We start from the raw sequence: 60948 nt of genomic DNA, 5'->3' as shown, positions 1-60948 counted from the left end.
TAAAAAAAGTCGATAATTATTTTTTAAATTTATATTTAGTAATTCATTCAATGAACTTTGAGAAGCTGGTTCGGCAAAACTCGTTTTCCCTTGAATCAAATACAATTTTCAAAAGTAAAATATACAATGAAATTTCAGCTACAGTACATGAAACATAGGTATGCCAACATTCTCCCCGCTATGCATGTTGCAAATGTAAATAACTACACCTATCTCTCAGTTCACAATAACGGTAGAGCGCCCCCTCATCATTCGGCCAGTTCTGTCAAGTTTTTTTCTCCATTTGACGTAAAAGGCAGAGGCTGCTCCTATTGGAACCATTGGTGAGGTCTGGTATAAACATTTCGACTACAGAGATCCGCATAAACATTGTCAGTACATTCAGAATCGGTGGTATGTTGTTTTTTTTTATAAAAAAAAGATTAGTTTAGTGTCTATTATGTAGATGATATCATTTGCAGAGATATCAGCCTTTTCAAATCAGTCCTAAATGGTTGCGTCATTTCAGCTTCAAGCTGTGCATGTTCGAATGGTGTTCAGCACGTTCGGAACTTTAATAAAGTTAAATAAAAATATTAAATTCAACATTCTATTTTAGGCCAGATTGAATATAACTTGTCATCTTGCGATCGTCCTACAACGTAAGACACCTCACATCTGGGGGTGGGGTGGGGGTGATGACACTAAAACAAAAACGTGCTGTCTTATTGTAGGATTAAAAATGCGAAAGAATTAATTTTCATAGGCGTAGTTGGACCCACTTAAGAATTATTCGTGGTATGCATCATTCCTATGTTTAGGAGATGACATTTATTTTAAAAAATCCAACGTGAGCAGCCGGTTTTGCTACAATTATAACTTTACCCATGGAATCATGACCTCATCATAGAATAGGGTATCTTGGGGAAAAAATATAAACGTTGACTGGAATATAGATTAATATTTGTCTACAAGGATCTCAAAAGACAAAGCAAGAACACCCTACCACACTTTAATATAACCAGTAGATATCAACATGAATATATTTGTGCGTGATACCATATGCACAAACTGAATATTGCAAATTCTGCACCAAAAACAACCAAAGAATGGAATTCATTACCACAAAGGTGAATCACAACTGTCTAATCCTCAGAAAACCAAATTGAAAACTTGTCAGAAATTGTATGGAGACATTTTTTTAAAAAATAAGTTCATGTTGTAAAGGTTGATGCTGCAGTCCAAAAAAGTCATGATGTATCATCGAACTAATCAAGGAGTTTTAAAGCTGTTGCCTTGCTTGTTTTTGCCATTATCTGTATATACTCGATAATGAGAGTAATCCAAGTACAAACCTCACAGTGCAAACCTGTGCACTTTGTTAGGAGCAATCAGTAGAACAAACAGCATCAACCCTGATCTGCAGGTGCATTATGCTATGGCAGATCAGGATCTTTGTTGTTTGCAGTCTGACTTGTAGGCAAGTTTATATAGTATCTAATGTGCTGACAAATCTGGGTCTATGCAGTTTGAGTGGATTAATAAATAGAACAAACAAGATTGAACTGATCTGTTTGCACATGATGTAATGTCAGCTAAGGGTCTATTTTTTATTTGTACTTGGACTCAACTTATGAGCAAATATGGGTGGTGTCTCAGAATTCTTCAGGACCACCTGGCACATTTATACATACCCACTGATTAGGGCCTTCTTCAGCATGAGCAGGTATTTTAAAAAAGCATGTTTAGGATCTCAAGCTTAGGCTATGTGTAATTGATGAATACAAACTTTGAGAAATAGGTATTAAGGTATTATCATCTTTTGAGACCATAATTTGGCAGCTATAAGAAACATGGTAGCTTTGTGACTATCCAAGGATTTCAACAATATTTTTGATTTTTTAAACTTTCCTTGTGGGTCACATTATACTTGATAAGACTCTCTTGAAAAAGACCTAAAGGTTTTTCCAGTCTGATATTTTTCCTTTTCAGTAGAAATGTAATGATCAATTTTGATGGTGTTTATAACACCATCTTATAGATGAGGCTGATGTAGATCTTGTATTTTTTTCAGCTGTGGAATTGTATCAGGATGAAGAAATTTCCCTCTAAGCACAGGTTTTATGATGTCCTTCACAGAGGCACAGTCTCCCTCATTATGGCTGGCACCCTGTATGTCATTGCTAACATTGGCTATAACATATTCTATCATTACAAGTGTAAGTATTTACTTGTTGTTAATTAGATGGTAATTGCAATGAGATAGGTGCTTGTTATCATGTGAGATCAATTACTTTTGTAATAATGTAAATAACAAATTACATAATGTTAATTAGAACCACAATTACACATTGCTGGGTTTAGTTATAGACTAAATTATGGTATGTTTTACAATGTAATTCTTATTGGAATACTTTTTCATACGTTGTTATACATTCAAATATTCTTCTTAATATTTAGCTTATTTTCAAGGTAAATCTGATCTCAGCTGTGAAGCATAGGTGGTATATATGGATCACTTTTATAATAACATCAGCATCGGTGTTATGTTTGCATTTAGTTTATTTTTTGCATTTAGTTTCTTTAACACCTTGTATGTAGTTATAAAACTCAATTGGTGTATCCAGCTTTGAGTGTAAAAGTTATGCACAAAGTAGTTCCTCTAATAAGCTGTGCTGATGGATGAAGTCACCACAGTGACACAACTAAACCTATTAATACATAATCATCCACTGTTTTGCATGTTGTGTTTTATGTGGACAGGTTTGGGTTTTTTTGTGGGGTTTAACACCATATTTCAGCACATGATAGGCTATACATGGCAGCCAGTATATTTGGTAGTGGACGAATACAGGAAGAACCTCTGACCCACAGGAAGATACTGGAAAATATCCTCACAGACCTGTTTTGCTCAAGCTGAAATTCAAACATACGAAGCTACTGGAAAACATTCTCACAGACCTGTTTTGCTCAAGCTGAAATTCAAACATACGTGGACAGAGGTGAGATGTGTGGGTGACAGAGGTCTTGGAAATGCTTAATTAAACGTATTTTGATGCAAGTTTTTTTTATCTGGGATGCAGAAAATCATCCATGCAGGAGTTCTCCATACACATGCAGGTAGCTGGGCGACAAATTCAAAGACTTGCCAGTCATACTTCAATCACCTAATGAGTTTGAGAATGTATTTATTAATTGATCATTTTAGCTGTGCTGATATTTACAATAAAATAATTCAATGGTTGAAAGACCCCAAGATGTGCCTGCTGTATTTATAAGAGTACATCAAAAGAATGTGATGCAAAAGCTGGGTGGCAAGTTCAAAGACTTTTCTAGCAGCTTTAGTGGAAAACGTGCTGATGTTTACAATGAATTCAGAGGCAGAAAGACCCAGAGATGTACCGTATACCTGTGGTTATTATAAGGGTACATCAGAACTCTAGCTTTCAATATTGTGTTCATATTTGATTGTAGCCAAATAAATAGTGCAGGCAGACTCGAAATCAAGACACATCAAGACTTGGACAAAATGTCATTTGCAAATTTGGATAAATATTTTGGATTTAAATCGCAAACTGACAAAGATTATCATAAGATTCAGAAGAATGCTAAAGTTGCTAGAACTGATAGTTTGGATAGCATAGTAGCGAAGTGTAAGAAAGTGTATGATGCCTGGATTAGTGTTTGGAATAAGACCATTCCTTGGATTGATAAAATTCAGTCTCACCCAGAAGGACAAACAAGAGTTACACTTCTGTCAGGTTATTCTGTGCATCTAAGGTCACCAGTATTGTTGTAAAATGCATACCGAATTTGTCCAATTGACAGAAATAAGAAATTCTGTGTTGCTTACCAATTGAAAAATGGCAATTGTTACCAGAATATTCTGTTCAAAATAATACTAATTTTAGACAAACAGGATATCACCCTTATGTTTTCATGACTCGTGATACAGCAGCCTATTCTGCACATGGCTTTTGAAAAGATGTAATATTTATGTGTATGGCTATGGAAATGAAATACAGTACTTTGGACTCATTCTGTCAGCATTTCAGACATTGATCTAAGTCATGTTTATAGCTGATTTTACAGAATTCATTGTAACAATGCCACTAAATGGCAAGAGCTATTAAGCAAACTAAACCAGTCTTGTTGTTATGTATATTTGATTTAATTTATATTTGATTTAATTTAATTGTTTGTTTGTTAGTTTTAATTTTTTTTAGTCCGTTGCATGATAATGTAATGTAACTTTATTTACTGGATTTGACATTCTCCCGAAATTCAGTTCAGTTCTATTTGATCTGACTGTTTTTTTGTAAACAAGTAATAATAGAAACTTTGTAGCTAATGCTGACCAAATTCCTGACCTTTTTTTTATATTCTTTCTCAGAGTAAGATTCATAAAGTGAAATCGAGACCATACTTACATGACAAATAACATGTTTCATTATGTTTTTCCAGTGGATTGATCCACATCTGAGCATCTGTTTTGCATCATGGCTAGATTTATTATTGATGTTTTGAGAAGGTGTAGTCATTACTTGCCTTAACCCTTTACCTCATAGAGCAAAGTTACTCAGTGCAGTGCACTATAAATAGAACACCTGTTACCTATTCGAATCCATACACATAGGCCTGTTTGTTAACTGTTAAGCAAGGTAGTGTATGTTATGTTTAACGGCAATTTGAACCATTTTACATTTTTGGTACACATCTATTATGTATGGACAAATTTAACAGTAAAGTCCGATCGTTATAGCTGTGTAATTATTTTTCACGGAAGAATTTTTTATGTGCTTTAAAATCTTGAGAACTCGTTCATTGTCAAGTCAGTGAAGCCACATGATCAACCGTAGTTGCCATTTCTCATACTCGAAATTTACAAGTTTTTTCCCACATCTACATCACTAAGTCATCTGAATTTGATAATTTATAAAAACTAATTGCTGCTTACATCAGTGTCAGAGCCTTTAGATGAGTTATTGAAGCTTTGATAGTTGTGATTCTAATCATGAAAACTTAGTAAGTACTGAATGAAATCCACGACCTCCATTTTGGAGAGTGGAGAATACGACCCAGTTACTTTAAAGCAGACTTTGACCAGAGCATAAACAGTGACCACGTGATCTGACGTAATGGTCATTCGTAGAAATGAATGTAGTATCTAATTGGGGGTTTTCCCCGATGGTGGCTGTGCGAAAATCGCTTAAAATGGCTGATGTTTACAGCAGGCATCAAAAGGTGCTTCCATGCAAATGGAGTTGAGGCGTCAAAAGGCGCTTGCATGAGGTGAAGGGTTAACACTTGAGAAGTTAAAGTGTTTTATCTTGTGACCAGTTTTGGGGGCTAATTATTTTGTTTTCTTCAGATTATTTGGATTCTAAGAGATTATTTTTCCCTGGAAATGCTTTTGCTCTAAATTAATTCTTGGACAAGGACAGTTATCAAATTTTACACAGAATTTAAACACTGAAATATTATTTTCTGTGATTCAACAAAGAACTGTTGACACATCAGTATGATGCTGACCACAGCACATGCCATTGCCTTCCATTTTGGATGTCATCGGGATTCAAACTCAGTTTCGTTAGGAGTTTTTATTACTAGGACTTCTATTTTTTAATTCTTGGGTTAATTTTTAATTTGATTCAAAAAACCTAAGTTGTTTTTCTCATTTTTACCTTGTTTTTCTAGGGAAATAAATTATTTGTTAAACGTTACAAAGCTTGTTGTCTTCACTCTTTTCTCATTGAGTTTTCTAAGGGCCTAAATGTAACACTTGTAAACAAATTTTGTAAAAGTTCATTATTTTATATATAAAAAACAAGTTATTATGTTGAAGATAAACAACAATGAATATGAGATAATGTGTTTACAATGTCTTGTTTATGGGGGAAAAAATACTAAAGAATTTAGAAACAGACTATGCCTGGGACTTTCGTGAGAGTCCATTTGAGATGCAAGTTGACAAATCGGATAGCGGACGATAAAGTAGGTTTGGGTCAGCATATTACAAAATTAGAAACTTGGGTTAAGATACAGCATTGTTCTAAGGTAAACAATTCTGTTATTTAAATAATGTATTTGTATGATTCTAAAAGATAAATATTAAATAGGTTTTTCTGGGATACAAGTTCAAAAAGGTTATAGATTGGGTCTTCATGTTGACATATTAGAAATCACATTTTTTATTCAATTAGAATAGAAATGTGGGTTTATTTTGTACACTTTATGAATATCACTTTCCCTAATTAAAGGATGATCGTTCTTCTTGATACAAGTTGGATTTTCAACCGAAACAACATGTGATCCAATGTTTACAGAAATCACTTATTGTTGTACAGAATTACCAGACCCACAGAAAAAGCTGACATGGTTGTACATGTCAGTGTTAAAAAGAATGGGGAAATTAAACTCAATGGTAACCAACAGTTCTTCTAATCTGCAAAGTTCAGCATTTTCTGGGAGGGGACTGCAACTTTTGCTGGTGGGACTCTTACTTTTACCAAAATGGGAATCCTGGACTCCTAGTTTTAAAATCCTAGTGAACCCTCTGGGTGATCTGTAAAGGTGACTACCTTAGACTCCTATGCCACCTGGGGCCCGTTTAATGTGGAAGAGCAACTTGGAACACAAAAGTAGTTTACTGCTGAATATGTTTGTTTTTTCTCAAAAGACAAAGTGTTGAGAAACCATGAAAACAGTCATGTATCATGTGATTCAGAAGATGACATCAAAGGTATTCATGACATTTAAAATATTGATCAGAACAGGTACTGGCAAACCATAGTGTTATGTATATTTAATCTGTATTGTGTGATTGACCTTTGTCTATAGTTGTAGATTGTAAGGGTCATTTTGTAAATAACATATTACGTAGCTAATTTTTGTCCATGATTGTAGATTATATATTAGGATAATTATCACTTGTAAGTATTGTGAAATGATACACCTGTGCTGCGCATCAATATGATTCACGAAACACAGCCTGCAAAATTGTACCTATTGATACACATGAACTTGATGGTCTTTCCATCTTTGGAAGGTAGGTGGTGCCCTTTTATGTATGTTAACATGCTTTTTCTATTTTCAGTATGCAGATTACAGATAGAGATATAGTTATCATAATATTTTTATTCAGATATTATTGATGACAAGATAACAAAAATATTTTCAATCTGTTGGTTGTCAGTGAGTTTTATTCAGCGTTTTAGGCCATTTAATGGTGGCTCCATTTAACTCACTTAGCCTCCAGGCCCTTTGTTTTGCACGTCAATGAATGCTTTGTAAACATCTTATTACCAATTTCATGTCTCACTTAAACTTTGAAGACATTATGATGTTGTCAAAACAGGGAAAAAAATGCAACTCATTTGTGCAAAGAAAATCTCATCTTGAACAAATCCGGGCATGGGAATGAAGATGAATACCAACAAAATCTATCACATTTTACTTCCTGCAGCTGCAGTCACAGGTACTTGTATATTTAGTGATGAAGGAAAACTATTGACAACACCCAGTCCTATAATATAATTTTCTTAAATTTACACACTGTGATAAACTTTCAAACAATCTGCCCCCCTTGTTGATTCTTTGCTAATTTTGTTTATTCCATTGGCACCTTCATTCACTGGCTAAATATTTCTGCATAACAAGAGAATTTTCAAATTTGATTCCCATGTACAATTCAAGAAAGGGGCCCAGAGTGGTCTAAAGCACTCACCGTTACGGATCACTGCCATCTCACCTATGTCTGCATGGGTTAAAGTCTCGGGCTCTGCTAATGTGGGTATGTGAGAAAGCTTGCTGGTAGCTTCTCGTCGGTCAGTGGTTCTTTCCAGGGTTTTCCTGGGTTCTTCCTCCACCATTAATGCTGGCCGCCATGTATAGCCTACCTTGTGCTGGAAAATGGCGTTAAACCCCATTACAACAACAGCAACAATTCAAGGATAGATGCTGCCAGGATTTTATCTTAATGGGGACCTCAGCCTTTGTCACTGAAATAATGGGGAAGTAGAAAGTGATGGAGGGGAAAGAGGCATACTTCAATATGTACCTAAAACTTCAACATCTGTCTCTCTTTTTTCCTGCTCCACTTTCTTAGAGCTCTAATGAAATCAAAATCTTTAAAAGATGTCACCTAGTTGTATAAGCATTAATCTGTTTATTATTTCTCAGCATACTCTGTTCTTTATCTGTGTATAGAGATTGTTCTGTGCTTCCTTTTGAATGGGGCATGCATATACATAGCTAGCTTTGCCAGCTTGAAGATGTTGGGAAACTTATCTTTATGGCTGTTACATACAATTTTCCAGAGCTCTCATATATTATCTTTTGGACCAAAATAGGATTTTTCACTAACATAAAGTTACTTTCTTGAATCAGTAGTTTACTGACTACTATGCTAGATTCCTTATCTATTCCATAATGCTGTATTAGGGCTTTTAGTCCTTCAGTGGGGCCCCGAGTGGTCTAAAGCGCTCTCCATTACGGATCACTGCCATCTCACCTCTGTCTGCATGGGTTTGAGTCTTGGATTCGGTTAATGTGGGTATGTGAGAAAGCATGCCAGTAGCTTCTCGAGGGTCGGTGGTTCTTTCAGGGGATTTCCCGGGTTCTTCCTCCACCATTAATACTGGCCGCCATGTATAGCCTATCGTGTGCTGAAAAATGGCGTTAAACCCTACAACAACAACAAGTCCTTCAGTGCCATAGTGCGCTTTTGCAGACAGAGCTATTCAGATAAATATCTTAACTAATTAATTTCATTTTTTTTTTTTCCCATCCATATTTATTCTATTTATTTTAACCCTGATGGCTGTATGGTTTTTAAGTATATGATCCACAGGGCTAAATTGATTATAAAAAAATAAAAATAGTTTTCTACTTTTAAATTGTATTTTAATTGGGCTCAGTATTCTGTCCTTTCTTATTTAATTTTGAAATACCACTGCAAGGGAGACTGAACATCATGCCATCTATTTTTGTCCATCCAACATATACATCTGACTTGTATTTAACACCATTTTCAGGCTCAAAATCACTCACTGGTATCTTCATTGACACTATCACAACTATTCACATCGTACTTGAAGAATCCAGATGTATAAACAGTTCCCTACCCAAAACATAGATGTTGTGACAAGAACAGTTAAATAAAAATTGTATACTTCACTGAATACATTTTCATAGGCAGGACATTCCAATGATTTGTGGGAGTTCTTGTGCATCACTGTTCTCCAAGTGTGTGAGGTTTTTTTTTAGCTTTTTTTTTACAAACTTTGCATGATTCATGCAATTGCACACCCTGACAGCATTTCTGTTTTAGTACCTTACATATCAGTTAACTCGGATTCGGTTAATGTGGGTATGTGAGAAAGCTTGCCAGTAGCTTCTCGTGGGTCGGTGGTTCTTTCCAGGGTTTTTCCCGGGTTCTTCCTCCACCATTAATACTGGCCGCCATGTATAGCCTATCGTGTGCTGAAAAATGGCGTTAAACTCCACAACAACAACAACAACATATCAGTTAATGATTTGGGTTAAATTTCTCTTGTGCTTTGCCAATACTTCCTGTTTGTCATGCATTAATTTTTAATTGGTGGTTAACTTGGATGGGATTGAGCAATAACCACCAATGAGAGTTTACTGTAACATATTTCACTGTATGACACACTGGTTGTGTTATTTTCAAATCAACCAAATTAGACAAGACATAATTCACCATTGAAACTCAATATAAAAGTGGTTATTAAACACTGAGTAAAGTACTTCACTATACATGTGGAAATGTTTAGAATGTGACCTAGATGCAGGGTTAAGATAATTAACATTGACGGGGGGTGGGGGGGCATTTATGATTCGTGTCATTTTGTCATAATTTTTTGACAACAAGTGTTTCTATACTTCCTTTCATTTTTACTAATAAAATTGAATGCATCTGACACCACGGCTGTTTCAGATGAATTCTAACTTTAAAGAATAACAAGGCAAACTCATAATTATTTGTGATTCTTGACTACTGAAATAACTTGCATTCTGTAAGTGTCATATTGATTCTCCATCGCTTGTATCAATATGTATATCATTACAGCTAAAGTATCGTTGTATTGATATATTGATAAATCATTTCACCCTTCTTGTAAGTAAACCTGTTTACTTGGATTTGAATTAGGACAATGGTTTCCACATTGGAAATTCCTGGTGATTGTCATGTTCTTTACTAAAATTTTATTAAGAGACCTGACCTGACCTTGTTAACAACTTAGAATGTTCTGGAAATGAACTAATATTGACCCTCAGACTAGTCCTTTAATTGTATCTGGGGTTTTGGCATTGATTTAGCTTACATTACAGTTATTTATTCCTATCTTTAACTTAGTTGTATTCAGGTTTAATTGAGAGAAATCATTTATTTATATTGTTCTTTGGAATTATAATGTTCTTATTGACTTTTAAGATTATTTTCTGAGTATTTTAAATTCATTTAAAGACATTCTGGATTATATCATTGTGATGCAGCAAGATTATTGGCACATCAGCACATTTAAGACTGCTGGCACATCAGCACATTTAAGATTGTTGATACAACAGCACATTTTATTCAGGACACCACTGGAATTCATTCGGAACACTTTATACTTTTGGAATTTTGATAGAACTTTTAGAACTGCTTGGGATTTAATTCACAATGCTGCAAGTTCTTTTTACATTTTCATTTTGTATTCTAGGGAAATAAATAATTTTTACAATCTTACAAAACTTGTTGCTTTTGCTTTTTTCTGTTGCTTAGTTTAAAACCATAGTCATAATGATAGTCATAAATCAGTAGGTGACAAAACCAGAAAAAGAAAGAGAAGATATCAATAAAGATCTAAAAAGATTAGTAGCAGTATATAGAAAAATTTCTTAATGGTTTTTATAAAGTTCATGTCTTCTTCAAAACATTTTCTTGACAAGAAAGGTACTGCTCTAATTATCTGAATATCTTTCAACAGTTTCATGAACAGATTGATTTTAAACTTGTAAATATTATTATGGTAATGACCTGAAAATTCACATATCAACCTATCACTCTGCTCCCACAGGATCATTTAGAGTTATTGCCCATTTTCTCATATGATTTAATACATTGTATGGCCTAGTCTGGTTAGCTGCAGTTTTTTGCTAAATTGCAGCCATGAAACTAGGTAAATGTCATTATCATTGTCTGAAGATGTGCATATTGACAAATCACATCACTTTTGCAATTTGTAGGTCTGTGGATCATAGAAGATTCTACTGATTGTTGCCTGTCCATCCATTTGCACAGTTTGTTATCACCACTACTCTTAATTTACTTGGAAGCTGGCCATGAAACGTTACACATCTCAATGTCTCGTTGTTTCTAAATAAAACAGTGATGCACAGATGTCCAATATGGCTGCCAAAGTATCCATCTTGAAAATATATTTTACCACTACTCCTTCAGGTTTTATCAATATGAAGTTTTCATTTAAAGATTTCTTATGATGGCTAGTTAGTGCTAAATGATAATAGTCCCAGTCTGATATTCAATATGGTTGTCACAGCAGCCATCTTGTAAATTCATATCGACATGGGGTTTTCCCAGGAAGACATTTTATGACTTCCAGTGGGTCCTAGTTGAAAATAATGCTGATCCAACATACATTATGGTACTTATGAAGATGGGGACAATCTGACCTCCAGTCTTGCTGCCAAGGTGGCCATCTGAAAAATCTTACTGGCACTACACTGCTTAGATGGGGTTTTGACAAAAGGACTAATTATGATGCATACTTGATCCAAAATGAAAATGGAGTAGACCTTACAGCCACTATGGCAGCTACCACAGCCACTCAAAAATCTTCTTATTGATATTCCTTCCTTCACACAGCCATATTGACTTTGTGTTTCAACTGAAAGACTTACAGTGACATCTGGGTCAAATTGAAAAAAGTGCATATCCGACATCACATATGTTTGCTATAGTGGCTATCTTGAAAATTATGTTAGCGTTATTCCTTGATATATGCTCATATCAACATGGACTTCTTATACCAAAAGACTTTTTATGATGTTGAGTAGGTTTTAAATGAACACTGTGCTTCTCTGACATCCTGTATGGCTGCTTTGGCAACCATTTTGAAGATATATCTTGTTACCACTTTTCTTCCTATGCAGAAAGCCAAATATTTGACATGTGGTTTTTCACCAAAAGACTTTGTATAATGTTTGGTTGGTCCTAAATGACAATGATGCCAATCTGAGATCCAATATCTCTGATATGATGACCATCTGAAAATCTTTTTATCACTGTTCCTTCTAAGTATATGGATACACCGACATGTGGTCCTCATCAAAAGACTTCTTATGGTATGTTGTCTGACCTAGATAAAATTGGTACCAGTATTACACACACAAAGATGATGCCAAGGCACACAAGTGCACAAATAATTCAAAAGTTACTTTTACAAACTTGTGCATTTTGAAAGCATTGATGGATTAAAGTCCTGCAAATTAAGATAAACTAAACAGAAAGGAATTTGTTTAAAATTTGAAAGAAAGAATACTTATTTGACTTCATTCTATGCCAAAGTATACAGATGTAAGCTAAAAAAAATAGAGGATGCTTGGAAATCATGCTAATTATTTATAATAGAAAAATGTTGTACTAGAAGTGTTCTGCAATTTATACCCATTCCTTACAGTTTGGTATGCACAAACACTGGCCTATTTCATATGGTGACAGTGTAGTCAACCATGTGTCATGTATATTTTATTTAATTTAATTGTTTAAAAAAATTTTAAAATTATTTTTACTTTCATCATAAGTCAAAATAATGTAATTTTATTTACTAGGAATTTGATATTTTCCAGAAAATTCAGTTTGACCTAACTTAATCAAAAACACAGAACTTTGTATCATCTTACACTGACCTAGTTCCCAACCTTAATTCAGAAATCACTGAGACAAGTAAACAACTTTTTATTTTTATCTTATTCTTATAGTAAAATGATCGGTTTTGATCAAGGTTATACTGGGACTACATGCTTTTAGACATAAATACTTCTTGAAAATTCTGGAGAGTTGACCCTCATCCAGGACTCTGTTTTGCATTTTAACTTACTATATAACCTTTGTTTATAGAGATATTTCTCAGTTGAGGCTTTTTCTTTACAGTGAAAAGTGTTTGTGACCAGTTTGGGAATTACATTTTAATTTTTATTCAGATTATTTGGATTCTAAAGATTCTTTTTTCTGGAAATATTTGAGTGCTCATACAAAATAATTGGACAAAGACATTTATTTAAATTTTATTCTGAAATTCAAACGCTGGAATATTTTTGACTGGAATAGAAAAGAACTGTAGATGGTACAACACCATACTGACTACAGTATATGTCATCTTCCATTTTGGATTCTTTGTCAGGACTTGATCTTGAATTCAGTAAAAAATTTCATTATTAGGACTTCTAAAATTTAATTTGTGGATTATTTTTGGATTTGATTTCTTAAAATGTAAATACGTTGTTGTTATAGGGTTTAATGCCATTTTCAGCACAAGATAGGCTATACATTTGCGGCCAGTATAAATGGTGGAGGAAGAACCTGGGAAAAACCCTGGAAAGAACCATCGACCCATGAGAAGCTACAGGCAAGCTTTCTCACATACCCACATTGGCCAAGCCCAAGACTCATGCCCACGCAGACAGAGGTGAGATGGCAGTGATCCGTAACGGTGAGCGCTTTAGACCACTCATCCACTCTGGGCCCCCCAGGAAATAAATTATTTGTTAAATTTTTCAAAGCTTGTTGTTTTCACTCTTTCATTTGTTGCTGTTTATTTGAACCTAAACATGTAACACAAGACATGTCTGGTTAGAAAATCACTGAATTTTATCAACTTAAGTTAGTCCTATAGCAATGTGCAGAATGAATGGCAGAATGAAGAAAATAAAGGATGAATTGGAGTTTCTTGCTAAACAGAGGACAATAATTCTGAAACAATCTTGACTATTAAAAACAGTTACAATGCAAAATCATGAGAGATGTCCATGAGATAATGCAAGCAAACTGTAGAAAATGCTATGAAATGGCCATGAAGAACAGCTTCCCATCTATCAAAACTGGCTGAGCCATCTTTGCATATGCTCATCAGACAGCAGACTGTAAGGGGGTTCTCAGCAGTGAACACTATTCCTGCACAGATAATGAACAGATTAAGCTCAGAAACCGTTAATCGAACAGTGCTGGTGTGATCTCAATTTTATACTTCATCGAGCTTACAAAGTGACACTTACAAATGATTGATATGTAGTACTCTTTTGTTAAACAAGCTGAAAGTGAGTACCCCAACGTAGCTCTTCAGATCAAAGATTTGTTTTCACACCCCATGGATGCCAATATTAATATTTTCTCATTTCCATTAACATGCATAAACCAAATTTTCTCAGAAGGTTGACCCAACATGACCTTTCATGCCAACTGAAGGAGTCGGTCAAATTTTCTCAGAAGGTTGACCCAGCATGACCTTTCATGCCAACTGAAGGAGTCAATCAAATTTTCTCATTCAGATGCATTGACTTATCGATAGATTAAAGGGCACTTTTGTTGATGTGTAAGAGTTTATTCCATTGTGCTGCTGATGATGTAGTTTTGTTTTTGCATATTCTTAAATAAACCAGGAAATCTTGTCACAGACGGTTGAAAAAAGGAGCGTATGAGATCTTTAACCTGTGGATTGCACTGATGGCTTGTGATGTCCTGTTAAGAAAACAAAGTGAAATGTGATAACAAATTGGTTTTGCTGTCATGAAGCTAAAAAGATGCTGTTATGGATAGTAGTAAACACTCTATTCACTTAATTGCTTGAAACTACTCATGATGGTATCGAAAAATGTGTACTACTGATGTATAGACTAGTTGCCATAAGATCAGCAACATTTCATTCTTTTTTGGCCAGCAGAGCAACAGTTCTTCAAAGGACTCTTGTTTTTTAAAGTTTCCCTATTGCATTGAATCAGATGTATATATTATATAGAATAAACAATCACATCGTGTTTTGAACATTGAAGACGTCCCTTATTGATAGATAATAATTGTTCCTTTAAAATTGAGCCAGCTTAGTCTTTTCAAGCATTCTGTGGCCTTCTCTGAATCTATCCACTGAATGACAAAATTTATTTCAGATACCAGACCACAGAGACAGGAGCATGTCCGAATGATCATGGAGGAGGAGATTGCACAGGAGCAGCTTGAGAGAGAGAGAGAATTGATCCGAAGGCAGGCCCAAGCAGAAAAATTGGTCTCCTAGCAATATGGATGAATGTTCAATTATGTATATACTTTCTTAATTGCTGTGGTTAACTCTGTTGACCTGTGCTTCTGTCTGTATTAAGAAGTTGATCATATTATCACCAGATGAAATCTGAAAACATTTTGCATGCGCACCTTTCTAAAATATGCTTGTTTGAGGCCACATTTTCATATTAGTATCATTGCAAAGTATCTACAGAAAAACCTTGTTCATTTGATATGTCGTGACTGGCAAGAAGGCATTTGAGAAACTGTAAATATAATCGACTAATTTTAGCGATTATGTTCCAATGAACAATTAGTGGTGATCATGTTTTTTATAGTGAATTTTGTTGTTTGAATTTTTTTGTTTTCTGCTTGAAATAATGTTGTGACCAAATTATGATAAATAAAACAGGTTTACAATTGACTTTGTTATTAGCTATCTTGGCTAGATGCCACGTGACTGTCATTTTGTGTCCTTAAATATTTATTGTACTTTTCTCGTCTTGTGAATTGGGGAGTCAGTTTTGATGGAGCTTTGCTGATATTTTCTTTATGTTCTTCCAAAGATGTGTTTTTGGTGATTTATTTAACAAACTGCTTGGCTTCTTTAGCAACCAGATGGAAGACATATTTTTTGAAGGCAATAAAACTACATAGACGAGGTCAATATGTCTCTAGCAATCGTGGTATTCTGCAACATATTGGAAAATATATTGCTGACAGTTCCTTCAAAACTCAAATGTCAGATTTTATCAGACTTTATTGGAAGTTTCAATGACATCATTTATGAACATTGTGGTTTTGGTGAATTGTTTTGTTTCCAAAGTAGCTGGCTGGAAAATCTACCAAATTAATTTTGTTAAAATTTTTCAGGATTGCCTGTTGTTTTTCATTGTCCATCTATCAGCTGACCACCCTATTTGTACAAGTTTGTTATACCTACTCTACTTAGCAGGATTACCATGAAACTTTACATGCACATTCATCCCAAGGTCCTATTCAGTTGCAACATGTACATGCACTTGTAGCCAAACACTTGTCTTCGCTGGTACAAGTATCATGCAATCATAGAAAATATCTTCCTGTGAAATGTTGAAGTCTTGATGTGTATTCCTGCAGTTTGGCACCATGTTCATTTAGAAAACCACCAATGATGTCTTTGCTTTCTTCTTCTAATGATCATTTTCACCCCTAAACTTATGTAGACAAGTGCATCCTTGTTTAATAACAGTCAAGATCTTTCCCTTCTTAGTTGATTCAATGTTTGATATAATCAATGGGAAATGTAAAAAGGGTGGAATTGGCAGTAAATTTTATTTACTCTTTTGTTATAGAAACATTCTTTGATTTCATACTAGATGGCAACTCTTTTTGATGTGTTTTGACTTCAAACTGGCCTTACATTGGTTGTGGCATATCAGGCAGATGGTTCCAATGATCAGTTTCTATCTTGTCTTCATTTAGATTATTTTAAGTATATACAAGGGCCTCCAGTCAACACTAGTCTGAAATGGATTTTCATTGACAAGTGGAACAAAAGTACTATGGATGTTGGCATCATCTGTTACCTCATCCATCTCCCCTTCAGAAAATTCTGCGAAATCATAACATTCAAAATCCATCGCACATGTGTCAAGGCAAATCTTAAATGCATACTCCAAAGATAGTTAAGTACCTTCTCAGAAAAATGCTAATCCTCCAAAATGAATTTCATTTCCAGCAACCAGCAACACTGATACTGAATATGATAAAAATTCTGGAATAATGCATTCTTTTTTGGCGGTGTTTATTGTTAGTCCAAGATGATGCTGATTAATGGAACTCAAATATTTTAATCACTGGAGACTTCCATATTTCACAAGAAGATATTTTCTATGATTTGCATTCATCAAAGAGGTATCATTGCACATGTAATAGTACAACATATATCATGTGGAATGTTTCATTTCATGTACAATCAATTGTAGTTTTTAGGTGATCATGGAAAATCAGCAAGTGCAGGTCGTGTTGGGGAACACAGTACTTCAGCAATAAGAAGTTCACATTTTGGGCCATCCATCCAAGTTTATAATGGCAGAATTGAATCAAACTGTTGTTGTCCATGACTAACACCATTGGAATGTTAAGTGGCAAAGCCACCATGTAAATAATCAACTTAAAGTGGCAGTACAATCTTGTATGAGTCAAATTACTAAAAGTTTTTACCACATATGTGACTCAATGAGTCCCTGGTCCTTTTGTCAACTCCAGGTTGCTGATGCCAGTTTTTTGGCATTGCACTGATCCAAGGTTGAAATTGTCATTGATGCTAACTAAAGCAGGTGTTTCAACATATCTTGCCACGTTTTTGACATTTCCTGTGGTATATGAGAAAGGATATAAATGATCATTCATATCTTTGAAAAAAATAAATTAGCCAGCGGAATCTTGCATTGTCATTGATGTATCTGGTGAGTCCAAGAATAGTCATGACACAGTCAACATTATCAAGAATTGCTTAGATTTCCTTTCTGTCAATGGAATAACTTGCACTGTCAAACAACGCCATGATGCCATTGTTGAAAAATCCATTATTTGTCTGCATAATTGATATTGTCGGCATGTACAAGTTTTCCCAATATTTTGATAAAGTCCTAACATGGAAGACAAAAACCTACTGTTTTAATTCTATTTTTAATGGAGTGAGGTCCCTAGATGAGTACAAATAATACTGAAATATCGGTTGTTGTGATCTACCAACACAGACGCGCCCATATACAACGTGGTATTGGATGCATCTAATTGGGCAATTGTTTCTACTTGCATGCTATTGTTTTTTTCTAATAGCTAAAAGCATTTGCCATCTGGACCTTGTCCACAACCATAATCCACTTATCTTTACTGGACAACTTTACATTGTTGAGTGGCTTCATTGATGATTTACCAACCGGAACTGGCACTGTTGCTGTTGATGGTAATATGACTACTTTTAGTGGTGTTTGAGTCACAAATCGTCGTAGTCGATCTCAAAATGTTTGAACCACCTCCAATCCCAGATATTTAACCAATCAGTGGTTATGCTTTTAATGCTATCAATGACTTGCGTTTCAGTTTGTTAAGTGACTGGTGCCATGTGTGAGATCGTGGCTGTGAGCATCTTAGGTGCATTGAAAACAAGCATGGATCTCGCACATCCATTTACAACTGTCATTATATTCAATCAGGTTGATCTTGGATGTACAGCTGTATTATCATGGACTCTCTACGCAGATCCAACATGAGCCCACCATGGTCCACAAAAGTAATACGAAGATACATTGACTGAGGACTGTGGCTTGGGAGATACATGTGTGCTGCCAGAGTAATAGAGATCAAATCACCTCGTTCTTTATTCGAGGAGAACTTGACCAATATGTAACCCAGAGAGGTTTGTCTTGCAGAAGTTCCACTTCAAGAACTGGTACTGTTGATGTCACAAGTCAAATTAATCTAAATTATTTAGGTAATCCTGACAATATCTTGCTAGATATGGTTTTCAGACCTTTTGGGTCCTGCGTGTAAAAATTTTGTTTTCAGGAATCTCATTAATATCTTCATGCCAACTGAGAATTGTTCTCAGCAATGACTGTGATGTCAGCTGTGTATAATGCAGATTTAATAGAGATGACAGAGCTGAGTGTGGTCTTATGTTCGTCTATAAAACTTTCGAGTGTTTGCCTGTCGTCAAAAATGTCCTCTCATCGATTGAGTCAATATCATACGTGTCCGTGGAAAGTTCAGTAACATTTTAGGTACCTTTTCGACCGTCCTCTGCTGAGAACACGTGCGATTTATTCGCGGGAAGCCACGAACTAGTGCGATCTTGATTGTGATGGATTCCCCTTATGGTGATTGATGTAGGAAAAGTCACATACATTCTTGTTTTGATGACAAGATCGTGATCATCGAGGTAATCCTCGTAGTTGTGTTTGCAACTACAAACTGCATCGCAGCTTTGATTTCGCGTAAGACACTTAAGTGTCTCAATAGAAATGGCTTCGTAATTCATCATCGGTGTTTAAATGATCGATGTCTTCAATGAGTTCGTGCATCAACGCACGAAATGCATCTGGGCCTATGAGATCATAGGTGAGCAAAAAGTGACAAAGTGATGTGGCCTCGTTAATTCTTGTGTGTTGTTGCCGGCGCTAACCGACCCTACGCATGTGTCCAATGGATCCACAAGGTCATGCGGATCACACAGTCCATCATGACCTTCTTTCTTTAAATGTTTTGCTAGCCACCTGTTCATTTATTTTGCTCTTCTAGTTATGTGGCAAAAATGTATGTGAAGATTCGCTTGGAAATGAGGTGTTTACTGCAGTGGCTGTTTTCAGGTTGAGCTGTAGATGCACGTCTTTGTTGCTGCTGCAGTTGGTCTTTTCTTTCATCTTTATCTCGGGAGAATTGCTTTAGTGGAAATCTCTACGAGGGTCCAGGTTGGTATGGCTCGGGTTTATATTCAGGTTCATGTGTACCTGCTTTCCGCATGTGATCTCGTATTGCGTTATGTTCATTAACGATTCCAGATTGAAATGCATCATGTATTCTCTAAGGCTTGCAAGAGGATTGTTTTCAACACAGTAATCTTCCTGAATGCCCATTTAGACCCTGCCTCGTTTACATTCGATGGTATTTTGAGCACGACGAATTGTTTCAATTCTGGGATATAACAAGACTCGCACGTGCGGGATAATCGAAGATCCACTAGTGACCTCGTTCATTAAAAAAATTGCTTCAGTGATTTCATAACTGACTCCTACTCGGGTGGTCGTGGTCCTTGATTATTATCAAGCGCCGCTCCGATGTCTTCGTAGTGTACACGTTCGCCTTTTGCGGTCTCTACAACAGTTTCTCCAATTTCTCTGATGTCGAACCCCATACTCTGCTAAGGTATTACTGACAGGTTTTGACATTATATTGAGTCTAATCGTTTAAATTATCGAACGAGATGTTGGTGTCAAGATCTGCACGGTACTTGGAGCCTGCGCATTCACTCAAGTCGATCATGAGGAAACTATATGGGTACTGGGGTGACCTCAGCAAATATATTCCAATATTCATCCCACGAGTTGCTGTCAGCACACCAAGTCCAACGAATGTTTTGCGAAATCGTGCGTCAACGTCAAGAAATATCGCCAATATATTACAATTTCCCCGGCTTACTTTAGGCATGCTTTCGCATCGTTGTATCACACAAATCACGTCTGTTGTTTTTTTTGTGTCGGCTTCGTGGAAAATATTCATGCGGGGTTGTCTTGGTTTTCAAGACTCATATAGTCGTACAGGAAAAGAATATTCAAGAAATAAATAGTGGACATCTTTGACAAGCACTCGCTTCCGCAAAATCCTTGAGTACATCATAACAAGGCTGATTGTTAACGGATGGTGCAGTGACATAAAACTGACCCCACCTTAACTATCTAATTATCAACTTGAACAACACTTGTTTTGTTTCTATGGTTCCGTCCGGATCAATAATTAGCACGTTAACCCAATTTGGAAACCTGTGACATTGCTTGAGTGGTCTTGGCTTTGTCTGCGCAGATACGTCAATTACGGCGAAATTGGCTATTCTTGTTCGTGATGTCATGTTAAATATCAATTGTTATATAACTCAAGCTTGCATTTATGTTGCGTTCGATGCCGCATGAAAACTCGTACCACAAATCAAACTCGAGGTGTAACTTTTGTCTGATGTGGAGCTACGAAGTTTACATGTGTGGAGACAAATGCGTCTCGCGCACATGGCAGAAAAAGTTCAGTGATGATATTGCTAATGCGTTAACGAAGCTACCTGGGAGGCACCTTGACGAGAATATCATCCCCGGATACAATTAAATGGGACAGTGGGACACATTTGGATATATGTCTTTATTGTAACAATTGACTGAAGCCCCAATAAGAACATATAAACCGCGCTGATGCTGCATGTTACCGACATGGTCTGGCATATAAACAAACTATCAAGTGATATCCGTACGCTTCAGCGAGCTGAGATGGATTAAATCAATTGCTTGAAAGCGATGGCAGATACAGGTGTCGGAGAAACGCTAGATGGGTCGTCAGAGGCAGTATGAAGACTAAAATTCTTATTGGAGGCAACAAGACCAAGTTCATTCACTGGAGATAAAACTATAATATGGCAAATGTGGTCGCGATATAATACAGCGTGCACGGGTATTGGATAGGCGAATCAGCCATGGCCACCATCGGGGTAGATTGAGCGCGACTACCAAACCAGGTTTCTGACAGATTTACCAACCTAAGCCAAGAAAGATTTTCCGTGAATGGCTTGACGTGAGAACAGTCAACGAAGTTTCATCAGGCGGATCTTTTGTTTACTCCATCATGGTCAGGTACTGCACTTATCAATAAATAGGCGTCAACCGTCCTAGATGTTGCCACTGGATATAAGGAAGCGGAGCCGCTGTTGTCGAAAGTATAACGAGTAACGCAGACGCTATGTAAATGTATCTAAACTCATTCGCTGATAACATGGTCGTGGCTGTTGAAAATGGACCCGAGCAAAGCATTTCTCAGAGCCCATGCTGTATTATTAACAGAAAATATAAGGTGCTTCATCGTTTTGGATATGTTAATATACACCGTGACAACACTATTATGGAACGATTCAACCACATGCTTGCCGAACGATAATTCGAACATACGCGCAGGAATTTCTGGAGAATCCTAAAGAGCGGTTTCACGAGTGGGTGACATAGGTTCGCTCAGTCATAGCAGTCCTGATCGGTGAAACGCACGATTGAGTTAAAACCCGCCAAGGCGGTTCAACAGAACACTGTCATTATTGCCTAAAAAACGGTTTTGCAACAACCCATGCTATGCTCACTCGGAAACAGGCTGGTTTTGTATATGCACGCACCGGGGTAGTTAGAAGGCTGGCAACTTCGTACTACTGACGCGATATGGTCCGTAAGAATACCGGACAGACAACAAGATCTTATTTTAGCACCTGCAGACCTCTTTGCAGTCTATCCGTAGGAGGCTTTCCACCAAGCAGAGCATTTGTGTGAGTGGAATTGGCAGTCGTTCCCGCAATTATGGAACTTTATTCTGCAAACGCAATCGCTTGGTGTCCGTATTCGTAAGTAGTGATCAGGAATATCCACCGTTTGGTATCCAGCAGGGATAAACTCACCCTGGTACAACGGTATCGACCATTCGATTTCGTTCGGACAGACCTCATGTGAAATCGTCCGGCTCGCGTAAGTCTTCCACGTACACGTGGTGTCGGAGACCCTTTTGCACCATCACGTGTGGGATTCCTTTGGCTTTCTTGATGGTTTTGTCTTCAGTTTTTACCGACTACATGTTAAGGATCATTCCCGCGTATTGTTTGATGTGCTTTCGCACGCATTCATCCTCAAATTTTTCCACTTCTTGTTAAAGTTGGTGCATAGCATTTTATCTTTTGGGCAATTCGCTGGTGTCAAACTCGCTCCAGTGGGATTTCTGGCCCATGTCTGCGTTGTCGTCGTTGGTGGTAAAATGTAATTTAGATAAGTCAATCACCGACTTGCCAACATGGAGTCAACAACAATCCTTTGAAATTTAACTTGCTCACTGTCCCTAACAAGATAAACACACGTTCCTTTCCGCAAATGTTCCATCGTTGCGCAAATGTTCCATCGTTGTGCATAATACATCGTTCTTCATATGTTTTATTTTTATAAAAGCCTTTTCAAACGACGTAGTTGAGACTATGCACAAGTCCATATTCATTTGTAAATCGGCACCATATGAGCTCGTTGACAAAACAGTAACACCCTGTGGACTCGCTAAACACAGTCCCAAACGCAAACACATATTCAAACTACGCCACCAAAGTTGATTTGATTAAGGTAACGGGTCGAATTGTTTTCCATTCTGTTGAAGATGGCTTTGATAGACCGAAGCATCACATCTTAAAGGTATGCGAGTCTGGATCATACTTGTTTATTTTAACCAGAAGTTAAGATGGGTGGGGTAGAATGTCAATGTTATTAAATCAACAGCGGCATCTTGCTTTGTTTTGTCACATATCGATAAACCCGGCAATGTTGTATAATTTTCACATATATATATCCGTGGTCGTTGGAGATAAAATTCAGACTCAACTTCTATCCGGAGTGGTAGAAGGGTGCTTAAGTATGTCTGGTGTTTGTGTTTGCCATTAACCAATCCATAAGCGTGATGGATTTTGAACGAGATGATGTTGCGGAATTTACCGACAGGGTGTTGGACCAGCTGCCAGTAGATGTTAACATTGATATCAGTTTTGTTCCACTTGTTGCTGCATGTCTGCTTCAAACTCGTCGGATTAAAAGACCCGTAAACATTCGAATATAAACTCGTTACGAGCCAAATAAAATTCGATTGTTGTGGCCACCCAAACTGTATATCAGTGCCAATTATGAGTCAGCTTAGAATCATAGTATTAGCACGCTTAAAGGCCAAGACAGATTAATAGTTAAACGCAAAAAAAAAAAAAGTTTCCACAACGATGAAGTAACATTTACAAACAAAGCCAACGATTAGACCAACCACAGAAAATTGTTCTAGACGTATATTCAACAAAGACACATTTGTTCGTTTAACAGATATTAAACAATGACGTTCATTGAATGCACAAATTAAAGTTGTATTCCGTGTATTTCTTGGTAAACATGGAAGTGTGCAACTTATTAGCGGAGACATAGGTATTCACAAGAAACATATTATCTATGATTCCACGGCAGTTTTGCGAGTAAGGAATCATTGGTTGGTAGTGCACGTGCGTATTGCTCCTGGTCGCGATGCGTCCGAACAAAGTATGTATGTAGAGCAATTACACTTCGCGATCACATTAACAAAAGAACTATGACAGGCCTTCAGATTTATTGATGCGAGAAAACAGTCGAAGCGGAACTACAACTGCTAGATGAATTCGCCATGAAAAACGTTTTACTCGCAAAATATAAATGCGTGTGTGTGGTCGTAAGCGTTATCAGCAGTCTCTCCATGGCTGCAACGGATGGCCTTGGTGTGGCGAGAATTCCGACTATAGCAACTATTATAGTTACCTTTGTGGATGGCGGCACTGGACAACTAATTTCTGTACGGTTACATTCGCGAATGCGTGTCTGTTCGGAAATTCTCGCAGCCACCAAAGTAGTCTCAACTCAATAAATCAGTAAGAACGCTCGGTATTTGTTGAAGATAAAACGATTAGATTGGCAGAGCTCAAGACCCTGTTGCTCGAAATGAAAACCAACCAATGACTCTGCTCACTGATACGGAGCCGGGGAACTAGCGACCCAAAATTGGTGACTGATTTATATTCAGTAATTTACATTCAGTAAAAGTCGAGTAAATGTTTTTCTGTGTAAACTGATCTGCCTGTCAGCTCCCAGCACTGCACCTCAAAACCCATCACTTTTCCCCACATCTTGATTTAAGCTATTTTGGATGGGAACAACCGGCTTTAATGCAGTTTGGTTGGGTAGAGCCTGCTTTAAGATGTTTTGCAAACAGGTTGTAATTAGTTTACTGGATTAGTGTTTTGGATAAGGACGATACATGGATATGGAAGAAATAACTAATTTAATTACTCCATTTTCTTTGAGACAGTTTAAAGTTTACTGTCTAATTACACCAGGAATGCCACTAGGAAAAATAATTACATGGTAGATAATCTTACTTTCAATCATGGAATTGAAATTGCGAACATTATAGAGATGCAAAATGATAATAAAACAGCATAACGGTTGGTATGGCAATTTTTTCAAGTGGAAATTGGTTGTGTGTCTGCTATTTTATGAGTTTCGCTTATGTTAAACGTATTGTACATCAAACTTTTACAGGGTTTTGGTATAACTTTACTAGGGTCTGTTGCAAAGCTTTAAGAGATTAGCTGGCATATAATACAGTTATAAAACAGGATAAAATTGGTAACGCCCATTATGTGAATATAATATTGTGGCAATGTTTAGTAAAACAATTAGCGATGATAACACAAGTCGCGATGAAATGAATATAACCATTGGTGAAATACAACAAATGCTTTGGACAGAAAAAGACGCCAGGACTGCTTCAGTTGGTCAATTTTTTTCCAGTTACTTAAATGGCAAGGCCAAGCTACCTAAGGGCAAACTTTAATTACATTACTGTGGCCCCAGGCCAGTCTCACCGTTGTTAGCAGTACTATTTTAAAGAGCAGTGGGAATTCTGTTACTATAGAAACTATTTTATAGGATAGTGGTCTGGGGTTTTCAATAACAATATTGATATTGATTAATAATATGGCATGTGGCAGAAGGTTAATGTCTAAATGAGGCGATTGATCCAGAAAGTTATAAATATGTGCTGAAATGTATTAAATCCTACTTTTTAATCAAGTTTTTTCTGTGTTTTTTTTAAAATAAAGAAACAAGTAGTTAAAATGTCGAAATATTCTTTAAAACAATGCTTTAGAAAATTTCTAAAAGGTTGACTAAAGCAGCAAAACGGGTACAAAATTTTTGGTGGCTGATTTGAGGATTTAGTATTTATGGTCAAATATGAGTGGGTTTAGCAAAGACCTATGCATTCTACACTCCTGTTACTGTTTAGCAAAGACCTATGCATTCTACACTATTGTTACGGTTTAGCAAAGACCTATGCATTCTACACTACTGTTACGGTTTTAGCCAACCTTTTTTTTTTACTTTCTAGCATCAAATGCTTTACAGTGCAAATTGGATAGAAACTTATTACCTTAGTCATGGGATTTGAGATTTCCAAATTATAAAAAGTTATGATTAGTAACCAAATCGATGGTAATCAGAAAATACTTCAGACAATTGCGTTTTAAAAATTCGCACTTTGAAAGCAAGGAATTCATAGGAAAACGGTTGTCAATTGCATAATTAATTTTTATTTTCTTGTAATCAATGCAGAAATACCCTACATCCATCCCCAAGTGTCAGATTGTCACGTGTTTGCACATTTGATGATTTTAGCTCTAAAGTCAGCACTTAGCAGTACTGTCAGGAAAGTCACTATCATATAAATCAAACGCCTCAATGTCAGAAATTTACCAGTACCCAGATTTGCCCATTCAGAAATTACTAGGATCGAAGGCTCATTTTCCGCCCGTTATATTGATGTGCAAATTCGTCTTTCGTACCTGTCTCCAATCATAATGAGCTTGTAAATTAAAATTGTAACATAATCATTTGAATTTTTTCTTTATATTTGTTTCTATTTTATGGTATATTGGATTAAATGCTTTATTGTATGACAAAAACACTGAGCATTTATGAGTTTTCTCATCTGAAAGTAGTTGTGATATGAAAATATTAATATTAGAAAACAATCAGTCAGATAAATGCGGCTGATCACATGTAACCCAAACCTAGCAACAAATCGTGTACGTCAGTGATCTAAGCCGAAGCCAAAGAATGGAGCCACATACGTGGGTTAGACAAAACCGGGAGCAAGTCAGACGGCTCACCACTGTAAATCATCATGATATTCACTAGTTTTCGTACTCCTCCTCCGCTTGCCCCACTCCCCACCCAAGTAATCACACCCACCCATCCCCACTACAGTCATCCAGGGTTTAATTATAAACAATATGGTGATGTATAATAGGCTTAACTGTTATGACTGCCTCAGGTTAGGTTACAACATTTTTAAAAGTGTTACAATTGTTGTTTTGCATATTTAAATCTTCTCCACCCCACTACATGACCCCAAAAAGATAGCAACGCTGGGTTAAGCCAAGAATTAGAGCCGCAGAGAGCAATCACGGGCCCTGGGGTAAGAAACACCCGGGCCTCTCCTAGTTCTTGTTCTAACAAAAATTTTCTTTATAAAATAAAAAAGTGATGTTTGGCCCGGGCCACTTTATGGGCCAGGGCCCTGGGGAAATATCCCTGGTTGCCCCCCCCCCCCCCACCGTCGGCCCTGCCAAGAATAATCAATGCTCTAAGCCTGGTAAACTTCCGCTCAACGGTTGTGTGGTTTGATTAATAGACTGCTTCACAATATATTATGTAAAGACAGGAAATTTGCAAAATAATTGAAGCCTTGTGCACAGAAATGTATATGTACTGAGGGAAATCTTGCCATGTGTCAGATATAAATCCATCAAAATTCACCAGTTTCTACACGAAATCAGCTAACATATTACTAGAAGGACAAAGGAAGGTTCATTTTCTATCCGTTATATTGGTGTATAGTTTAGAAAATACTTTATTGCGATGCAAAGAATTTGTTTGACTTGTCATATTCCATTTACAATCCATAGTGAACCATATCATTTGTCTTTCAATATGGCTGCCAATTACACCATCATAAATGGTCTAATTTGTTATATCCAATAATACATCTGAGACAAAAATAGTTTTGGTCGGATTGCAAAGCATTTTCATTTCAGTAAATTCTCATTCTCAATTAGTTTTAAACAAGTTTTTACAATATTTAAGAAAAATGCACACCATATAAAATAAAACACGCAAATCACATGCTGAAGTTTGCACAAAACATGTATTTTATTTTACCATATCATATAGTAATCGATGAATATCAAACATGAATGAACGTATGGCATACAGTAACAAATTCACAGCATATAATTAGAAATGCACATCATATAATAACAATAAAATATAAAAAGAACAGAAACAATAGCATATATAAGTACATGTACATATATTATAGAATATATGCATATTATAATACGATTATGCATCACATAATACAAATTGCACATCAGATATCAATGTACAACATATAATAAGGAATGCATATATAATGAACAATGAACATGATATGAAAATAAATGCATATATAATAAGGAATGCATATAATAAAGTATAATTTCAACCGCATATGCCAATCGACCAATGAATACAGCTTTGATATTCCATGGCTATGCTTTAATTAAACTGTTGCCCTCTTGGTTGATATGTTTATCTGTATTCTTTGTTATTAAAGACTACTATTGCATTATTTATTTCCATACCTCAGCATACCATTAATATTTGTTATTGCATGAATTCTAAAATTATCGGATACAACATCTCACAGGTAGTTCGGACATTACTTCAGACTTGTTCACTGTGCCATGTTACTGCATTATACAACAAGTTCCTTGTATTTTGTTGTATTTCTCTTGAAAATGGATAATTTTTGAACAACCAGTCATGTTTAATTCTTGCGATCGTGTCAGACTGCAGTTTACCATCACAGGAAGCAAGTATCCAATACAGAAGGTTTAGTTGAGGATAGTGTTGAGAGAAGCATATTACGGATTAGTCCCAAATCATTTACCTATGGGATAGCACTGGAAATACAAATTATGGAAACTCATCATTATTTATAGAATGCGTTCAGCAGCTATTTTCGAAAGACTTCCGAAAAACTTGAAAAATACGATATTTTCAAACGCAAAGATACCGGAAGTAAGAATGTGATTTTTTTTTTGTTAGCTCAAACATTTTGTTTCTATTTACAGTCGCGTTACTAGTAACGATAATGGATCGAACGATTCTTAATCTGTTCAAAATAACTATCCTCTAAGACTAAAGTTGTTCTATTGGTTATGGTTCTCATTCATGTTCTTTCACATTGTTTTTTTCCCCTATATTTTAGAATGTGATAAACATCTGAGAAAACCAAAAAGGAAAAGAAAACCAACCGAATCAAAGAATAGAAGATATTGATTGACATAATAAAACTAGATAAAGCAGCCATGTTTTGGAACTAGCCAAATAAAAAAAACACGAGCTTCTGTCATTTTAGGTTTTTATATTTAATGACTTTCATTAGGGTGTTTGTGCTTATTTCAAAATTAATCTGTAGGCCTATGCATGTAACAGTATACGAATAAAAGTTGAAAGTAATTTGCAATCACGAGTCTTCCGCCTACGTCTTTTAATCTTCGACAACAGAATCCTGTAATCTCCAGTTCTGTTATGAAGAATGGCACATGCCTTCTCTTTAGTCTAAATTAAGCGGACATAATGATAATCACATTCTATGTTATGAATATTGACTATGATGTATTATTACTCGTATGCCAGACTATATTTGATGATAAAAAACGGGTATCAGATTATACGTAACAAAATTACAAAAACAGATGACATTAAGATCATAAGAGAAGAAGATTTGTTGGAATAATTTTGTATTTTGTTGTATTTATCTTGAAAAGAAGAATGGATAATTTTTGAACGACCAATCATGTTCACTTGTTGCGATTGTTTGATACCCACTATTAACGCAGTAAAATCTAAAAAAAATCTATAAAAAATCTTGGGTCAAAAACAATCTGATTGATCGTCTCCCCTTTTCATTGTGAACATACTTTCTTCTTCATTGGTTTGGTTTTTAACTAGAAAAGGGCAGTTAACATTAAAATCAATACTGTATTTAAATTTTGTTTTTAAAATCAAATCTATATCAGATCTTGAGAATAGCTCCAAAATAAAAATTACTCGTAAATTTCATACATACTCAAACTGATTTTAAATAACAAACCTTAATTCTTTTTATCATAACTGGATTATTTTTATTTTTAAATTATACCTTTTTTTACAATTTTGCGTACTTGAGAATGGTAACATTTTATCTATCCCTATATTCATCAACATTGTAACTTGCATTTAAATTATGTAAGTTTGGAGTTTTGAATAATATACCAGCTCATTTGAAAAATATTTAACTAGCAAGTGAGAAATAGTAGAAAACATTTCAATACGTATTTAGAATGCATCATAATATATGTTGAAACTTCAACACTATAACTTGGCTACTCGATAATTTATGACAAAGCCCAATGTTCCAGAGGAAATTAAATAAACCAAGATTTAAGTAATGATATTACCGGAAATGAGTTAAAATCTGTCTATGTGATGCCTTTTCAAACGATGGCAGATACTGTATTCCTCACATTGCACTATAACAACTTCTACTGAATTTTCTACAACGACCTAAAACCTGACGATACGTAACGTTACCGATACTATTTGTGTAATAACAAAAGAAAAGAAACGTTGACACATCTGTTCTTGGACAACTGCAAGAACAAAACAAGGTGTATTCATTTGTTTACCTTAATTCAACATCTGATCAGGAGAACCACTAGTCCTCTGGTTCTGGCTGGGTACAAACTGGCTGGGCCGAGTCATACTTTACTAAACACTGCTCCCTAGGTCGAGTAGATGCAGATTCGCACCTTGAAAGTAAATCTGAATACATTTTCTACCCAATTTTTAACATCGCGTAACATTTGGCGTGAATAAATTATAAACAAACAAAACCATTTGCCTAATTTGCCTGCTTGTTTTCAGTCTAAAGCATGTAAATGATACAATTTCGCTTTCTTTCACACGGTTACAGGCCGATGTAAGTTTGATATTAAACTGGATAAATATTATGTTGCACTTTAAGTCCTACCCACTTCATTTTAATGGTATTTGCATTTAAAGTGACACGTATGGGTAATACAGGTGGCACGAAACTTGATGCAACATATATCTGAGAAGTTAAGAGACAAAACAGACCAAACTATCTGTGATTCTTTTTTATCTGGTCGAGAAATGCTACAGTTACCCCAGGTCGATACAGCAGCAGATTGGTCGAAATATATAAACCTAGAAATGTTTCACCTTTTTGCCAATTAGCGACCTTTCTTTTCAAGGCGCCAATGTGAAGCACTCTAGAATGAAGGAGTTTACCTAAAATGACCATTGGGTACGAATGTTGGTGTAAACTGAGACGGTTGGAATTCCTCTTTTAAATGCAATGTTTTTTCCTTGTAGATACTAATTACATACCTGTATATATGCTGGCATCTTTTTACTTATAAAGCTGTACAGTCTTGGAAATACTATTGATCAGAGACAAACGTAATAACGTTTGACCAGACGAAAATCGTAAGACGTTGATATTCTCTATTTACTTCGTATTCAACTCGTAAAATATGTTTGATTGCATGATGAAAAGGAAAATTGTGACTCTCAGATTATTCAAAATTGTCACCGTAGACGCGAATACCACTAAGAAATCAAGGCTATGTGTGCAACTGCAGTTTCTGTTATTACCGACATTGTCTCTTATTATATGTTTATGAAAGGATCCACGTATTGCAAAAATATAATTTTATTTTCATGAATGTGAGCCATATTCGTATCAAACTTGCAGATAGTTCTTTATTAAAAGCGTGCACAGTGTAGTCGAAAGAGTAACGAGGACATGGACGAGAAACTCTTCAAACTATATATCCATGTGTGTGTGTGTGTGTGTGTGTGTTCACAGTGATTGATAGTGCAAGAGAGAAGGAAATAATAACTTGTGACGACCGTAACCATAGAAATAAATATTTGTATAAATTTAGATAGGCAACAATGGTGGTACATCATAATGAAGAAAGACCACAATACCATGCTACTTTGAAACACTAATCACAAATATGAGAATATTGATCCTTTTCAACTGCCTTTGACTTCTCTACCCATTCATTTTCTGCCATTTGAATAAAGAAAGTCGCAATGATTTTCATTTTTAGCTTTTGTTTTCAGTTTTGGATATCTACGCTCTGCCACGATCGTTAATTTATTAATCTTTCTCTCTCTCTCTCTCTCTCTCTCTCTCTCTCTCTCTCTCTCCTATTTTTCCTGAGTCATGAACGTTTATATATCATTTTGTGAAATTATATTAATTTAGTGCCGCTACCCATCTCGCCTAACTTTCTTATTCTATATTGTGAGAAATTGTAGCCTGACCCAATTTATCAACATTTATGGCAGTACAATAAGTTTAAACATCAAACATAACATAATTGCAGGCTTTGATACAAGTTTTCAATTATCTTACAGTTTGTTTTAGCGTGAAGTAGAGACCTGTACTGGGCTGCATCCTCAAGATCACCATCGTTGTCGTTTTGTCGCTAATATTATTGTAATTATCATTATTATTGTCTAATATCATACCAACATCTTTGATGAATGCATATCTTCATACAGAGTCACCAAAATGAAATATAATGAATGTGTTTATCAATTGCTTTTCTGCAGCTTTCTAGCCTGGCAGCGACAAAAGGAAGTGATCTCAATAAAATCGTGCCGATCTAAAGGTTTAAGCATTTATCTTTATTGATTAAACCGGTCTTGTGAGCGTCCTTGATTTTGTTGTCGTTAAATGCTGAGTTGATTGCGCTTTACCAGGTGCCACGTGCATCAATCTAATATTGAAATTTTTTACTTGTGCCTGATGAACTCTTTACACGAAGATATTGAACTCGGAGACCTAGACTATTATGATTGCTGACAGTAGATGTGGCAGTTATCACGTGTTTTGTTACAATGGTTTTTTTTTTTTTTTTTTTTTTTTTTTTAAAACTAAAGACGTTCATAATAAATGTCAATTTGTAAAAGGCCACTTTTGAAGCAGATTAGTACTATATATATATATATATATATATATATATATATATATATATATATATATATATATATGTCTAATATTGCAAAGCGCTTACAGCTTCTAAAGATTAGGCGCTATACAAAGTCCTCATTATTATTATTATTATTATTACCGCTCTGGTAGCCTAGTGGTTACAGCGTCCGCCTCGGATGAGGGAGGCCGTGGGTTCCATCCCCGGCCGAGTCATACCAAAGACTTACAAAAATGGTACTAACAGCTGCCTCGCTGGGCGCTCAGCATTAAGAGGTTAATGTTAGGACTGGTCGGCCTGGTGTCAGGATAATGTGACTCGGTGGGACATCATGCAACATGTCTGCGGCATGATGCCCCAGTGCTAGACATCACTATAAACTGTCACACTGCAGACATCGTAGCGATATGACTGAAAAATTGTTAAAGCTACGTTAAAAATCCAAATCACACACAAACACACACATTATTATCATTATTATTATTATTATTATTATTATTATATTCCATCATCATTTAAAATCATATCATATAGAGCACACAATTTTTAAGTAAAATTAAAATTTAACAATTTAGATTTCAATCACGTTCCTTGCAATGACATTAAAAATTAAACATAATTTCAGAACTGGCAGAATGCTTTGTGCTCAAAATGTTTGTTGATTTATGCTGTTCATATCATAAATTTAAGAAAGCAGGGCTGTTGACTTGATAATCTTGGATGTAAGTTCAAATATTCGTCCTAATATAGGTCGCTGCCTTCCAAGACGTTAATAGATCTTGTGAGGACAAACGTAACTTTGGGCATCATTTTGAAAGACATTTTCAGACATACCTAGCCTAGACTTGGCAAGAAAATATACGATGTTATCCTGAACATGTTCATTTTCAGACAGATATTGTTTCAATCCAATGTGAGCATTTCTCCAAACATCTTTTAGTCAGCTATCCATATCGTCTTTGGAATTTCTATGGAACCTTTGCATCTCGCGCCCATTGCTGGGGTTTTGAGTATCTCGCACCTGTTGCTAGGGTAGTTTACTTCCATTCCCAAATCGGGACTCATCGTGATTCATACGGCTCAGTTATACTCCATACTGAAGACATGAAACTTCCGGAAGCCTTCTAGCAAAAAATGTGGTTTACCCTAGCCGATGTTTCTTAAGACTTATAAATAAGCGCATTCGAAAAAGGACGTTATCATGGAGTCTTCTCTATAATAATCATACGTCAACAACTGAATTGTTTCGTGTGCTGGCATTATAGCAGGTAGTATATGAATGCATGGAACCACCAGCTGTATTTTAAACACTTTGATAATTTTGGTGTGGCCAGTCTCCTTCGCAGAAGGAAATTAAACGATTCACTAATTAATTCAGATTAGTGCTATATCGTGATTTCGTATATTATCTACTACTACAAAGCAAACAACAAATCTCTGTCACAATACCTCTTCGAATTATTGGATTTTCGGTGATGTGCACTGCCATTCTCCGATGCCTTATTATTAAGACACTACTCTACTACATTTGTTACTACTCTATGGTCTTAAACTAAGTAACATAATAAAAAAAAAAAAAATGTTTTGTAACATTCAACATAAATATATTTCCCTAGAATACAAAGTGAAAATTTAAAAGGAACTTAGAGTATTGTGAATTAAATCCCAAATATTTCTTAATATTTTATCACAAGTCCAACGGTTTAGAGTTCATAATGAATTACAAGAACCTTGCTGATGTACCAATAGTCTTGATGTATCACAATGATATAATCCAGAATGTCTTTGAATGAGTCCCCAATAAGCCCAAATGCAGTGTCTGAGTCCTAAATGTAAATGAGCGCTTAGTAATTTAAATAAATAAATAGTTCCTCTCAAGTTATATCTGAATACAAGTAAATGTGAATCCATAAATTATATTAAAATATCAATAAATAATAATTACCCACCCAGTCCCTTATGTATAGACTGTCTATTGACTTATGACACAACTACTTGTCCAGAATGTGGGTTATACCCAATCAAATGAGTAAACAAGTTCCCTTACAGAAAATACTAATCTGGTAAGCAAGTGTTATGCATTTTTAATTTATAATGTTTGTTAGTTTCTTTTTTCAATTTGTATATTTCATTACATGCTATATCCAAATGTGTGTTAATTTCTACTTGACCTGAATTGACTTTTTTATTATATTCTGTACGCAACTAATACATAGCTGAAGTATTCTCTACGTTAATGGGTTTAAAATCAGAATTATTATTAAGATAAGTAAATATGTTTATCTGGGTCTAGGTCTAGGTTTTGGAACTTCCTTACTTGTATTTGACATAGTCCGGGTTATGGTTTCTAATAATAATTAACATTATAACTAACATAATCATTCTAGAAGGTTATTTTCCATTAGGTAATAGTTTTGGTTTCAGAAAATGCTAATTGTGACCTGTGGTCAAGTAGAAGACTATATAATTTTGTCACTGAGGGGAAAATTAATTTGTGTGTTACGTTATATCACAATTTAGTAGTATTATATGTTATGTCCAGTATTATTTCAAGCTGGAACCTAAGTAATCAATTATTGAATTCAAGAGATTATTTTCTCTGGAAATACAAAAGTGCTCTGATAAAATTCTTGGATATCAACATTCGCTGGAATTTATAGCGAATTCAAACATGGAATTGTATTACTGTGATCCAGCAACAACACTCTACGAGCTACCACATCCACATCATCATCACCATCAGTTTTGGATTTAATATGAACCTCTACTGACTTTTAATCAGGACTTTAAATTATTAGGACTTGTGTCTGTAATTCTTGGATTTGGGGGGGATTTAATTCGCAATACCGTAAGTTCGTCTTTCTGATTTTCACTTTGTATTGTGGGGAAATAAATTATTTTTTGAATTTTACAACGCTTTCTACTTTTCACTCTTTTCTGTTACTTATGTTAACATCATAGACTCGTAACGCAAGGACAGGCCTAAAATTTAAATTCTACATAATGCCAAAAATCATGTAGACAAATTCCAAGGGTAGAACCAAGGTCCAGGTCCGGAACTCAAATCCAAGTAAATGTGTTTGTAACAAAATTACATTTACCAGGTAGGCCTTAACTCCACCATCAATTTCTTACCAAGGTCAAAGACACAAACACACCCCCACACCTACATACACTATATATATATATATATATATATATATATATATATATATATATATATATATATATATATATATATATATATACATACATACAAACACACACACACACACACACACACACATATATATATATATATATATATATATATATATATATATATATATATATATATATATATATATATATATATATATATATATATATATATATATATATATCATTATTCATACCTTTAACTGTATTTGATCAAACAATACAACTGTGGTACTGAAAATTCACACTACAAAATAATTTGAAACTTATTCTTAAGGTAAATAATCCAGTAAAACTACACTGACTAATCAACTCATTGATTTTCAGAAAGGTGATAGTTTTATACGAGCCCGACAACTGGCATCATGAGACAATGCTTACTCGTTGCAGGTCAGTGGAATTAAAATGTGGTCAAAGGTAGTTGTGATTCAAAATAATATTCACGAGACGACAAATGAATATGTATAAAGGATTTGAAAAAAAAACATTTCATGTCATTCAAAATAAAAGTACCACCTGTAGACGAATGTTCTGTTGACTTGTTGATCACAACATTCTAAAAGTTAAATTGCTAACACAAACATCTATCGTGTTTAGAAGATTAAATTAGCCAATCAAAAAAATAAAAACGTTGAATTGAAAGAACTGTCAAGCGAAGAATCTATCAATATATTTCGCATCCAATGTATGAAGAAAAAGCCCGGCAAGTGTGTTATTGTTACTCAACGAAATGAACAGTGGTAAGCAGACATTATTGATATGCAAGTGTATCAAAAATACAACTATGGATACAAATACATATGGGCAGCGATATATTTCAGCAAAATGGAAATAATATATATGACTCTATCACATATATTTACAAGGATAAAAAACCTGTCAAAACAGTATTAAGGAGAGTGAAGAGTTTACAGCAAGAGAGACAAGGAAAACATTGAGTATTTTTCACCTTATCCGATCAAGCAAACGTCGGTTTTAAAAGTATATGAGAACATTCAAAATTAGAATAAATCAAGCCAGACAACAGGATCCAATAACACTCACCACACACCAATAGATACTACTCAAGAAAAAACGAATCTAAAGGATGGACCAAACATTTCAGTTAATGTACAACTGGCAAATACAAAACACCTAACTTCAGAATTAATAAAATTGTTAAAATGTTAAAATACAAGACAATATCTTCGCAAATCGAATATGGAAAATCGAGCAAGTAATACTATGTGATTTTTAGGTCCTAACTGGAGAGGATACGGAGATAATGTGTCATGAGCAAGAGTTAATTATGTATGACAAGCAAACTGAATATATTAAGTTCAAAAGATTTTGAGGGCAAAGAGATTAACAGGAAAAGTATGTACTCGTGAAATGGACAGAATCGTTACGAATTCACAGAAAATAGTATTCCTTTTACATTAAAGGTAGAAAGTAATAACATAGATAACAGCTTCAAGCAGCTCGAAAACGTTGATGAGTGAAAAGATAACAAGTTTCTAAAATATGCCAGATTTGTTAAAAACAGTTTATTAGAAAATTAGAGAGTTAAAACATGTAAGCCAACCTTATTTGGATTGATCGCGCGAAGATTCTTCCCAAAACATTGCAGATAACTGGCAATGACACATACAAATGTGATAACAGCAGACGGGAGAGTTTGTGTAAACCAAATTAGTGTTTTAAGGCACGTGGAGATGCTCATTATATTAATCCAATGGTAAAACAGATAAAAATACTATATGCTTCCGACAGTACATGTGATTCAAACCTGATAATTTGTAACTGACGTCATTGCTGGCATTCAACCAACCACACACCTCTATCTGACTCATTCAAGTAGCATATTGACTCTATTTTCATCCTTTCAGACCTTTGTCTTTGATAGCGAAGGGAATTTTTCTAGCCTACTACTATTTTTTTCTTTTCAAGCTAAATATTTATAACAATGACATGTTGAAATGTATTCCCAAAATTTTCCCAGAGAAAAAGTTTGAGAAATTCTATGATGATGAAAATAGACCCTTGTAAGGCAAGATGTAGAATAAAAAATGAGTAACCAGATATTTTCACCTACAGGATGCCGGCGTCAATCCTGTTGTAGCCCTATGCAAAACTTATAAAATGTCGGTGCCCATAACTTTTTGTCACCGGTTGTCATGTTAATGAAAATGGATTTTTAGTTCGATACAGCAACAATTTACAAAATCAAGTGTCTTGTTTAAACGGTGGTTGAACCTTACCAAAATGAATTATGGAAATGAAGAATCATCTTGCATAATTCACTCCGTGTCCATTTTTCATAGATCATGTTGTATAAGAAAATGTCATGTATTCAGTGTGGCACATTTCATAAGTTTGATATTTAAGCCAAGATGAACTATTAAAGAACCAAACTGAAAGAGTTGTCAAATTAGGATCCTAGTTCGAACTCCGGCCTAGTCATACCAAAGATTTATGAAAATGGTACTAGCAGCTGCCTCTCTTGGCGATCAGCATTAGTGTTAGTACTGGTCGGCCTGGTGTCAGGATAATGTGACTGGGTGGGACATGATATTACATGTCCGCGGCAGGATTCCACAGTGCTAGGCATCAATATAAACTGCCACTCTGCATACGTCGTAGCGATATGACTGAACAAATGTCTAAAACTATGCCAAACTATCATATATTCTCCATAATCCGTAATGTTAAAGATAAGGAATATTGCTTTTCTGACTTTACACCAAGCTCCGACTTTACAGGGCCGGAGTTTAATTGGTTAGTTGGAAATGATTTGTCATAACAGCTACTAAAATTTTATTTGCTATTACTCCATCTTCTCTTACATTATATAGCTCGTATTATATACCATATATAAATATCATCTTTGTCAACATTACAATAGTTAAAAACTGGAGATATAAAAGGTCAAGTTGACCTTTAAAACAGGTTTATTCCAATATCCGCTAATCTGTTAAAAACGTACAAAAGAAAAGGAGAAAACAAAACAAATAACATAAATCTATTTCTAAAATTGTGCCATAAACGTTATGAAAATGTTAGCACCCGATTGTCAGTTGACAAATAAACATAAAATTGCTCCAAAAATGTGTTTTGATCACAAATTTGAATATGAGATAGTAATGAAAGTCTTTTCAAGCTGTATCTGGTAGACTGGATGTGCCAACATGGAAAATGATATCATATGTAATAGGCCCAACAATGCAGATTGGTTATCCTGCTATATGCGCCAATAGTTTGTAATGTACATGAATAGAAACCGTTAAAAACCAGAACACGGAAATAATGCGGCTTAGGAAATGGAGTTTATTGTGCTCTATATAAAATATGTCTTCTTGTTGCAAAATCTGTTGCAAGAAACACGCTCCCATTCTCGTATAAAAATCCGGTGATTTATCTATTTTATATTAACAATGCAGAAAATAAGCCCCGCCCCTGCCCACAATTAAATTAAAATGAAATAAGATAAATGAAAATAAAAACAAGACCAGTTAACCATCTGTAATCAAGATGTGTGAATCTCCATACATTGAAGTCTGACATATCAGCCATTAACCTATCTGCATTGTGTAAACAAGAGCCTGAAAACTTAGACTTAATTTTTTTTCTTTACTAGGAAATATTTAAAAATCCATAGTGAACGATTAAGTTCATTGCTTATGATATAGTATGTGTGAGAACCAAACAAAATTGGTAGTTTTAAAGAAATTCGGTGCAGGCTGTACAGGAACTTAGTTAAATAAGGCCTTTGCAATGCAAACTGTTCATACTTATAAATTTAGTACCAGATGACTCTAGTGAATACAAATGTTCATATGTATGAGAGATATTTTTTATTTTGTTTTCTTGCTATGAGCCTAATTCATCCTTTCAATTTATTTCTCTTTTAATCTTTCTCAATTTAAATTTTATTTCAGAAGTATATTCATACAACTGGAATATTATAATTTTATACCACTGGAATATTATAATTTTTTACTACTGGAATATTATAATTTTTTACTACTGGAATATTATAATTTTTTACTACTGGAATATTATAATTTTTTACTGCTGGAATATTATAATTTTATACCACTGGAATATTTTAATGTTATACTACTGGAATATTATAATTTTATACCACTGGAATATTGTAATTTTATACTACTGGGATAATATAATTTTATACTACTGGAATGTTATAATTTTATACCACTGAAATATTATAATTTTGTACTAATGGAATATTGTAATTTTATACTACTGGAATGTTATAATTTTATACAACTGAAATATTATAATTTTCTACTACTGGAATATAATTTTATATTACTGGAATATGATAATTTTATACTACTTGAATATTAAGTCGATCAGAATTGTACAAGTTACAGATTTTATACATGTTGAAAACGCAATAATTTCAAGGTTCAATATTGGCCTTTTTGTTGTATATTCTAAGAAAATTAAAGTAACAACAGATGTTTGAACAACATGTTCAGTATACTTTCTCACTCAGATTAAAATAAGATAGTTTCACAACTAGTATAATGTTTCCATCTTAGAGGTAATTTAAAAAATACCTTAAACATGCATGAACTCGTTATCAGCACCGGCCGTAGCAAACTCGGGGCTCGTTTTGGATCATTTTGGCGGGGCATTGGATTTAAGCGGGGGCCCATGTGAGCATGGCATTTGGAAATAAACTTTAAAACAAGTTTTATATGATACTGTGTTTACAATTTTCTTATATCGCTTTAAAATTATTTTCTATCTATAGATATAATTTTAAAAATTACTGACGCGAGGGGCCCCTGTGATTCCGATTGGGCCAAATCAGTCGAATCAGCCCAAGGCCGGCCCTGTTCACTATTATCATTTTTAAAGCAGGTATTGACATACCAGCATATGCAGTCTGATGAAGACGATTCTACGCATTAACATATGAGCCTCTAGTTACGGTGACATTAGGTAATCTGACACTTAGCTGAGCTAATATAATAGTAAAATGTAAAGATACTCATCGCGTGATAATCGCATGAAAAATTATGTTACGTATATTGGATTTAATTTATATTTGATTTAATCTGTGCTTGGTCTGATTTGATTGTTTTGGGGTTTTGAGATCTTTTTATTTTCTTTACATGTCAATATAATCAAATTTTGTTTACTAGTAATGTTATATTTTCCAGAAAATTTAGTTTGACCTGAATCTTTCTATAAATGCCTAATAATATAAACACTGTTTCTATTTCTGACTTAGTTTCTGGCCTTGATTGAGGGTCAAGTAAACAACTTTTATTCTCGGAGTAAAATGATTGGTTCTTATCATTTTAGCCATTTTTATATATAAACATGATCACGCGATCCTCTATATCGCAAATAGGCATTTCCAAAAATGCGAAATACTTAGTATTATAGTGATGTTTAGAGAGAGAGAGATCTCAGAGTTTTGGGGCTTTTAAACACTTGATGTCAAGTTGTTTTCTTCTGTTGTGACTTGTTTTGAATTTTTTAGTTTTATTTTAATTTTTCGGATTCTAAAAGATTAATTCGTTTCACTGGGAATAATTTCTGCTCATACAGAATTCTTGAACAAAGACATTTCTTAAAACTTTTATTTGGATTTCAAAAACCGGAGGATTAATTATTGTGTTTCTACAAGGAATTGTAGACTTCAACAAAGTGCAGGTTACAGCTTACTTTATCGCCTTCCATCTTGGATTCTTAGTCGTGACTCGAACTTGAATTCATTAGAACATTTTATTATTATGACTTTTCACATTTTAGTCGTGGATTATTCTTGGATTATTTTTGGATTTGATTCTGGAAACCGTAAGTTATTTTTTTTTTCTTAAATTTTTTTTACATTATTTTTCCAGGGAAATAAATTATTCGTTAAATTTTTCAAAGCTTGTTGTTTTCACTCTTTCTTATTCGAGCCTAAACACGTACCATAAGAATCCAAGGGCGCTTGAATTACATGGCTAAAGGAACCAAAACTATTTCGAATGAGCAAAGGCAGCATCTAACTGATCACTTGATATTGGTGGAACAGGCGAGCTTCCCCTGATATGACCCGGCATTTTGAAATGATGTTAGGTTCTGTTTCGTTATTTCAAGCAGACTCAACTGTTGTCTGTCACTGAATTTAATGGGGAAATATGATTTTCGGATCCCTGAAAGTCCTATTCAACCGACCGTTACTCAAAAACCGCAGGTAATTATTGTGTGTACTGATAGGTTGCGAAAAATCTGTTTTATTTGGAACGTTTTGTCCGGGGTGTGTGTGTGTGTGTACGAATCAGCAACCACCAGCATGCCATTAGGTCACGGGCAATACATTATTTTATGAGTTCTTGAACAACCTATGCATCGGAATATTAAATGCATTTTATAAAGAATTAATGTCGCCAACTGGCTGAAAATAATTATTGGAAAAATTAACGTAATTTTTCAGAAGAAGCCCACGTATATGCAAACAGTATCCCAATAGTATATTTGACATTAAAACATTTTATCACTGTCACTGTTTATGTACTATTGGGTTTAAATAGGGAGATCTCACCTGGCTTTTTTTTTTCAAAATGGGCATTTTCGATGGCATTGTTCTCAAAAAGAAGCCGCGAGGCTTATCATTTTCATTGTTTTATAGGTTTCTTGTTGGATAGATCGTTGATGGTATGCAAACGTGATTTGCTGGTCTTATCACAAATACATGTTATTTAGCAGGACATTAACATTACGATCAATGGAAATTCAATCAGGTGTATGTACCCATTATTAGGTCTGGGGACTGGTGTATCGGACTGCCTTACTTTTGGATGTGCTACGACTCATTATATTACTGGAAAAGTTTTCTCCCAAACCGTTATCTTGTTGTGTGCAGAGATGTATAAATTAGTGTCACAGTAAGTCGTAGCATGAGCTGCAAGAATGCTTTCCAAAACAATTTCTCCATATGGCATCTGCTCCACAAAATATATGAATTGTCTGGCTTTCCCAGATGTGAGTCAGAGATGGCATCCTGTTGTAATGAATCTAGAGCTAAACCAGAACATCGGTATATTGGGAATGGAGCGGTGTAGCCCCTGCTTGACAATGGACATAGTGGGGAATAATCTGAGACTGTCTTGTTATGCTAAACCATCATACGAAAAGGTTTTATCTGTCTTCTTTTCACTTGCCACGAGATGACTCTGCCTAATATGTGTGTGCCTTGATTGCTTCAGCACACGGCTTCCCAGCTAGTACACCTTCCTATGCTTCTGTGTAAAGTGTCTCACTTTCAACCATGCATCTAAAATTTAATATCATTTAACATGCTTGGCAAATACATTCAGAACGTTTAAAGATAGATGAAGTTCACCAGGCCGTACAAATAAAGTAGTCATGCAATCTTCGTTATCCATTTATTATCTATTAAAGAGTGCCTCGTAAACCGTTAGTACCTTCTATTCGTATGGAAGGTTAGATGGTATAAGTCTACACCCTTCCACAACTATATTCAATGGGTTCGTTACTTGCACAGCACATATCCAACCAAAGTCATCTCTGCGTTGACCTGGTTGAAAGGTTTCCATCAGTTCTTGTCTGCTCTTCATCTTGTTGCGTAAAACAAAATACAATATCTGCCGCAATGACTCATTAGCTTGGGTTGCTGTCAGAATTTCATCTGTTTGCTTCTTGTTTTAGATTCTGTTAAACCTTTTACAACTGTAGTTGGCGCACGTTCTCCCTCATTTCACGAAAGCAGGATGTGATTATATTTCCTGTGCATATATTATTCACCCCATATCTTATATAAGGCCTCGCTGCCAACCTAGCACTTGTGTAATATGAATACTATTTTCCTCGTCAAAGCTGATGCCATTTATGTCTATATTGTGAAACGTGAAGTGCACAAGCCTTCCAGGAACAAATCTAAAGCCCTGTAACTGCGTCTTACTGTGAACATGGCTTTGAGGTTGCTCTATGCATGTGAAGCGTCATTTTGGAACACGTTTTATGCAGCATAATGGAGCAGATGAACCAAGTCTCTCGATCTGATAGCTAGATGTAGAATACGAACTATGCCAACTTTTTTTAAAGTCAGTTCTTTCCACCAGTGACATTGTAGACAGGATCCTGGGCAATGCTGACAACAACATTCTGCATTCATATTGAATCCATTCATTTATTCGGTATATACTTGAGTCTTTTCCGGATAGTCCAAAAATTGCACTGTCCCCTGATTAGCAGGCTTAAAAACATTAAAAGGCTATCAGAAGTGCAAGATACTGCCTGTCGTTGCTGATCTGAGAATCCTTGATAGGATTTCAAGGCCACTATATCAAATCTTAAGCTTGGTGAATCACGCACAATTTCTAGAAAACCGTTATCGTAGATATGGTAAACAGGAACTGTGAGTGATTCATTCTTTCTCACTTTCATTTATTACAACCGAAATTATTACTTTAATGAACCAGACATATAATTTTTTTCTAAAGGTAGTACCCTTCTCCGTTCAACTGCTTCTATTCGTTTTATACAATTCATAGATACTCGTCTTTTATATGTGACTCAAGATTTTCTTTCTTGATGTACCTCCGGCTGATGAATGACGGAGGCATAACAATGCCTTTCTTTTGCATTTCAATAAGTGCTTTACAAGTGTTTTCTTCAGTAGTCGGTTAGGTTCACTTTGCAGCCACTGTGTTGTGTTCGTTTTGTTATAGATTGAATAAGCCAACTAGCCTGTTCCCTATAGCCACGCCCATAATCTCTGGCAGAGAATGTGTTTCAAACCAATATCACTGTTATCCTACAATCACAGTGTTCGTGTTTGTCATCCTAGATTTGGCACAAAAACCTATGGCAACGTGATCATGGTAACAAATAGCCTTTGACAAACTCAAACATGGTCAGGATTCATTGTAAGCCAATATTTTTGTTTTAGGCTGGTATAACATATTTTGCTCTGAGACTGATCACGTGGTAAAATGAGAGCGACGCATTCTTGATATACTGCCAGACAAGGCCAGGTGTGGGCGTAAGCTAGTTTTACGTACTCTTTAAAAGAGTGTCTTTTCTATGTTTTTTATTGTTTGAAAAAAATCAAACAACATACCATTGTTCTTCTACTCAATTGAATGATCGAGACAGAGCAAAACATTTTAGTTCTCACCTTGTTGCAAATGTACTAGAGTGTTTATAATTGACAAAATCTGAATTCGCGAACACAAAAAATTGTATCTTTAAAACTAATCAAGTAGTATGAGAGAGAAAGAGAGAGAGAAAGCGAGACAGACAGACAGACAGAGACAAAGACAGACAGACATACACGGAAAGAGAAAATTTGAAAGTCATTATTGAAAGACGCACTATAGCAACTTTCTTACCCTTTTTCAAGGCTTAATGGATGTGTGTGTGTATGTATATGTGTGTTTATGTATATGTGTGTATATGTTCTAGCCCTCCTACTCTTTATATTGGTAAGTAATTGTAGTTGTTTCCAAACGACGGGTTTGTTGTTAGGTGGGGTACTTGTTTACACTGTTTATTGTTTAATAAGTGTTCGTGACGGTCAGTAAATAAGTGAGTGGTATTCAATCAACACGGCGGATTGATTAGTAATTGCAAAACTCGGTCAGTCCAAAAAGGCATGATGGTTAGAAAGTGCGAGTGTTGGTCAGTAGAGGACGCGATGTTTGTGAGCCAAAACTGCATGTTCTTTTGTAAGTGTAGGCTTTGGTCAACCATTTTACCTTTAACATTACATCTTGCTTTGTTTAGATCAATTTTTCTGTTAAAACCATCATTTGTTGTAGTGACAAAGCGTAATGTCATGTTATATTTTAACATTACGCTCTCCATTTCCTTAGCCGTCAAAGTGTCATACTAATGTTACACCTATTGTCCTTTAAACATTGAATTCACGTTAAAGACCATAGAGCCGCATGTAAACATAACGGCCTGTGGAAAATTTTAACATTTCCTTTACCACGATGCTTATCTGATATATGGTTTGTTTTAATGTTACGTTGTCCATTTTGTCTATCTTGTCAAACTATTGTCATTGTTAAACTTTGCGACTAATGGTAAACCAACATTTGTCTTGTTTTTCAAACAGAGGCGTAACGTTAATTTCCATTTTCAAGAGAGTCAGTGTCATTTTTGTTCTCATATTGTTAGACTAATTTTTGTTGACAACCGTGTGATTTTTGTCACCAGAATGCCATACGATTCTACTTTCTTACACAGCCAAAATTACATTCAAGGGCACACACACACACACACACACACACACACACACACCCTTCACGAATGAGGAGTGAAACATCCAGAGGGATAGGTAAAACGTTATTTAGAACATTGACACAGAGGTGTTACAACAGATCGATGAAGCATATGATCTATATATTTTCAGTTGTGTCATACTACATTTGTGTACTTATTGTAACTCTTCCAGCAAGAATTATACCAGGTGGAGCACGTGGCAATAAAATATACGGGAAGCCATTATCGCCTGTCCGACACTTATCCATTAAACTGCCCGCCATCAAGTACATCTCTAAGAAAAATAAATAAATAAACTTTATTAGTGAACATTTATTGTAATAAAGATTTACATCTGCATGTCGAGGAATCATAGAAAGTCATATTTATAACAATATGTTGCGTCTTCCTGATATTTCTAACAATATTTGACGTCAGTAATGTCTTTTTGTTTTGTCTGTCAATGGAGAGAGACAGAGAGAGAGAGAGAGAGAGAGAGAGACTCACAATTTTTCACACAGGGGAAAATCTTGGGCTTCGCAGTTCATGTCATCCCACAAGAAGTGTTGATCACGGAACATCCCTATACAATGCTGGCCATTCAAGTTGTCCGGTTCAGTTGGGGCCCATTTAAAGTATGTCAAAGGGACCATGGAGTCAGGACGTATAAATTTACCCTCCTCAAGTAGATCTGTCCCTCCGAGCCACACGTGTTGCGACGGTATGGAATCTGCAGATTGAATAACATATTCATAAAGAATCGACAGTAAGCACCTTAATCGGGTGCGGGTTGCTCTATGACGATGTCAAAGTATATACTAACATATCAAGCTAACTGTAAGAATGTTTCTCAGAAATTGCGCCGATAAGATTTGCTGCAAGCTGTACGCCGATAAACAGAATTTGCGATTTTTAGATTGGAATTAGACGATAACAGAGAAAAACGGCATGCTACCGATGTCTACACACTCAATGTCAAATTTAATCAGCTGAGCCTGTAACAGAACAATGACGTCCGAACAGATGGCGTCACGTTCTATGCCGCATTTGAGAGACTGACGCTGGAACAGAAAAGGTTATTAGACCCTTGAAAGGAAGCTCCTTGCAGAATTTGACCGATTTAGAGTTCGATTTAGTCAGCCACTCAGTCAAATGGAATTTAGTGAGTACCTTCACTGAATGCGATTTAGCGAGGACCGTGATCCATCGAATGCCCTTTTTTAAGTAATGGCTCAGTCGAACGAGAAAATCAAATATTATACTTTTTTCTTTTTAGAGGGAGATAATAAAGATTTATTTGGTCATCCAAGGCTAATAATTTTCCACGACGGAGAAGGTGTGGACAACTTTTCAGATCTCCCGCAAACAAGGACAATATATTGTTTATTATATCCAGTCAAACATCAAATGTAAACACGATCGCGTGAGGAAGACAATATGTTTTGTTCACATACAGTGCCATTTTGTGATCCAATCATTGATACTGTTACTTTTAGGGGGTATAATAACGGTATTTAACATTTGCTCCACCCACTGAAACAAATAGCCATGTCACAAAACCACTTTTATTACCATTCCTTTCTTCATATACAGAGTTTGGGAGAAATTAATAAGTTATCATCCCTAAAGTAAAAAAACTAAGTATAAGTAAATCGTTCCTCAACCAATCAACCCCTCTCCAATCGTAATGGAGTTATAAAAATGAACGTTTACGTTTAGAAGTTTACAGCCATATATACTAAGATAAATATAGATCAATGACATTGACCTTGAAAGTTGGGGTCAAATATGAGGTATTAACATGATCTAATCTCTTTCTCTCTCTCTCTCTCTCTCTCTCTCTCTCACACACACACACACACGTACACACACACACACACACACACACACACACACATCTACTGTTTTCATATTAGACAGATAAGGCAGCTGCCTGCCTAGAGTGGAATGAAATCCTAGCAGCAGCAAAATTTAGAGTTTGAAAAACTGGATTTGTTAAAAGGTGTATTATTGTGCGTATAAAACACAAGTTACAATTTTTATATTATTTCAGAGAGTAACAGTGTTTAAATGGCCTGGGTTTAAGGCATTGTTTTGGACGGGGGGGGGGGGATGCAGCAAAATCGCAAATCCGTTGCTTCGCACACGAACACATTCTTCTTTAATCAGAAATTTGTGCACGATATTTTCTTTGGGTCATTGTATTACAATAGTTGTTCTCGACGTCGTCATTTTCGTAGCAGTCATTTGTAAGGGTCTTGCGTGTGCCTTTTTATATTCTACCGATTTATTTTGTACCTCCCATGCGAAAGAGTAGTTTACTCTCAAATGTTTTTCTTGGACGTAAGAAATGTTCCTACGGATATCTTTGTGAAACACCCTTACAAAGTAGCTTAAGATTTTGTTACGCTTAAAACTAACGAAAATTATGTGCATAAACTTACACTGTGTCGTGAAACGGGCTCCAGGGACTGTGACTATCTTTCCCTGTCCCCAATCAGGGGCGTTGGAACACAGCGCAACAAATATAACTATTTTATCGCCACTGATCCGGCAAAATTTATGATTTTATTAATCTATTAAAATAGTGTAGTAAATTTAGAGTATGTGCACGTGGTTGTAGTGCCCCGTTTTAAGCAATTCTTAGATTTGTGTGATTACTTGTTTGATTATTGGAATTTGGCGCCATGGAAATATTCCTGGCCCGAACTAATGAGCTAATTGATAGGAGCAAACGTCACGGAGTGAAGTGTTAGTGTGTTTCCATGATGTCCTGGTTCACTAGTAGTGAATTCCGACCAAAACCGAATGACTGTCCCTGTCGTAAAATAGTACATATTAAAATCTAGTGGTATACATTGGTAGCGTGCCTGCAAGGACAGCACTTACGGTATTAAACCGGTAAATTACACAAGGGCATAAATAAAAAGGGACTTGGCAGAGACCGTTTATGTCGCCATGCGGGCGAATATGGTGCAGTTATATGGGCGAAATGTGCCTGGAAAGCATACATTGACTGGCCTAAGGTGGCGGAGTTAAAATAGTTCCCATTGTTAGGGAGTACTCGTATATGTTCTAAGGCGTGAACGGTTGGTGGTACGGAAACATAATGAAGCCAAAACACGCAGATGTACGGTTGATGGATAGTTGACAGTTTGGTTTATCTGTGGTCTTGCATTAATTAGAGGAAAATTTAGGTATAGAATGGACACGTCGGGCTTTCTGATTTACAACTGAGGTTGTATGGAAGTCTTTGGAAAGTCGGGGAAACTTATGACTTCTAGCGAGAATCGCGCCAGGGTTTGACAACCGCTCGGTCAAGTAAATACCCGTGTGCGTGTAACAATAGGTTCCTATTCCGAGACCAAAAAATAATTAAAAGAAAAGGAAGCTTGTTATGCAGTTTAAACCCATGAGACAAGCTCTAAAATGTGTACATTCGCCGTCCTTACCGTCATCTTCAATAAAACAATACTATTTCATACACGAGATGTTCATCTAGTCTTTATTGTTTATTGTTGTTAACTTGACATTTTATATACTTTCAGTCAAAAGACTAGGCATTTTGCTGCATATGCATATAGGCAATGGCAGAAGTGAAGATCTCCAATTCCAAGGCGGAAAAAAATGTCATAAAAAAGGCTTTTGCAATAAGAAAGACTCATCGACAAGAAACATCAACACTCAGAATGCTACATGGAAGCCGAAGAGAAATACATCACGCTGTTACATCAAACGCAGAAAAGAAGAACAACAGGAAGCAGTTTTTCACGTTTCTGAGAAATGTTAGATTTATTGCGTGTCAATGACTGGCTCTTCGAGGTCCAGTGCCGGATTACCAGATAGGCAGAGTAGGCAACGGCCTAGGGACCCCGCAACAACGGATCAAAATAATATTGATAAAACGTATTATGAGATAATTTGCGAGGGGGCCTCCAATATTTCGACTGCCAAAGGGCCTATTGGCCTTAACAGGGTTTAATATGGCACTGTCGAGGTGCCATAACCAAAGTGGCAGTAATTTCATTCAGATATTGGAACTGCACTGGCAATTCAATATTAAAGTGGATGGAATAGAACACTAAGTTGACATCTTCGGATACTCCAAATGATATGTTGCAAGTGATGGTCTGAGAAACTCACAGTGTAAGAAACGATCGCTTATTCACCGTCATGGCAAATGAGAAATGTTAGATGTATTGCGCGGCACTGCGAAGTCATGAACAAAGTGACAGTAATTTCATTGAGATACTAAAATTGCACGGCGATACAGATGATTCAATATTGAAGTGGATGGAAAAGAAAGCATACAAGTTGACATCTTCAGACATACATGCTACATGTGATGGCCTTATAATTTATTCGTGAAGTTCCCACCAAGATCAGAAACGATCGCTTCTTCACCATCACGGCAGATGAAACAACATATCAGTCTAATCTTAAACAGGTCGTCACTGCATTTGGACACGGGGACAACGAACTAAATGTGCATGATGAATTCCTTGGACTGTACATGGTTCCCTCCATTGATGCTGAAACTTTAACCAGTATCACCGAAGCCGAAGACACGTTACTGAGAATGAACACATCACTGAATAACTGCCGCAAATCGAACATGACTTTGTGAAATCTAAGGAAACACGCCAGGCAATTTTAGGGAAGTTTGGATCAGATGTGAAGTGCTAAGGTGCCAGTGTAAATGTATTATTATAATTAAATGTTTAAATCATTGTTCTATGGCTTTATGTATTAAATGAAATAAAGAAAAAGAACAGTTTATGTTTTTATTTGAATATGCTCAGAGTGCTCTAACATGTTCCATTCCCCGCGTTATTTTTTTTTAAATCCCAGGGGAAGGGCTCCTGAAGACCCTTGAAACCCACCACCACCACCACCACCAGGAGTGGGACCCCCCGTCCGTTACCTTCCAATTTCAAAAGTGCTTCCGCCCCTTTCCCTTGTCTCTTGTGACGGATTGTCTATATTTGTGATCGATCTTCTTGCTGATGTCTATTTCCGAAGTCTTTTAAAGTCGAATTTCTTTTGTTTTTCATTCACAGCAGTATTAATTATACACAGTGAACCTGATACGATACATTGCCCTCGCTGTTGATGTAAACAACATTATATGGAGCTCGCAATTATTACACGTAATTCTATGCGACTGTCAAAAAATATAATGTCAGTTGGCATGGTTAAATAATTTTTTGTGTGGTTCATACATTATAAACAAAAAGAAATTCAAAACCGCAGATTGATGGACATTGTAATAATGACTGTAAAATTTATTTACCAAACAAGGGCAACAGAAACGTCATGGTGATATGAAATAACCCATTAACAGTGATACAAAAGTACACAAAGACTGACATCAAGCATGTCAGGTCATTAAAATAATTTGGACAATTTTAATGAAGTGGGGTTGGGGGTGGGGTGATTTATATGGTACACCGCCCCACCCTTCCCCTTCTTTAGATAAATCCCTTAATTATGAGATCTGGAAGTATAGTACAAGTGACAAGTAAACCTACATTCATTTTAACTGCAGTTCTCATTACAATGGGACACACACACACACACACACACACACACACACACACATATATATATATATATATATATATATATATATATATATATATATATATATATATATATATATATATATATATATATATATATATATATATGTGACAACTTTCCAGGAAAACGATTTCAAAAATCAAAATAGTGAAATTATGTTTGTTTGTTTACTTGTTTAATGCAGAAAAGGAAAATAGTTCAAGGATAACTCTATAATAAAAAAAGTCATCAGTTACCATGGAGACGTGACAGCATTCCAGCTATAAAATTCTGTTCAGACTCGTTTTCAATGACAGCCAGAGTTGCTCCAAATATTTCGCAATAATGCTGTGAAAGACAATGACAGAATGAATAAGCAACAACACTAATAATAATTATAACCACCATGCTCAAATCACCACCACCACCATCATCATTATCATCATCATCTATTAATGCAATATCTTATTACATTAACACAAGGTGAAACACTTGTAATAACGATATAAATATATTGAATACTACTATGACGTGAATCAGTTATAATGTGAACGTGACATGAAGTTTTTTTTACATAACATAAAATATAAATTATATCTATTTTTGTCAAATTTACAGGAGAGATGAAGTGTAGACAGATCACATAAATGACATCTAGCTAAACGTATACAAAATAAACTGAGCAAGAAATATGAATGTACTGGATGCATTCAGCTAAATTGTTTTCCATTTTTTCCATTGGATCTGGAGAAAGTTGTTTAAAGATTTGTATAGAAACAGTCATCTGAAAATACGTTTGCTACTAATTTATTTTTTGTCTTTTAAAGGTGTTTTGATTATTATTATAATAGCAGCCTTTCTGGATTGCATATCCAAACACTAATGCTGCTTATAAAATTGGATCAAATTATCTTGAGTGGTCGATGCGATGTCCTTACAATGTGTTTCTTTATTTAGTAATATCGGCCATATAGGAGAGCAAATTATCATGATTTGTACACACTCAAAACAAGTCATGCTACAACTGTTTCTATAAATTTTAGTTCTGCTGAACTATTTTCAAACAGTCGTTAAGTGTTGTTATATTTTTACTTACTGTAGCTATTTGCTTACGGATAATAATAATAATAATAATAATAATAATCAGCATCATCATCATCATTATCATCATCATCATCATCAAACATAGTTACATACAGACAATGTTAAGGCATCAGCATCATTGGTACACGTCTAAATGACCTTACATGCCAGGATGTTCTCTGTCAAATTTAATTATAACTGGTTCGACTATAGTTTAGAACAGTCTAAAAGTAGCAAATGTTGACGAACGACACGCTAAGGTCACAAGGTCATAGCATAATCTCATTTGACCATATGACCACGTGAGCCAACAAAACAACATACTATCTTTATATGTCATGAACGATGCGTATTTACCAGTGCTTCGGTCCACGAAGCTTGAACCGGAAGCAGATCGTAACACTTTCCATTGTGTGGTATAAATCCATCGGGACATACCGCAGCAGCTTCTAAATTAACAAATTAAAACAATTATACGCAACCACACTGCTTATTCCTGAGAGGGCAAAACGTGTAATTTGATGATGAATGTAACATTTGTATCACATTCTATCTTGATTAACTCCAACTATACTGTGTGTCGTGACCACTACGGTGAAACTTATTATCATTTACTCTTGTACATCTACCAGATTAACCGTGTCATCTATTCATTAGCAGAGCAATTTCAATGTCGGCTGATTTGAAGGTTACAACTCTTTCATTGTGTTCGGGCAAACGCTTGCAAATAGCGAACCGCATAGGATCGCTACAGTAGATATATTTAGTATTCACACCACCTTCCCCCCCCCCCCTTGTGACATTGTTCTCACCCTAAATAAGCTATGGTATTGTTTGTGTACAGCCTCCAAATCTGTCACATGTCTTTCCTGTTTTCATCGGATCTACTAATTTATTTAAAAAGTTGCTTTTATAGATATACCTGCAAAATAAAACAACGTATGCCATTGGCTTTACCTATATCTCAGTCTCTAAGGATTGGAGACAACACTATTAAATATGTTATTCCTCGTACAAAATCCAAGAGTAACATTACCTATGACAAACATGCACGCATTTGTTATCTTTAGTATCGTCTAGGCTACTCTTTATCGGAAACAGTGTCATGTAAAATGTTGCCATTGCCACGTGATAACTCTCCAGTGTCACAATTGCTCCAAAACTGTACTTTTAAATGACAGATCGAGTAAATATTAATAAATGTTTATATTAGAATAATCCGGAATGAACCATGTACCGTATGTATGTATGTATGTATGTATGTATGCATGTATGTATACACGCTTCCGACTTTATAGTAGATAAATCTTCAAATCGTGTATGTAATAACTGACGAGCAAGATGGATATTAGCCAAACCTTTTACAGTAAAAACTAGATAACAAAATCTTTATATGTATATATGTGTATGATTCTAGATGACACACTTACTTTCTAACCATAGACCGATCGCAAGGAGACCAAAATAAACCATAACGTTGGTAGCCATTTTGATCCTCAGATTTGAAACCTTATCTCAGTTTTCGTTAACAGGTGCGTGCTTATTAAGTCACATGTTCAAAGTCTCAAGATAGTTGTAAATGTTATTATCAGTCCACATATAATTTCGTGATCAAAGAGAAAAGACACGTGAATGCTCTTTTGGTAACCGAGCGAAAATTCGTTGATTCTTTGTAACAAAAACTTTCCCTTATGGTAAACAAACACCTTTTATAATTAAAAACGTCTGGAAAGAAAATGAGCTGCGGTCTTAGGGCGGTGTGGGCCCAGTGAGAAATGAGGACAATGGGTCCCCCAAACCTACTTTTTAAATCACTGAAGAAATTGTGTGAACCATTCCTAGAAAATTACAGTTTGTTTTATTTGCGAAAGAATCATCTCCATTCGAACATAAAACCGAGAACATTTTATTTTTAATGACAGATTTAATAAGTATAAATGGAAACAATTTTCGCCACCCACCCACCCCAAACAACGATCACATTTTTCGCACCTTGCTAAGGTCACTACTGAAAATAGCATACACCTTATTTATAATTACTGTTTTGACTGGTGATAAATATAAAAGAAAGGAAAATGATGTTGTTTTTTTTCCCGGACACTAGTGAGTTTTAAAATAGCTAAATTTAGTAAAATCCAATTGGTCCAGACTTTGTTTTATACAACGGAATTAGATTAAACATGTTGTTCTTGTTGTTGTTGGGTTTAACGCCACTTTTCACCACAATATAGTCTATACATGGCGGCCAGTATAACTGGTGAAGGAAGAACCATTGAAAAACCCACCGACTCATGAGAAGCTACTGGCGAGTTTTATCGCTTACCCGCGTTAGCCGATGCTGAGACTCGAACCCACGAAGAGGTGAGATGGCAGTGATCCGGAACGGTGAGCACTCGGCCACTCGGGGCCCCCATATTAATTATGTACTCATTCGATAACAATCGGATTGACCTAGCTAGATTTTACAGGATATATATATATATATAAAGAATACAAGTCATGTGGCGAATAAATTTCCTTTCAAGTGCATGGATCTAGCAAGGGATCGCGTGATCGCGTGTGTCACGGACTGGTTAAGATGAATGCAATAAACTGACAATGAACAGTGCAAAACTAGTACCTAGCTAGCCTGAGCGATTTCGACTCTTTCGTGAGTCTTTTTCAAAGGCAAATACAAAACACAGACAGGACAAAGAAATGAACAGAAAAACAGTTATGTTTGCGAAACTTTACATAGTTGTTTTTACAGGAATTCAACCCGTTAACTTTATTACGTTTCAACTAGTTTATTTCAGCTTGTTGTTGATACTGGAAAATATTTGTACTGACCTAGAAATTCCGTTTACCTTGATGATTATAAGAAGAAAAAAGAATTCGATGAAAAGAGAACGGAGATAATTGACTACCCGAATTAAAAGCTCAAGAGAGCAAGATCTGGCGACTCAGAACGTAAACAACCAGACATTGTGGTTACTTTATCTGACTCACATGGCTGAAGAAAGTCATGATTTAAAAGATCCTGCCAATATAGTTAAGGTTGGAAAACAAAAGCCAACAGTAACTGAGTAATTTTTGCAAACCTTCCGACAGTCATGTAAAAAACAAATACCTTTAAACTGTACTTGTGATGGGTGTTAGTATGAACTCATCTTACAATTGTCGTTTAAAAACACAACCATTATCGTGTTATTTTAGCACAATAAATTCTAAATATGTGTTTAAAATGACTAACATATTTTCATTATATATAGAGATGTATGGCCATGACGAATAAGATTAAACAAGGAATAAATAGCGTAAAGCCAGTACGCAACATACTGAAACAAAAGGTATAGAGAATATGATGAACAGGACAGGTCTGGAACACCACTTGACTTCCAAATATTAACAGACCAGTGTCCATTGTTGATAGTTTTTTTCTTTATTTCGGAATTGCAAAGGTAACATTACATACTGATATACTGTGTGCTTAATCTTTATCAATGATTGTAGATTGTAAATATCATTTGTAATAACATATCGCATGGCTAATTTTTGTCCATGATTATAGATTATATTTTACCATAGTGACCTCTAAATTGGTTGTTTACTTTGGTTTGAGTTCTACATCCATCCTTAATAATGATCTTTGAAGGTTTGATGTATTATTCCGGTTGAATGGCTGAAGTATTGCGGTATATGTCAGGTGGAGATGTAATGGGACATACGTAAGGTAGAGTTGTATTCTGAAATGGAGTCGTGGGATAAAGATGGACACAGTGATTCCTATTCCTATTCTTATTTCTATTTTAATATCAGTCATTTAGCTGAGTTCTGTTATAATCTGAGAGTTTTTATTTATTAAAAGTATTTGTTGAACTATCAAGTGCTCAGAGACTAAAATACTGCTTTGAGATTATTGGGAATTCATTCAAAAATATTCTGATTGATAATAATATGACAGGTCTAGAAGGTCGGAACATTGATGTCCATTAGCTGTGTTCAGTTATAATTTGGGATTCTATAGTAGCGCTCTTAAGTAGCCGACTTGCGACATAGTAATCATTTTCCAATCAAGAGAAAACAAAACATTGTTACCCATAAAATGTATACGTATTCTGGGTCAAATGCTTAGGTTAAAACTAAAAGAATCAGTCCAAATATATTTTAGTCCTGTATAAATGATGTTTACCTTACGGAAAACAGTGTACAGGTTATGGTAGCGCTGTCGTGCACCCGCATTTGCTCAAAATCAGTGTAATAACCATTGCTGTTCTAAAACTCAATACTAATATAGTTTAAAGAAAGTGTTTTAAATTCGGATTTTTGAATGTTCTCCACCTTCTATGTTACCAAAAAGTTCCTGATGACGATTTCTGATCTTTGTGGACTTTTACAACGGTGGCAAGAAAAACTGGGTCACAAAAGGTGATGTATATAATTACCTTCCAAAGGAATATGGCTGAATGAAGATCTAAATAAAATAAACACTCTCCAGTACAAGGATGTGTAATCAAATTCTAAAATATTAGTCATTATTCAAATAGTCGATGCTGAACTTCTGCATGAAATGTATGACTTGCACTATAGATGTGTTTGAAAGACATCGATAACATAACTGGTAAAGTTATCGGTCTGCACTAAATCTGACAAGCAATAAATACAAAAATATTCATCTCAGTTTTCTCTGGGAAGTTCTTTCCCAGAGAAAACTGAGACTTATATTTTTGTATTTAAGAATATAAAGTGGTTATTTAAGGATGAAAACGTGATCGCCATAGATAAAAGCCACTCTATTTAATTTAGTTGCTTTTGATTTTCATGTCATCGTTTCTCTCGCAATCATCAATTAGAAGCAAAAGTGTTAAATACTTGGTACCAATTAACCACTGGTTCTTACCATTTAACTAATTTACAGAAGATAAATTAGTTAATGGTAAGAGCCATTGGTTAATTGGTACCAATTATTTAACACTTTGCTTCTAATTGATGATTGCGAGAAAAATGAAGACATGAAAATCGAAAGCAACAAGATTAATTAGAGTGGCTTTTAGAACTAGCTATTTTGAAAATATCAAATATTTCAGAGAAAATAAACATTTTTTGTGTGATCTTCTGTAGCTGGGACAAAAAGGCAATGGAAATATCATTACTGAGAATGATCTCATCACAGATGACACACTTAGAGAGATTGTATATACTTTTAAATAGAACAAAAGACTCAAACTTGTCCATTGTATTTCATTTTATCATCTAATTCTTCATATCATTCCTTTTCTTGCTTGTGCTTATCTGTGTGGCATAACACAAATACAACCTCTTATTCCGCTCCCGAGCATTAAAAGCATTCATAGACTGGAAAATGTTCTAGTTCTGCAAATCTGCATACTCATATCAAGAGTAAACGGGATGCATTGCATTCATGTATTATATAATGTGTCCTTTTGTCATGTGATGGTCATCTAGATCACATAATGTTTGAATGTTGAAATGTGACATCACACCCTATTGTTCTTACTTCGTCCGACGGGCGGTATTTATTAGCATCTTGATGTCCAGATGACTGTCTTAGCCAGAAAGTTTTTTAATGAATAGTGGGACATATCTTAACTCAAATTAAAGTTGTTACCTAAGTACATTCCCGTCAATACATCATGGTCTCAAACTTCGTTCATAGAAGGTATAGTTGTTGTGATAACTTAGAAGAATATGACCAATATGGCATTGTGTCTTACTTTCGCTGTCTCAGTTATTCTAACCAGTTTAATGCAATTTCTACAAGCGATGGTGTCGTTGTCCTTTTTCGACCTAAGTGGTAAGGTCCCGACGAGACAAGCTTTCATGCAAAGCAGCAACAGCAACATCTCTTCTATCCAATATCTTATACACAGTTGCACATATATCAAATACATTTTCAATTTTCCCGATCATCTCTATTTTCACCTGGTGATAGAAAAACAAATTTCTGTATTTATCTAGATTGTATTTTGATGGCCTCCTAGCATGATAACTTTGTATATTATAGACAGATTATAATGCATAGGAAACAAACGCCTATTGTCTTTTTAATGTTTTCCTTTGATGCAAATGTGTTGTTCTTAACATGCTCAGGCCAATCGATGTACGAGCTTGTTATGTGTAGTTGATTGCAAATTTAAATATCCATTCTTGTCGAAAATTCATTTCGTGCCATCGCTTTTGTCCTGTCCAAGTTTAATATACAAAATTTCAAATAAACTTTTAATGAAATCGTTCATTTCACCTCTGTGCAATATGTTCCTACAGCTTTTTACTGTGTTAATATCTTGTTCATTACATTTTTAGAATGATGAGCTTCTCTAAGTATGATTGAATGCAGCTGAACAAAATTAATCTGTGCAATTTTCTTCTATCGTTTCATCTTTTTAAATTTTTTTTTTCTTCTTCATAGTTGTGAGTATAGTTCATCCATGCCAGCACAAACGTTATAGAGTATATTTTATGTTTGTGTGTGCAAAATTGATCAGAAATCAATTTTGTTTTACTGAATTCAGCTATTTACCACGGTCCAGAAACATCCCAAAATATGGTGCTTTTTTTATAGATTTATGATAGTTTGAGAATTGCTCGTTTTATAGAAATAATCGTCATCAAACAAAATTCATTAATTACACCCCATGTGTACGCAAATTTGTTTGCACACAATCGTTCTCCGCGTCGATCTTTCCTTATCTTACAATACTTAGAAGAAAAGACTGCGTGGAGTCTGGTAAAAGTAATAAAACGTTAAGTTAAAACTTTTTGCAGAGCTTAGCTCTTAAAATAACAATAAAGAGATTAGATTTGTCATGTTCAGAAACTAATTCCAGCCATTATCCTTTCACTTGTATCATCACAACATCAAAATGTAATAAGGCTGCTTATTGTTTGCACAATTATTTATACGTATTTCTTCTTTACCTCGCCTTTCGCCCATCCTAATCAGACTCCACCAAAGCCAACCTTAATCAGACTCCACCAAAGCCCATCCTAATTAGACTCGACCAAAGCCAACCTTAATCAGACTCGACCAAAGCCAACCTTAATCAGACTCGACCAAGGCCATTCATAATCAGACTCGACCAAAGCCAACCTTAATCAGTCTCGACCAAAGCTAACCTTAATCAAACTCCACCAAGGCCCATCCTAATCAGACTCCACCAAAGCCAACCTTAATCAGACTCCATCAACGCCAACCTTAATCAGACTTCACCAAAGCCAACCTTAATCAGACTCCACCAAAGCCAACCTTAATCAGACTCCACCAAAGCCAACCTTAATAAGACTCCACCAAAGCCAACCTTAATCAGACTCGACCAAAGCTAACCTTAATCAGACTCGACCAAGGCCCATCATAATCAGACTCCACCAAAGCCAACCTTAATCTGAATTCCCCAAGAGTGGAGTACACATTAAAATACACATTTTTAGACTCGATGGGCATGCGGCAATTTCATTGAGTACACAGTGCTAAAGCAACGTTTTGAAAGAGAGTCATGCAGATGTCGTCTTCAAACTATTAACAATGTCAAAATGAAAATTGATTTTTGAATGTTCACACACACACAGACACACACGTGATTTTACAACAATGTTTAAACATGTCATCGATACATTTTTTCTTCAGTTCTCTGTGTTAAAGTATCTGACTTAACCTGAGCTGAGTCAATTACCCTAATAACCGATCCATTAGTGAATATAAATGCCTCTAGTCGTCAATGAACCCAAAGATCCACCTACCAAACATCCATTTAAGGAATGCCTAAACAATTGAATAAACAAATTATACAAGAGCCATATAGGATGCACCCTACAAAATAGAAAAGCCACGTCTCTCTCTCTCTCTCTCTCTCTCTCTCTCTCTCTCTCTCTCCACATGTATTGATGCACACGCTGATACAAATGAATACATTCTAACACTGAGCTGATATTGTCGACATGTGTGCCAACAACGGTGATGTAGGATTTCCTGTTTGGTCTGGTTGTCTTTCTTACCAATAAGTTTATTTATTTTTGTCTCCCCTTTCTGTCAAAGGTGAATAAGCCATCCATGGATTACTTAGAGGCAAATATGGGGATCTGTATTAAACTGACAAGTTTTAAGATCTAATCATAAAAATTATAACGCATATGTTTGCCCAGA

The 60948-nt window shown here is 35.4% G+C and overlaps 1 protein-coding gene and 1 long non-coding RNA gene across 2 annotated transcripts; one reads left to right on the top strand and one right to left on the bottom strand.

Moving 5' to 3' along the window:
• The first annotated feature begins 252 nt into the window (after positions 1-252).
• LOC149791652 (uncharacterized) lies at positions 253-15707 on the top strand. Its single transcript, XR_016423383.1, has 3 exons — positions 253-393; positions 2054-2198; positions 15172-15707. It is a non-coding gene; the product is annotated as an uncharacterized LOC149791652 (long non-coding RNA).
• Positions 15708-46289: 30582 nt separating this feature from the next.
• LOC149791651 (perlucin-like) lies at positions 46290-54359 on the bottom strand. The gene is made up of 5 exons (XM_089969242.1): positions 54239-54359; positions 53166-53257; positions 51983-52073; positions 46671-46893; positions 46290-46458 (listed from the first exon to the last, which is right to left on the bottom strand). The coding sequence occupies exons 1-5, from the start codon at positions 54294-54296 to the stop codon at positions 46425-46427; spliced, it is 498 nt and encodes a 165-aa protein (XP_089825368.1). The 5' UTR covers positions 54297-54359; the 3' UTR covers positions 46290-46424.
• Between the last annotated feature and the right edge of the window lie 6589 nt (positions 54360-60948).

Source organism: Sinohyriopsis cumingii, chromosome 9 (genome assembly GCF_028554795.1).
Source record: "Sinohyriopsis cumingii isolate HCF-2022 chromosome 9, ASM2855479v2, whole genome shotgun sequence".
NCBI lineage: Eukaryota > Metazoa > Mollusca > Bivalvia > Unionida > Unionidae > Sinohyriopsis > Sinohyriopsis cumingii.
Note: the sequence above shows the minus strand (reverse complement) of the source record. Positions and strands in the feature narration are given on the sequence as shown.

Coding starts and splice junctions, on each gene's coding strand:
- LOC149791651 (XM_089969242.1), bottom strand. CDS start 54,296: ATGGCTACCAACGTTATGGTTTATTTTGGTCTCCTTGCGATCGGTCTA. Junction 53,258..54,238: donor GATCGGTCTATGGTTAGAAA/GTAAGTGTGTCA, acceptor TTGTTAATTTAG/AAGCTGCTGCGGTATGTCCC. Junction 46,459..46,670: donor TTTCCCCTGTGTGAAAAATT/GTGAGTCTCTCT, acceptor TATTTTTCTTAG/AGATGTACTTGATGGCGGGC.